The 72089-nt window shown below is 39.5% G+C and overlaps 1 protein-coding gene across 1 annotated transcript; it reads left to right on the top strand.

Annotated features, from left to right (window-relative positions):
* The first annotated feature begins 45289 nt into the window (after positions 1 to 45289).
* Positions 45290 to 51227, top strand: LOC111197473 (deoxynucleoside triphosphate triphosphohydrolase SAMHD1-like). The gene is made up of 5 exons (XM_049470236.1): positions 45290 to 45370; positions 45908 to 45964; positions 50367 to 50527; positions 50631 to 50749; positions 50900 to 51227. Exons 2-5 carry the CDS (start codon positions 45929 to 45931, stop codon positions 50971 to 50973), a joined length of 390 nt encoding a protein of 129 aa, XP_049326193.1. The 5' UTR covers positions 45290 to 45370; positions 45908 to 45928; the 3' UTR covers positions 50974 to 51227.
* The last annotated feature ends 20862 nt before the right edge of the window (positions 51228 to 72089 follow it).

Raw genomic sequence — 72089 nt, 5'->3', positions numbered from 1 at the left:
ATTGTCAGTGTTGAATCGGTTTGTGGATCGATTGAGTGCGCTGTTTTGGGGGAGGAGTCAACAAAGACATTCTTTAATCTTGTTCTTCAATTTTCGCTTTGAGAAGCTCTTTGGGAAACACTCACAGAACTGGCTCGTTCTTTACACACATCATTCGTTAGTTCTTTCGTTATTCGCTAAGATTAATCGTTTTCAGGAAACCCACCCCAGAACAGTAGAGCACAGTGAGAGACGCACACCCTTACTTTTTTAGTGTTCGGTGAAATTTACCCAATGGCCATTTAGTGTTAATACCGAAAAACTGAAAGCACTAAGAAAAATATTCCTGTTAGAATAAAATAAATCTACTACTAGACCACCTCTACATCAATACACACAGATTAATTCACCTCAACATCACTCCAGTGCATAAAAATGCCTATTAATGCTCCCAGATAAGAATAGATGGCTTTACAGAAAAAAAAGGAGAGAGCTCATTAAAACATATTTACTAGAGAAACCCAACTCTTCTGGAGGTTAAGGGGGCTGCTGAAAACAAATAAAGAAAAAAAGAAATAAACAAATGAAAATATAAAGAAATAAACAATTAAAAAAATTATGATAATAATGATAATAATAATAATGAACATATAAATAAAAAACAAACAATGCCACAAGAGAGGCCATACACATCAGGGGAACTTTTACCTCTTTCTTTACTCAAGAGGGTGCTGTATCCTGGCAAGATCGCATTTAGTCAGTGCAACTCAAAGGCTCTTTTAAGAGCCACCCACAAATTCAAATTCAAGGGCAAAATTCCAGTATGCACAAGCACAAACACCAGTATGAACCTGAAAATAACATTTCATTTTACAGCTATAACATCATTGTGTTCCTGAGCTGCTCCTGTCTGTTCCTGAGCTGCTGCTGTCTGTTCCTGAGCTGCTGCTGGCTGCTCCTGAGCTGCTGCTGGCTGCTCCTGAGCTGCTGCTGTCTGTTCCTGAGCTGCTGCTGGCTGGTCACTGGACATAGCTGGCCCGGCCTGAGAAGCTTGACGTGGCAAGTTGCCACTGGTGAGCCTGTCTTCCACAAAAGGGGCCAGGAACCCCATCACTGCACTATATTTCTATGGCCTATGGGATGAGGCCCCAGCCCCACTCCTGTTCCTTTCCTTTTCTTTGTTTTTTTTCTTTTAGTATACATCTCTGAGGCTTCTCCAACGTGCACGGCAGATAACCTCTAAAACAGAATAAGAGAAATATATATTTTATTTATCTCCCCATACAGTTCTTTTTTTTTTTAATGAACAAAATGGACAATTGTGAACATACACTGAAATCTTAAACCAAATCTTTATTTTGAATAAAATACTCCAATAAATTTAATTAAACTAATTTTTTGCAAATTCATTGATTCATTAATCATAAATTCTATTAGTTGTAAATAGAAACTTAAAGGAGGTATTAATAAATGGAAAATGGTTTTATACAAGCTTTATTTCTTATAAACTAACAAATATAAATATATTTATATGTATATTTATGAATATAAAGGTTCTATTATGCTTCATAACAATGTTTATTGAGCAACATATAGGCTAACAAAAGCAAATGTTTTCAATTAAGTTATATTATGTTAATATAACCAACCAGAGACCCCAACTATCTCCGCAACCTTTCTCCACGCTGCATTGCGCCAATCAGAGTCCCTGTAAATCGGCAGAGACTGATCATAAAGCACAGGGAAGCCTGAAACCGCAATGATTAGCTTTTCTTCCATGGTTTTCTGGAATGTTTGAAAGCGGAACTAAAATGTTTTCATACACTGCGCTGAGGACGCGTTTCAGGCAAACACCTGCTCTGTGATTGGATAGGCGCACTGCGTTGGACGGACTCATTTGCATAAAGTTCAGCTCGGCTCAACTTTTCATCGCTTCCCCCTCTCATGACTGCGTCTTTTATTGAGAGGTAACATGTTCAGCTATTAATTCCAAACAGGATCGATACATTTTATCAATTTAATCTTACAAATATTTTTGTCTAATTTACAGATTCAGAGTGAATCTTTATCCCTTCACTGATTTAAAATATGGAACGTAGCCTGACTGACAGTTTTAATTTCTATTTGATTATTTTCTTACAGTTTTCTCAATAATGGCCAATATTAGAATTTAAAGACATATGGTATGGCATATTAATAAGTGTATAAATTAATTAATTTTATATTTATATGTACATAGACACATACACACATAATATATTGTGGCGTGGAAGAGGAAGGAAGACCCGTGAGACTCACGCTGAATGCTCAACAGCTCCTTTATTGAACAGGCTTGCCACTCGCTTACAGTCTTTAACAAGACTAGTAGAGCTAAAACCATACCCACAGAGCTAAATAGCCCAAAGGCCACCAACCCAGCTGTGTGTCTCCCAGGTGGCAGATCCAGAGTGGTGCCCACCCTCTCTGCATAACCCCTCCCAAGGGAGATGCCCCACCCCTGTCATCCTCGCACACAGGAGAACAGAAACATGCCTACAGGCAGCCACACACACAACCCAGAGCTGCCACAATATATATTAAATTGATTTATTTATGCACTTATTAATATGCTATACCATATGTCTGTTTTTGTTAAAGAGCATAATATAAATTATTTCAGCATGAAAGCACGTATTTGTAATGTGTCAAAGCATCCTGTATCATAACTACATCTCTGCTGTTTGTAACAAATCAAACCGTGTGAAAACCGGGTAAAAATTGGTGGAGTTGTGATTATTATAGGTTTATTAAGGCAAGGCAAGTTTATTTATATAGCACCTTTCATACACAACGGTCATTCAAAGTGCTTTACAATTAGAAAATACACAGAGAAGTCAAATAAAAAACATGTAAAAGAATAACAGTAAAAATGGAAATAAAAACTAAAATAAAAATAAAGCATGATTGATTCAAACATGATTAAAACAAAGAAAAGTAAAATTAAAAACACGTAAAAGAACAACAGGGAATTAAAAATAAAATAAGAATAAAGCATGAATAAAACATGATACAAAAGTGCCGTAACAGAATAAAAGTGGGCGGAGCTGCAGTGTTTTAAGCTGAGCTGAAGGCCTGATCAAACATGTAGGTTTTTAGTCTGGATTTAAAAGTGTTTATTGTTGGGGCTCTTCTAATGCTCTCTGTTAACTGATTCCATTTAAGAGCAGCGTAGTAGCTAAACGCTCCCTCTCCGTGTTTAGATTTTACTTTAGGAAGCTCTAACTGACCAGTTCCTGATGATCTGAGAGTTCTGCTCGGCTCATACTGCTGGAGCATATCAGATAAATATGCTGGTCCTTTAAGCACCATTACGACATTTATAGACCAGTCACAGTACCTTAAAGTCTATTCTGTAACATACTGGTATCCAGTGTAGGGATTTAAGGATGGGGTGATGTGCTCCCTTCTTTCACTCCTAGTCAGAACTCTGGCTGCTGAATTCTGAATCAGCTGAAGCTGTTTGATGGTCTTTTTTGGGAGTCCAGTTAGGAGTCCATTACAGTAATCAATCCTACTAGAAATAAAGGCGTGGATGAGTTTCTCCAGGTCTGCTTTAGACAGAAAATCTCTGATCTTTTTTATGTTCTTTAGGTGATAAAATGCTGATTTGGTGACGGCTTTAACGTGACTGTTAAAGTGAGATCAGAGTCCATTTGTACACCAAGATTACGCACTAGTTCTTTAGATTTTAGGCTTTTTGAATCCAGATAGGCAGCTAGTCTGTTCCTCTCATTACTATTCCCAAATAAAATAAACTCTCTTTTATCTTTATTTAACTGCAGAAAGTTCTGTCCCATCCATTTATTTATCTGCTCAAGGCATTTACACAGTGAGTCAATGGGACCATAGTTGTTTGGGCAGAGGACCATGTAGATCTGAGTGTCATCTGCATAGCTGTGGTAAGATATCCCATATTCATGCATGATTTCACCCAGAGGAATCATATATAAATTAAATAAGAGTGGCCCAAGAATTGAACCCTGGGGTACACCACAGGTCACTGGCAAAGTCTCAGAAACATCATTTTCCATTTCCACAAAGTATTTTCTTCCTTGAAGGTATGAACTGAACCATTTTAGGACAGTTCCAAAAAGTTCAACCCAGTTCTCTAGTCTATCTATGAGAATGTTGTGGTCAATGGTGTCAAAGGTAGCACTGAGATCAAGCAGTAGTAGAATAGACATTTTTCCTGAGTCTGTATTTAAGTGAATGTCACTGATAACCTTAATAAGCACAGTCTCAGTACTATGATTGGGCCGGAAACCTGACTGAAATTGGTCTAGACAGTTATTTATGGACAGAAAGTGCATAACTTGCTTGAAGAAAATGTTTTCAATTATTTTTCCAATGAATGGTAGAGATGCATTTGGAAAAACACCCAACATGAGTGAGGTATTTACTATTTGAAGAATGTCTGCTGATATTGAGTAAAAAACATTCTTTAAAAACTTGGTTGGTAATGTATCAAGACTGCAAGTGGATGATTTTAGGTGACTCACTGTATCAATTAAAACTTCTTCATTAATAGTGCTAAATTGAGACATGTTGACTATGATGCTTTTGCATGGTTTTGGAGAGCACATGGGCTCGTTGGTGGATATAGATGTGTCTGATATTGTGGATTTTAGTATTAAAAAAAATGGCAAACTCATTACATCTCTCAGTTGAAACTAGCTCAGGGGTCATATATGTAGGTGAGTTAGTTAGTCTGTCAAACACAGTGAAAAGAATTTTGCTATAGATAATATTATTGTTAATAGTGCTGGAGAAGTAAGACTGTCTAGATGTGCATATTATTTTATTGTAATCTCGCAATCTATCTTTAAAAATTTCTTTGTGAATGTGAAGCTTGGTTTTACGCCATCTGCACTCAGCCTTTCTGCATTCTCTCTTTTGGAGCTGAACTGCAGCATCATTTCTCCATGCAGCTTTCTGCTTGCATGGCATGGTTTTAACTGGTGCAATCACATCTAAAACTCTAGCAGGTTTTGAGTTTAAACTATCCAGCAGAGTATCTACAGCAGGGATGGGCAACTTCCATGATGGAGAGGGCCACATTTTTTTCAGCATGACCATTGGAGGGCCACATGACCTCGCACTTCAAATAATTGAATATGAAAAACGCTACAAATGATTTTCAATAAGAACAAATTTTATATGAATTTATATCTGTATGTTTACAGCACCAACATTTATCAACAACTATTTTCTGCATATTAATGCATTTTAATACGGCAAAAGACAAACCGTTTGCTTAAAAAAAGTGCAAAAAGGAAGTCCTTCATATCAAATAACAAAAAGTTTGCTTAAAAAACTGATTGCAAATACAGTAGTTCCTCTGTGTAAAATAAGTTCATTATAACAAGTCCTTCATAAGCAACAAAACATTTGCTTATAAAAGTGCAAAAGGCATTTGAACTCATTTATAACAAAGAACAAAAAAGATTTAAAAACTGATTGCAAATAGCTCATTCAATAATAGCAGAAAACTAGACCACAGAGGCCCAACATTTATTGAAGCTAATGAGAGAGCTGTGGTTTGGCCTGCTGGCTCACAATGGACTGGATGTCAATGTAAATTTTCGTGGTTGTTTGGCAGCGCCCTCTAGCGGTCAAAAGTAGAATTACGTTCCATTCATTGATGACTCAGTCGCAGGCTCCCTCTTATTTTCTGATATACCGGGGGAGGTGAGACGTGGGTCTTGTTCTCTGGGATGGGTGTCTTCTGAGTCATATTTTTTGAAGAAAAAATTCATTAATCCCCAATCATAATTAGGCATTTCTTTAACTGAAAGCTGTTTTGTGTTATACAGCATCACAGACAAGTTGTCCCCTGTATGAGTATGATCTGAAAAGATATTAAAGTATATTTTATAGGACCATTATAATGTTATGATCACAATCAAGTATTAATTAATTCAATGTAAGTCATTAGAAAATACTCACAATTTGACTGTAAGACAGTTAAACGTATTTGCCTGTATATTTTATCCCAAATTATGCATTAACATTAGTTATGTTATACATACAGTTCCACAAACATAACCTTTATATAATCAAAATATGAATAAAACACGATCAGATTAACATTAAGTTTTTATATGGCCTTTATGGACATGGTGTATTTTTTTACGTACAAAATGGTGAGCACCACATGCTAAGTGGTGAGCACCAGATAGTAAGTGGTCAGCATCACATACTAAGTGGTGAGCACCAGATAATGGTAGCTAGCAAGCTATGGTTTAAAATAACAGATGTTTCAGAATGAAATAAGGTTGTTAGACAGCTAGTTAGCTATCATTAACTACTTTATTTCAGTGCGGAATATTTTTGCTAACATTAGCTAGGTTAGCTAATGTAAACTTTATTTCAGTGGGGAATGTTTTAGCTAACGTTAGCTAGGTTAGCTAATGTTAAGTACTTTATTTCAGTGGGGAATGTTTTAGCTAACGTTAGCTAGGTTAGCTAATGTAAACTTTATTTCAGTGGGAAATGTTTTAGCTAACGTTAGCTAGGTTAGCTAATGTTAAGTACTTTATTTCAGTGGGGAATGTTTTAGTTAGCTAGGTTAGCCAGTGTTAAGTACTTTATTTCAGTGGGGAATGTTTTAGCTAACGTTAGCTAGGTTAGCTAATGTTAACTACTTTATTCAGTGGGGAATGTTTTAGCTAACGTTAGCTAGGTTAGCCAATGTTAACTACTTTATTTCAGTGGGGAATGTTTTTGCTAACGTTAGCTAGGTTAGCCAATGTTAAGTACTTTATTTCAGTGGGGAATGTTTTAGTTAGCTAGGTTAGCCAATGTTAAGTACTTTATTTCAGTGGGGAAAGTTTTAGCTAACGTTAGCTAGGTTAGCCAATGTTAAGTACTTTATTTCAGTGGGGAATGTTTTAGTTAGCTAGGTTAGCCAATGTTAAGTACTTTATTTCAGTGGGGAAAGTTTTAGCTAACGTTAGCTAGGTTAGCCAATGTTAACTACTTTATTTCAGTGGGGAATGTTTTTGCTAACGTTAGCTAGGTTAGCCAATGTTAAGTACTTTATTTCAGTGGGGAATGTTTTAGTTAGCTAGGTTAGCTAATGTTACCTACTTTATTTAAGTGTGAAATGCTTTAACTAATGTTAGCTAAGTTAGGTAATGTTAATTACTTTATTTCAATGGGGAATGTTTTAACTAATGTTAGCTAAGTTAGGTAATGTTAAGTACTTTATTTAAGTGTGAAATGTTTTAGCTAATGTTAGCTAGGTTAGCTAATGTTAAGTACTTTATTTCAGTGGTGAAAGTTTTAGGTAGCTAGGTTAGCTAATGTTAACTTTATTTAAGTGTGAAATGTTTTAACTAATGTTAGCTAGGTTAGCTAATGTTAAGTACTTTATTTCAGTGGGGAATGTTTTAGCTAACATTAGCTAATGTTAACTACTTTATATTAGTGGAGAATGTTTTAGCTAATGTTAGCTAGGTTACCCAATGTTAACTATTTTATTTCAGTGGGGGATGTTTTAGCTAGGTAACTATAAGCCCAGGGATAATGATAGCCAGCTAACTCTTATTAGAAGTGCACAAGTCAGGAGATATCATTTTGTGGGAAAAGCTTTTAACACACACACACACACACACACACACACACACACACACACACACACACACACACACACACACACACACAGCAGCTAATTTCACCCAAGCCTACCTAATATTGTACACAGAGCAATGTAAGCCTTCTAAGCTAAGCTAACTTAGCTAGCGTTAGGTTAGCTAGCTAGATCTTTGCAAAAGCAGCTTACATTAGATCACAAATGGTAGCTAAATAAATATGATTTTGATAACTGGATGGAGGATTTATTGAGCATTGAGCATGTGCACAGCTTAGCAGTCTGTGAAGTCATGTACAGACCAGTGAATATGGTATCTGGTGCTCACCACTTTTTCACGTTAAAAAAAAAGAAAATACACAGTACAAAAAGGACAAGAAGATGGCTAAAAAAAGGACAAGAAAGTAAGAAACAAACAAAATTAAATTAAATACATTTATTTATTGTATTTCTTGGATACTGTGGAAAATACAATGTGTAACTATGCAAGTGAGTGACAATGTTCTCTTAAAGAAGTTAACAAAACATATATATGTGACATATATTATCACATTTTATTTAATTTTATGTGTCTAAAATTTCACTCCCAGTATTCCCAAAATAAAAAGTTCTACTGATTAAACTTTCCTCCCCACTAATAATGTATTAATTGATCAGCTGTGCAGGTGGACGCCTCCGCAGCGCCTCCTACAGGCCGTTACTCACATCACAGAGTTTCCCATCTAGGGCTTCTACACTCTTTGGCATTCTGCCTGCCAGGACCTTACAGTCACCTTACAGCGCCCCCAAGTGGTAAGCGGTCAAAATATACATTAAAAAAAACATAAATTGCTTCATCCAATATAATGACATAACATAATGACTTAAAGCGTGACAATCATCATCTGAAAATAAAAACATAGAATTTATTTTTTGTGACATTTCCTTATTTGTTGTCTGTCAATTTTTTATTTTTACAATTTATTGTATAATATGTACTTTTCACTTTTTTTTGATTGTGTTAACTTAAAATAATTAAAAACAACTAAAATACATGAGTTAAATAAAGTGAAAAAAAAAACTCAACATTAGAATTTGAATATTTTTACAAGGGGTATTGCCTCGCTATGTAAATAAATTATAACGAATTTAGAAATGAACAAAGCTTCTGCATTCTTGATTGTTGTTGTTGTCGTGATGACAATAATTTAAAACAACTAGGAAACAAAATGAAACACTGCTTTTAACAAACATGAAATTCATCACTAGCTTCATATACTTGGCCCAAAAATGAATACTGCAAAACAAAACATTTATTTAAATTTTCAAGTATCTAAATTATAGTTTGCTTTAAAAATTGTGCACCTTAAATACTTTAAGGTAAGTGGATTATAATGCTATACGACATCATTTACTGTTCATAGACAAAAGTGCTGGAACACCTGCCTCTGAAATCAATGCTACTAAAAGAGACCAGCTTCTGTAAGCTTTCTATTTGACATAATATACTAAAAAGTAAAAAAGGTTTTAATAGTTTAATTTAATACAATTATATAATGTAGTGTTGCAATGTTAAAATCCTAGTAGTACAGCAGAAAAGGAAAAAATTATATGTTTTGTTTATTTTTGTAAAAATCTGTTCTGCTTTGTGATTGGTGGGAGAAATCACATGTTGGTTGACAGGAAGTGCATCAGATTGGAGTGCTAAATTCAGGTGCCTGAAGCAGTAGAAAATAAACAGCGCTTTGAGTTGATAATCTCTCTCCATCCTGCTTTCTTTTTAATAGAAGAGTGATGCATCCAAGCACCTTATGTCGAACCCAAGACTTTTTGTGCACTGTAAAATTCCAGCACATATTTTTTTTCCTATTGCTAAATAAATTGGTATGTCATCAGTTTGAGAAACTAAATTGTTATTTTGACATAATTTGATATCATACTGAGATATGTCTCTTAATTTTGAAATACTATGCCATTATTTTAAGATGCTGAGTCGTTATTTTGAGACACTAATTCATTATTTTACTACTTAATTTTCTCCAGTAGGGCTAACATACTTTTTCAGGAAGTGTCAACTTAAAAGAGTTCATTAACACTACATGGGAAATTTAAGTATTGTCAACTTAATTTCCTCTTGTACACTGCTGACTTAAAAAGCTGAGTTAACTCAACTTAAGTGTTTAATTTGTCCTTTTTAAAAATGATCTGTTTAGTCAAATAAACTAACAATTCATTTTTATTTTAACACACACTTTCAGGTTAATAAAACTTTAGTAATATTCACATAACTTACCATTTTAAGTTAATCATGGGTATCCTCAACATATTTAGTATATTATTATTTAGCTAGCAAAACTGACAGTATAATAATGGATCAATACAGGAGTAAACTGAGTAAAGAGTGAACTCTGTAGCTCAAAGCCAGCATACTGTGATCACTAGAAACACAGAATAACGTTAATGTGCTCTTACAGCTCTACAACACTGAGACCTGTCAATCACCATGTATATTGTAATTACTGCACGCCCAGGATAAGGTAGCTTTGAACAACAGACAACACAAAGATGGTAAGTAAGGGAGAGGCCACACCCAATAGATAGAGATAGATAGATAGATAGATAGATAGATAGATAGATAGATAGATAGATACTTTATTGATCCCGGGGGGGAAATTCTTGGCATCCAGCAGCAGGTTACACAATACACAAAGTTAAAAAAGATAAAATATAAAATATAAAGATACATATAAATACAATCAAATAAGAAATAGAATATACAGTGTAAATGTACAGTCTTCGTGTGTGTGTGTGTGTAATGGAGATGGAGAATGGAGGTAGTGCAGTTGAACACAATAGACAGTGAACACCAGTTGATGTGCATAATGTGAGGATAACTGATGTCAGCCAAACAGAAAGTGCAAATACACAGTTATATAATAATTTAAATTAAATTAAGCAGTGCAAAAGATACGTAAACAGTGCAAAAGATACGTAAACAGTAGATGAATTAACTAGTGAATGAACTACTAGTGCAAAATATGGTAGAACTATAAAAAGTGTTCTAGGCATCAGCAAGTCTGAGAGTGTGTCCATAGCTGGGGGTGTGTCCATGGTGTGGCCAGAGTGGCCGGAATGAAAAAGTTTCACAGAGTCTTTAGTTTGCTGTGCTGAGAGGAGTTGAACAGTCTTATGGCCTGAGGAACAAAAGACTTTCGGAGTCTGTCTGTGGAGCAGGACTGGGACAGCAGTCTGCCGCTGAATGAGCTCCTCTGCCTGGTGATGGTGCTGTGCAGAGGGTGGTGAACATTGTCCATGATGTTCAGCAGCTTACTGAGGGCTCTCCTCTCTGCCAGTGGTGTTAAGGACTCCAGCTCTAATCCCAGCACAGAACCAGCTTTCCTCACCAGCCTGTTCAGTCATCCAGCATCCCTCTTGCTGATGCTGCCTCCCCAACACACTACAGCGTAAAAGAGGACGTTGGCTACCACAGACTGGTAAAACATCAGGAGGAGTTTCTGGCAGATGTTGAAAGACCTGAGCCTTCTGAGGAAGTACAGTCTGCTCTGAGCCTTCCTGTAGAGGGAGTCAGTGTTCACTGACCAGTCCAGCCTATCGTCCAGGTGCACACAAAGGTGTCTGTAGGACTTGACCACCTCCACATTGACCCCCTCGATGGAGATTGGCTGCTGAGCAGAGGGCCTGGACCTCCCGAAGTCTCCTTGGTTTTGGAGATGTTAAGCTGCAGATGGTTCATCTTGCACCACATCACAAATTCCTCAACCAGGCTTCTGTACTCCCTCTCATCATCATTACGCACACACCCCACAATTGCAGTGTCGTCAGAGAACTTCTGCATGTGGCATGACTCCGAGTGGTATTTGAAGTCTGATGTGTACAGTGTGAACAGGACTGGAGAGAGAACAGTCCCCTGTGGTGCTCCTGTGCTGCTGATCACTGTATCAGAGGAGCAGTCCCTGATCCTGACATGTTGTGGTCTCCCAGTAAGGTAGTCAGTGATCCAGGTGACCAGGTGCATATCCACCTCCATCTCCATCAGCTTGTCTCTCAGTAGTAGGGGCTGGATGGTGTTGAAGGCACTGGAGAAGTCGAAGAACATGACCCTCACAGCACCTCCCCCCTTGTCCAATATGCAAATATATGGTACCAGGAGCCTATGGGAAAGCTGCAGGAACCAACACTGTAGAAAGAGCATTGACTAAAACCCGAGTAAATATAACAAGACTTTAGTTTGTTGTGCAGATTTGTTGTGTACCTAAAAAGATTTGTTGGGATTACATAAATAAATGATATTAAGGAAAAAATACACAATGTGGAGTAATTAAAATATATTCATGTAAAGGTAGACATATTTTTTTGTTGTTAATAAAACAGATTTAATTACGTTACATTTACTAACGCTCAGATTATTTTTTTTCAGTGCAGAGTTGGGCCAATGTAGTGTCAGGAATCTTGCTCAAGGCTTCTTATTGGTGTAGCACAGCATTCAGTCTACCAGACTGTAGCTCATTGGCAGGCGGTGGTGTTATCCACTGCACCACACCAATGACATTTCATAGTTTTATAAAAAAGTCCAGTTATTTCTATAACTAAACTGAAACTGTTTATATAATTGAGCCTTGAATAAGTTATTGAATAAGTTAAAAAAAATAGCAATTTTATGTAAAGGTATTGCAATATCACGCATTCGTTAAACCAAATAAACTAAACCAAACCCTGCTGTGTGAACCAAACCTAGTTAAATAAAGTTAAATAAACTTAACACACCATGTCTTTACAGCTTATTTGAGTCAAAACATGATAATGACTTGACTGAGTTAAGTTGAGTCAACAAGTCTCTTAGTAAAGTAGTTATTGAGTAAAGTAGGTCAGTACAGTTCTGTAATATTCAGTGATATAATACTTGTGCTTTTCAGTTTTTTATATAAAAAGCAGGAACAGGTCATCTCCATGCTTTGTCTGGCAGTCCCATCATTAAAATTCTGAAGCTTCCTCAGTGGGACTCCTCTGCTGTACCTTTGTAAGATCACGTTGAGTAAAGAGTAATTGTCAAGGCAGACCAGTTCTTCATGAAATTGACTTTGTTGGGTGAGTCACATCTCATCTTAAAAGATCAAAAGTGCACATCCACCACATCGCCGCCAGTGGAAATCGCAACGGAATATTGCATATCAAAGAGAATGGAGCTCCGTCCTCCGGAGGAAGAGGTCTATCTTCCCCTCGCTTGCTGTGTGCAACCTATGCTAATCAAAGACACAAGTATATCTATATGATTTATAGATTATAGGGAGTCGAGTATGTGAGCGTTTCCTAATTTCCTCAGAGAGAAAGTTGTGGAAATGTGCACTAAAACCGTTGAGACTGTGGTTTATTTGGAGGTGCAGTGAGCTTAATTGTAGTGCTGTAATACATATTGTTTTTGAATTTGTTGTTTCATTCCTAGACTTGGAATTGATTGTGCAACTTGATCATTAATGGCTATTTCATTAGTTTCAATAGCAACAGTGCTTGTGAATATAACTACGCCCATATGTACATTTCTGACGTATTGCTATCTTGGCAATGGAAACACAGGTGCACCACTGACTGAATACAACCCAGTCATACATCAACAGTCAGATGTTCATTGCTCACGATCATGTACCTTGGCCAACAGGTGCACAGGATGTGCCAATGCATGTACACCCCCATGAAACACACAGCAGTGCACAAACCCAACTTTTACAAGACTAAATAATAACATTGGTGTTCCCATAAATTTGCTTCACAGCGTGAACAAGCAGGTCAGTTTTCTTTGCTAAGAAGCATTGCACACGTCTAGGTAGCTGCACCCTTAAAATAGCAATCCGCCAAAGTCAGAGGGCACCTGGCTCTTAAAGGAAATGGCAAGTGACACTCACCCAAAACAGATCCATGATCAATTAAGAGAATTAGTACATCCTTTTGCACATTTCGAGATGGACAAGGTGTAGTTTTCCCATCGCTATGATAGCAAAGATACACTGACATACACTGATCAAGCTACATGTGTTAGGGCTCAGCCAGTTCCCGCAGCGGCCACCAGAGGCCGCCATAAACCCACCAAGGTGGTAAGAAGGGAACCGGCTGAGAGTTCATTAGAACAGGGATCATTAAGGCCACCTGAAGCCAATCACGCGTCATCAGCCTCAGCTGTGGCACCGTCTTTAAAAATGCGAGCTTCCAGCAGACTGATGTCGCAGACTTCATGCCCTGTGACCGGTAAACGGTAGCTCCACGGAGCAAAGTTGAAAAGAAAAAATAAAAGAAAGCTTGCAAAGCTGAAAAGAAAAAATATATAAAAGAAGAAAGCCTGCGAGGCTAAAAAGAAAAAAATAAATAAATAAAAGAAAGCTTGCAAAGCTGAAAAGAAAGAATAAATAAATACATAAAAGAAGAAAGCCTGCAAGGCCAAAAAGAAATAAAAGAAAGCTTGCAAGGCTGAAAAGGGAAAAAGAAAAGGAAGAAAAGAAAACAAAATAAGAGAACAGAAAATAAAAGAAAGCTTGCCAGGCAAGAAAGAAAAGATAAAGGGAAAGCCTGCAAGGCTGAGGAGAAAAGAAAATAATTTAATTTTCTTGAATTTCTGTTACTATTTCTGTCTTTATTTTATTTCAAACAGAGGCATTATTTAGTTAGCTTTGTTGCGCCGAAAGGGCATTCGCTTGTTTATTTTCCCCTTTTTCTTTGATGCACACATAATTATAGTAAAACCCTTTTCGTTATATCTCCGCACTTGGCTCCTCCCACACCCCTACCATGACAGAAGTCTGCGACCAAAACATGGAGCCAGCAGAGATAGAACACCTTAGAGCAGCTGTGCAGCATCAGGGGGCCTCCCTGGGTCGCCATGAAGACCTGCTCCGGCACTTAACGGAGCAGGTTTCTCAGCTGGTATTAGCCATACGGTCCGACCAAGGTGACCTGGGGAGAGTCAACCCACCCACTCCCCCCAAGCAGATAAATAACCCCAGCCTCATGGTAGGCCATGGGGATGCTCATGTGGCTACCCCAGAGCGCTATAATGGTAGTGCAGAGGGCTGCAGAGGATTTCTCCTCCAATGCTCATTAGTATTCGAGCAGCAGCCTTCTCGCTTTCCTACAGAGCGCTCTAGGGTTGCCTACATGGTTTCCCTGCTGTCTGGGAAGGCCCTAGCCTGGGCCACGGCTCTTTGGGAGCAGGGCTCCCCTGAGTGTGCCTCCAGTGGGGAATTTTCGGCGGCCTTGCGCCGTACATTCCATCAGCCCCCTGGAGGAGGGGAATCCTCCTCACGATTGATGGCTCTTAAGCAGGGGTCGCACTCGGTAGCCGATTACGCCATCGAATTCCGTACATTGGCTGCCGAGAGCGGTTGGAATGAGGTAGCATTACATGCCCTCTTCCTACAAGGACTTAATGGGCGGATCAAAGATGAATTGGCCACTAGAGAGCTCCCCCTGAAGCTGGAAGATCTCTATGACACCTGCATACGGTTAGACAACCGTATGCGCCAACGAGACCGAGAGCGTCAGGGAGAAAGCCGCAATAATGCCCCAAGCCGATGCAACTGGGGGGTACGAATGCCGCAGTAAGCAAGACCTGGGCTCCCAAGCAGCAATATCAGGGAAAAGACTAGGTCCCGCATGCTCAGGGGTGGCATGTAGGGACCCACATAAGCCCCCAGTGGTCTCAGGACTCCAGCTTAAGGCTCGGTTGTCTTGGGGCTTCAATTTGAAAGCAACCTTGTTGGCCTTTGTGGATTCTGGGGCTGCTGGGTGCTTTATAGACCAATGCCTAATCAATCAGCTAGGAATCCCAGTGGAGGAGTTAGATAGACCCCTGCCCGTCACTGCCATCGACGGACGACCCCTAGGCTCTGGACCCATCACCCACCAGACTACCCCACGCCAGATGCGTGTAGGCTCCCATCAAGAGGAGCTCATGTTTTATGTAACCAGGGTTCCACATTTACAAGTAGTTTTGGGGTTCCCCTGGTTGCAGAAACACAACCCTCGTTTGGATTGGGCTACGCAGTCTGTGTATGCCTGGGGGCCGCAATGCAGGGGTCACTGTTTAGAGAACCTGGCCCCAGCTCAAACACCTCCTAATCCCACATCTTCTGATAGCCCTGATCTGACTGGGGTGCCGGAGGAATATTGGGACCTTAAGGAGGTGTTCAGTAAGGAGAGGGCTCAGGTTCTTCCCCCCCACCGGGAGTATGACTGTTCCATTGAGCTTCTTCCGGGCACTACTCCACCTAGGGGACGGCTGTTTGCCCTGTCCCCCCCCCGGAAAGAAGAGCAATGGATGATTATATTCGGGAGGCTTTGGAACTAGGGTTTATTAAACCCTCCACCTCCCCAGGGGGCGCAAGTTTCTTCTTCGTCAAGAAGAAGGACGGTTGCTTGCGTCCCTGTATCGATTATAGGGGTCTCAACAGCATCACCGTTAAGGACCGCTACCCCCTGCCTTTGATGTCATCAGCGTTTGAGGTACTACAGCAGGCCACAATATTTACCAAGTTGGACCTGCGTAGTGCCTACAACCTGATCCGCATCCGGCAGGGGGACGAATGGAAGACGGCATTTATCACACCTAGTGGGCACTATGAGTACAAAGTTATGCCCTTTGGGCTTGTTAACGCCCCAGCCGTCTTCCAGCGGTTCATTAACGAGGTGCTGCGTGAGGCCCTAGATCACTACGCCTACATTTACCTCGACGATATACTGATCTACAGTCGGTCCCTCAGGGAACACGTAGGGCATGTGCGGCGGGTTCTCCAACTACTGTTGGAGAACCGGCTGTACGTTAAGCTGGAGAAGTCAGAGTTCCATGTGTCCAGGGTATCCTTTCTCGGATTTGTTGTCTCCAAGGGAACTCTGCACATGGATCCAGCCAAGATCCAGGCCGTGCGGGACTGGCCGCGTCCCACCTCACTCCGGTTGGTCCAGCGGTTCTTGGGGTTTGCCAACTTCTTCCGGCGCTTCGTGCGCAACTACAGTTCTGTAGTTGCACCTATCACGGAGCTTACCCGGAAGACCCCAGGACCCTTTCGCTGGACCACCGAAGCCCAGAGGGCATTTGAGGAGGTGAAGACGCGGCTGACATCCCCTCCTATCCTCCAGCTCCCTGACCCCGAGGAACCCTTTATCGTCGAGGTGGACGCATCGGAAGTTGGTGTGGGTGCAATCCTATCCCAACATCTGGGTCCAGCCAAGAAGCTCCTCCCTTGCGCATACTACTCTCACCGATTAACACCAGCAGAGAGAAACTATGACGTAGGGGATAAAGAACTCTTGGCTGTGAAATTGGCTCTGGAGGAATGGCGGCACTGGCTGGAGGGTGCCACGCACCCTTTTGTGGTCTGGACAGACCACAAAAACCTGGCCTATATACAGCAGGCAAAGCGGCTAAATGCTCGACAAGCTCGATGGACATTATTCTTTAGCCGCTTTAACTTTATACTGTCATATAGGCCAGGCAGCCGGAACGCCAAGCCTGATGCACTGTCACGCATCTGGACCCCTCCAGAGTCAGAACCCAGGATTGCACCCATCCTGCCAGACTCCCGGATTGTGGCACCTCTCCAGTGGACTCTGGAGAGCACCATCCGGGAGGCACAAAGGCGGGAACCAACACCTGAAGGTCTCCCCCCAGGGAGAGTCTACGTTCCATTGGCGGTCCGCAAGGAAGTAATGAGCTGGGGACACTGTTCCCCATTCTCAGGTCATCCTGGGGTGGTTAGGACCATGGACTTCCTTCGCCAGCGGTTTTGGTGGCCAAGCATGGAGAAGGACCTGCGCGCCTTCATCCAGACATGCGAAACCTGTGCCCGCAATAAGGCACCCAGGTCTAGGCCCCAGGGACTTCTCCAGCCGTTACCTATCCCTGCCCGTCCATGGTCCCACATCGCCCTGGACTTTGTCACGGGTCTGCCTCCTTCCCGGGGGAACACGGTTGTCCTAGTCCTAGCTGACCGGTTCTCTAAGGCATGCAAGTTTGTGGCTCTGCCCAAACTCCCCTCTGCCTCAGAAACTGCTCAGTTGTTGTTACAGCATGTGGCCCTAATCCATGGCATGCCTAGCGATTTGGTGTCAGACAGAGGACCCCAGTTCGCTAGCCTCCATTGGAAAGCCTTCTGCCAGCTCATGGGAGCTTCTGTGAGCTTGACCTCTGGCTTCCACCCAGAGTCGAACGGTCAGGTTGAGAGACTCAACCAGGATCTTGGCCAGACTCTGAGGTGCTTGACATTTAATAACCCTTCCTCCTGGGCTGACCATCTGCCCTGGGTGGAATACGCCCACAACACCTTGTGGCATTCATCCTTAGGGATGTCCCCATTTGAATGCCAGTTTGGGTTCGCTCCTCCCATGTTCCTGGAACAGGAACGGGAGGTTGGGGTGCCTACTGCTGAGCAATTTGTTCGGCGATGCCGAAGGTCCTGGCAGAAAGCCCGGGTCGTCCTACTGAAAACAACCAGGACCAGGAAACAGATCGCGGACCGCCACCGGAGGGTGGCGCCAACTTTGTGGCCAGGACAGCTCGTCTGGCTGTCTGCCAAGGATCTTCCACTGAAAGTAGAATCCAAGAAACTGGCGCCACGTTTCGTGGGGCCGTTTAAGGTGGAAAGGCGCATCAATTCAGTTACATACCGTCTATGCCTTCCACCCCATTTACGGATTCACCCCACGTTCCATGTGTCTCGCCTCCGGCCCTTCCTATGTGGGGAGACCTCCCTAGCCGCACGACAGCCTGGGCCCCGCCTTGTTGACGGAGCCCCCGCTTACACGGTGCGGCGGCTTCTGGACAGTCGCCCGGTACAGGGCAAGACCCAGTACCTGGTGGACTGGGAGGGGTACGGCCCGGAGGAACGCTCCTGGGTTCCGGCCCGGCGCATTCTGGACCCGGAGCTTATCCGGGAATTCCGTCGGTCTCGTGCCCCTAAACCAGGGTCGTCGGGAGCCGCCCCTAAGGGGGGGGTCCTGTTAGGGCTCAGCCAGTTCCCGCAGCGGCCACCAGAGGCCGCCATAAACCCACCAAGGTGGTAAGAAGGGAACCGGCTGAGAGTTCATTAGAACAGGGATCATTAAGGCCACCTGAAGCCAATCACGCGTCATCAGCCTCAGCTGTGGCACCGTCTTTAAAAATGCGAGCTTCCAGCAGACTGATGTCGCAGACTTCATGCCCTGTGGCCGGTAAACGGTAGCTCCACGGAGCAAAGTTGAAAAGAAAAAATAAAAGAAAGCCTGCAAGGCTGAAAAGAAAAAATAAAAGAAAGCCTGCAAGGCTGAAAAGAAAAAATAAAAGAAAGCCTGCAAGGTTGAAAAGAAAAGAAATAAAAGAGAGCTTGCAAAGCTGAGAAAAAAGAAAAAGAAAAAGAAAGCTTGCAAAGCTGAAAAGAAAAAATATATAAAAGAAGAAAGCCTGCGAGGCTAAAAAGAAAAAAATAAATAAATAAAAGAAAGCTTGCAAAGCTGAAAAGAAAGAATAAATAAATACATAAAAGAAGAAAGCCTGCAAGGCCGAAAAGAAATAAAAGAAAGCTTGCAAGGCTGAAAAGGGAAAAAGAAAAGGAAGAAAAGAAAACAAAATAAGAGAACAGAAAATAAAAGAAAGCTTGCCAGGCAAGAAAGAAAAGATAAAGGGAAAGCCTGCAAGGCTGAGGAGAAAAGAAAATAATTTAATTTTCTTGAATTTCTGTTACTATTTCTGTCTTTATTTTATTTCAAACAGAGGCATTATTTAGTTAGCTTTGTTGCGCCGAAAGGGCATTCGCTTGTTTATTTTCCCCTTTTTCTTTGATGCACACATAATTATAGTAAAACCCTTTTCGTTATATCTCCGCACTTGGCTCCTCCCACACCCCTACCATGACAACATGGTGCCAAAATAGGGAGCATTGTATGGGAAAAATTACCTATGATTGATGTATGAATAAAACTTTAATCGTTTTTCAAAAGTTAAGTTGTTGCAGCAATGCAGGAGCACTTATTGTGATTGGCTGTAGAAATCCAGGACTCCACCCTTATGTGAAATAAATAAAAAAAAGATTGTTTATTACTCAGACAACAAGATCAGATTGCACAGGCTGAAATTATAAACACTGACACGAGCACAGATTACCAAGCGCATTATACAGTCGACTCACAGATCAATAGGGGATCATTACTCCTAGAAGGGAGAATGAATCATTGCCCCAGAGGACGTCTGATTAAGAGAGTCAAATGATGGGCCCAGACGGAATCTTTATTGATCTGGAAAATGATTTTGGGACGTTTGTCTTCATTAAGGGGTCATTCCCCTGTCATCGCCTCAGTGTTTGTGCATCTGCCGCTGCTAACACGCAGCCGGCGGAACGCACGCGAGTAAACACGGCACAATGAAAGTGACAAAGTGACAGTTTACGAAGTGCGATTCTCCTCACCTCCTTCTCCTGCTTCTCATTTCCAAAAGAATCTGCTGGGCTGCAATGAACAAGGGAAGATAAATTGTCTATCAGCCATGCTGCAGGGAGGGCCTTCGCTTTTTTCTTCCTCTCTGGATTCTTCTTTCAGAGCAATTTATCTAAGTTGAGCCTCGCTGAAGTCGAGTAGAAGGTTCAGTTCCTTGGAACGGAGAAAACATGAGGGGACGAGTCAACACCGACTAGAAGAGCGTGTCGATCCTCGCTTACGGAAAAAATTAAACTTAAAAGTTCATCAGAGTATCCAGGACCATTTTTTTGTAGGCCAGCTGTCCCGTAAAGAGTCGCCGGCTGTAATCATTCTAAAAGACCCAATTATGTATTCTGGGGAAATGGGTCACCTGCCAGCCCCTAACGTGGAGCCGCTCAATCTCTCCGGCTCTGGTCTTTCCAACGCAGCAATTAGTTACAGTCACCCTGAAAATAACCCCGGTGTTAATGACATCCACAGCTCTCATCATAACTCCGCGCGCCGCTCCACAGCCGTCCTCCGAGGCGCCGCGGCACCTTCATTTGCATTTACTTATGGAACGACGAGGTCGCAAACACCGAGGAGAGGAACAGACATGACTGGGTTTGGAAAGCTGAAACTAATTATCAGGAAAAAAAAAACGGTCACTTATCCCTTTAAAGCACTGGTCCTTTTAATGATTTCTGTTTTCTTTTTAAATTAAAACACTTCTCACTTCCAAAAAGTCACACTTCTCATTTAGATCTTACAAGTATTTAATATTAACCCTTTTGTGGTGTTCATATTTTTTTGTTACTCGTTTACTTTGTTACTTATATTTAATTCAGCAAAATGAAGCAATTCTACATTAAAATGCTTTACACATGCTTACTTCACCTAAATTGCAAGCAATATAAACAGCTTACATGGTTAATATTTGCCCTTTACCTTTCTTATGTTACATTTCTTTCAAAAAGTGCTACTCTTTTTTTTATTAGTTTTTTTAATAAAATGTAAAAGAAAATGAATTAAACTAGAAAATTTGTTTAGTTTCAAATTTACAAATGAAGCAATGTTTATTAGCCCTTAGCCAAACATACTGTATGTAATATAAATGTGTGTGTGTGTGTGTGTGGGGGGGGGGGGGTGTACAGTGTGTGTTTATCGAAAATGTGTTTTGATATATGTTTCTCACAAAAAAATGAGCCAATGCCAATGAGTTTGTGTTATAAAAAATATTTTTTGTATCATTTGATGAAAAATGAAAACGGGTCCCACAGACCCGAACACCACACAAGGGTTAAAAGATGCTTTACTGCAAAAAATCTATAATGTCCTATGGGACTTTACAATTAACAGTTGTTAAGACTTAAAAAAAAACTTTTTAAATAACTTATTTATGTATAACGCCTGAGTTAAGACATTTGTGGTCTTGTAATTACTGCTTTTACATTTACCTGGTAATCTGATTACTGTAATAACCTGTCTTACTAAGCCATTGTCACTAATCAATAATCAATACATGTACACAGACATTTATAATTTACTAACATACCATACTTAAGTAGAAGTTGCAGTGTTCTTTAGGTTTAAGCACCAAAATATTAAACTGTTTTTGTACTCAAGTATTGCAAGTAGTTTATTGTAAAATGTATAATAAACTGTATAACACTAATGCTATTACAGGTGTAGTAATGTGCAGGGCAGCCATATTGGATTCTGAACTTGGAGAGACTCTCTCAAATTGGTTAAACGAAATCTGACCCATCACACCTGATACATGGCAAGTCGCTCATTTTAGCCCTTTTTCCTGCCATCCTTCTGTATTAGGATTTTTCTGTACATTTCTGTCATATATTACAATAAAATAAAAACATTCCTGTACAACCTGGACCTCTCCAACCTAAAATTTCACTAACTTTGCAAGAACTGCCCTGGAACAACAAATCAGAAACATAGATGGATGCAAGGAGAGAGAGAGATGGCATTACGGCATCACGGTTAGGTGCAGGGAAGACGTGGAGGCGGACGTAAATGCAGGTAAGAAAGAAATATTTAATAAATAAATAACAAAGAAACAAAGAAACAAGGAACAAGTAAACACGTAAACATAAAACAGGGAGATACATACAAGAAACAAGGGAATGAAGTAAATAACTGAAACTAGATAAACAAATAACTAAAAACCAAAACAAACCAGAGCAACCAGAGAACATAAACTAAACCAACTAGAGATAATGATAATAAATAAACAGGGAATATATACGAAGATGAAATATATATATATATATATATATATGAACAGGAAACACACTAGAAGTGGAAACACCTGGGGAAGGGGCGGAGCTACAAATGAGACACATGGTGGAAAACTACTGAGACAAGAGACACAGAGGAGCACAGGTCACATGGGGAAAACACACAGAGACATGAGACAAGGCCAGGACGTGACAGATACACACTCATACATACTATGTACATATGTATAGTATCATACCTACCTCTTCTGACTGCAGAAAATACCATTGATCACAACAAAATAACATTAAAATAAAAATACCATATATAAATACAGTACAGGCATAAAGTTTGGACACACTGTAAACTTAAAAAAGTACATAAAACTCCACATGTGTTCATTCATAGTTTTGATGCTTCAGTGAGTAACTACAATGTAAATGGTCATGAAAATAAAGAAAACACATTGAAAAAGAGAAGTTGTGTCCAAATTTTTGGCCTGTACTGAATATAATATAATAATTAAAATGTATCTTATTTTTAAATCCGAAAGTTTACAGATTTGCAGCTGGCCACCAACGTCAAAAAACGTTAATTTCAGGTTGAATGTTGGCCATGATGCCCGATGTCAAAAATGTTACATCAGGATAACGTTTAATACTGTTACGTTCCTGCAGGGATGGATATTCCAGGTACATTTTCCTACTTTGGGCTAAGAAATTCCAACATCCCAAGTTCAACAGGATGGCAGCATTAGTTTGTCACAAAGTTGGTGTTGAGACCCACCAGTAGAGGGAAGCAAAGCTGGGTAATTCATTATGACTGTGTATATTAACAACTGCCTTCAGTCCAGGTCCTGAAGGCATGCTGCCCTGCCCATTTAACTGAGAAACACTAAAGCCCAATTTCATTTCTCTTTTGGAACAGAGTTAGAAAAGGAAGGGGTGAAATCCTTCCTCTAAGAATTGAAAAACCCTTCAAGAAGTCAATACAGAGCTAGTTGTAGCAGTGGACCGCTAAAGTTCAGCAACCTAACTGCTGCTGCTTGACTAGTTAACTTTAGGACTTTATCTTATGTCTTTAGAAAGGGGGAAGGTGGTGCAGCAATTGATTATTATTGTCCATTTCTTAATTCCTCTGTGACGTAAAAAATTAGCTTTATCAGTTCCACCTTAAATATTGCAGCCTCTATCATCTCTTGCACCATTACTAGCAATTTATTATGCTTGTCCTGAAGGAAATGGCCATAAAAAATTGAAACTGCACATTAACCTATGGTAATAAAGTGGTTATTGTACTTTTGAGCAAGGAAAATACTCAAATTTGTGGGTTTAATTGGTCGCTTGTGTTTGTTTCTGTGCCATCTTGCCTGTTATTCTCATAGTCTTCTGTTTTGAGTGTTCCTCTTCAAAAAATCTCAATTTAAAGGTTCAAAAAGCCCCAACATTTCCCCTAATCTTCCTCTCCAGCCTATCAAGAATCAGGACACCCTAGCTCTAGATGTGCACACTCATAACAGAGGGGTATCTGAATGTGAATGTATAAGCTACATGTAATCCTCACTACTTAAAACCTATAAAAGTTTAATACAGCCATTGTGTTCTGCTTGTTTCAAGAATCTGCCGTTCCTGATAAAGACAAACCACTAAACTTCATCTGAAATGAACTGGAGGGCAGAGATGACAAGTGAATACAGAAACCATCAAATGAGCTTCAGTGACATGTGGGTTAATGACACTCATTAAATATTCCAAATCAATTAATGCAGATCTTTCTAACAATTACTGGCTGCAATTTAGATGATAAAATGCCGTAATAGACGCTGATTTAGGGAAAATGTCAAGTCAGAGATATTGATTATATGCCAGGATAGCCCTGAGCTAAGAACAGCTTACTGCATCAGTTCTGACAACTCCTCCAGTTCCTACAGTACACACTGGATATTACAAGCAACATGCACTCACTGGCCACTTTATTAGAAACACCTGCCATCTGCTTCCTGCACTCAACTGGCCACTTTATTAGAAACTCCAAATTTGTAGTTCCACTCACTGGTCACTTTATTAGAAACCCCAAATTTGTACTTCCACTTACTGGCCATTTTAAATTTGTAGTTCCACTTACTGGCCACTTTAAATTTGTAGTTCCACTAACTGGCCACTTTAAATTTGTAGTTCCACTTACTGGCCACTTTATTAGAAACCCCAAATTTGTAGTTTCACCTACTGCCCACTTTATTAGAAACCTCAAATTTGTAGTTCCACTTACTGGCCACTTTATCAGAAACCCCAAATTTGTAGTTCCAGTCACTGGCCACTTTATTAGAAACCCCAAATGTGTAGTTTCACCTACTGGTCACTTTATTAGAAAGTCCCACTTTGTGCTTCCTCTTACTGGCCACTTTATTAGAAACACCTATCCTCTGCTTCTTGCAATCAACTGGCCACTGTATAAGAAACCCCAGCCTTAAATCCCACTCAACGGGGCACTTTATTAACAACCACAAATTTGTAGTTTTACCTACTGGCCACTTTATTAGAAACCCCACATTTGTAGTTTCACTCACTGGCTACTTTATTAGAAACCCCAAATTTGTAGTTCCACCTACTGGCCACTTTATTAGAAACCCCAAATTTGTAGTTTCACTCACTGGCCACTTTATTAGAAACCCCAAATTTGCAGTTCCACCTACTGGCCACTTTATTAGAAACCCCAAATTTGCAGTTCCCCTCACTGTCCACTTTATAAGAAACACCTACCTTCTGCTTCTTCCACGCACTGGCCACTTTATTAGAAACGCTAACCTGTTGTTATGCACATTGGCCACTTTATCAGAAACATCAACATTGTGCTTCCATTATCTGGCCACTTTATTAGAAACCCTAGCTGAACACCTACCATGTGCTTCTTCTCTGCAATGGCCACTTTATTAGAAACTCCAGCTTTGTACTTCCTCTTACTGGCCACTTTATTAACACATGGTGAGCTACGAGGTGAGGATATCTAATGAAGTAAAGGTGAAGGTTCCAGCTTAACACATTCCTATTTATAGTGTAAAAAGGTACTATCTCCCTTCATTCTTCATTTCCAGTGCAAAAAATGAAGCCTCACAGCCTAAAACACAGTCTAACAGGAACATGCTGTGCTAATAACACATCTGAATAATTCAACGCATTATCAGACCTTTCACAGTCATGTGGTTATGAGAACCACACATTACATTAACCACACGATGACAGCCTCTCATTTGAAAATCAAAAATTACGAAAATCAATCTACAGCTAAAGCCCTGGTTTCATTTAAAGGGCTGCAGGGAAATGCAAATGGTATTGCAATTTTTCTCCCTTAGGCCTGATGATGGAACAAACTACCTTCCACTACCAGATCAGGAGAATCTCTCACTATCTTTAATAAACTCCTGAAGACAGAGCTCTTCAAAGAGCACTTACTCTCCTAACACCTCTAACTAACTACCTTCTACTACCAGATCAGGAGAATCTCTCACTATCTTTAATAAACTCCTGAAGACAGAGCTCTTCAAAGAGCACTTACTCTCCTAACACCTCTAACTAACTACCTTCTACTACCAGATCAGGAGAATCTCTCACTATCTTTAATAAACTCCTGAAGACAGAGCTCTTCAAAGAGCACTTACTCTCCTAACACCTCTAACTAACTACCTTCTACTACCAGATCAGGAGAATCTCTCACTATCTTTAATAAACTCCTGAAGACAGAGCTCTTCAAATAACACTTACTCTCCTAACACCTCTAACACACTAACTACTTCTAACCTCATTTCCTTCTTCCCCTCCTTCACTCCTCTATCACACTATTTCCCTTCGACCTCCTTTAAGCCCTATCTAAAGATGTTTTTATCTTTAACTTCTATTACTTTTGTACTTCACTACTGTAAGTCGCTTTGGACAAAAGCGTCTGCCAAATGTAATGTAATGTAATGTAATGTAATGTAATGTAATACAAGATGAGGTATATTTGAGAATGGAGGCGTAAACGTTTGAAAGATTTAGTCTAATAAGATCCTGGTGTTTGTTGTATCTGGTGTGATACAACATAAGAAAAACATGAGTCCCACTCTCAAAATATCTTTTCCTTTTTATTCAAAGAATCTTCCGGACAAATCAGTGTTTTTAAAATGCAATGAACAATAAAAAATAAAGAAAAATGAATCAAAGTTTAAGGGAGAAAATGACATTTAAAACAGGAATCCCTGCAATGAAAGATGTTTAAAGTCTGTAGATTGGACCTTATTTAAAGCAGGACTGCTTTTTATGCAGACTTTTTCTATTTTCTGCTTTTTTCAATTATTTTTTTCACTGTATTTATTTTACACTCACTGATGAAACAGGTATGCAAATGCACACACACACAAACACACACACAGCTTGTTTAGTTTTAGAAAAGCATTCAATATTATTTATACCCCTCTAGTCCACACCTGGCATTAGGCATAATTCCAATAAGTTTACCTGATTCAGAAATTCCTATTTAGTTGTTTATACTCTAGTTATACTACTGTATAGTATATAGTTGTACTCTACATATTATAGCAACATAACCATGTGTTTTAAATGAGGCAGATGACCAAATTGTGTAATTAAGGGCTCTTCTCGCCAGGGATTGGAAGAGATCATAAATGGTGAGAACGAGCGGCAATATATCCAGGATTCACCTGAGAAGATTCACTGGCGGGCGCTATTGATCCGAAGCTCAGGCTTGTGTCCAAGAATATCATTTCCTCCATCACACCCCGGCAGGGCCGTCCGGGGGAGGACAGACTGTATTAAAGCAGGAACGCTTCGATTATGAGAGATGAAAACAACACGGCGGTGATCCTTCAGAAAGGCAGGGATTCAGTTTTGATGGAAAAAAGTGGCGCCCTCAAACTCGTGCCAGACCCCACCTTTGTATCACATAACGCACTAAAGGAACAGGTCAAAACAGAGCTGTGTTTCTCTGCACTGACCTGGGTACGGGCTGGGTAAGCTTTTTTTACAGAGAATAAATAAGCTCCTGCAACAGGAAACAGCAGAAGCACCGTTTCACAGATAAGGGCAATGGGTTTCTCACTAAGGCTCTCGAAAGTGAATAGATGGGTAATACGCTCGCGGATGGCCCAATTAGCTGAGCAGTTTTAGAGCTGTAATAACACTACAGAGATGTAATGGGAACACTGTAGAGGACAAAGGCATGATTACGCACATGCTACAGCTTGCATGGTTATCTTATGTACAGTGATTTTCTCTGATAGTGTCTTCCAAATGAACTGTGCCCGTATACAGAAGCAGGCTAAATTTGTTATTCTTTACATCACACTGTACGAAATCGAAGTAATACATTAGTCTTGACCTTGGTAGTAAATGTTATACTAGGCTTGACTTGAAATTGACAGTCTTTGCTCTTAGTCTTGGATGTGGTAGTGTTTGCACTCTAGATCTTCACAATATCTGGTCTTGGACTTGTACTGAAATTGACAGTATTTGTACATTGATATACAGTACCAGACAAAAGTCTGGACACAAATCATACAGACTATAAAGGAATGATAATGAATCATGTAGTAACTTTGAAGGTGTTAAACAAACCAAAATACTTTAATAACTGATGAATGTATCCTTAGACCTGTCACAATAATTATATTATCGACTTCAATAAGTGGACATGACCTCAATAATTGTATTAATCGTGAAATTGACCATTGTGTTTGCACATACTAAATGCACATATATTGTGACCCGGTAGCGTGGAATAAAAAGAGACACAGACAACTCAAAACGTACCTTTATTAGGAAAAAATCAACACCCAAAATGAACTTTAAGAAACAGAGTAACAGCCAAGTGCAGCTCTAGTCCCTTAACTTTAGTGTCTCTTAGGTTTGTATTGCCTTAGCCTTTCTCTTACCACGAGCATATCTCTCGAGAGAAGGCTGAGGCAGAGTCTTTATGCTGGTCCAACGCGTGCCAGCTGGGACAGACCGGGGCTGTACGTCATGGTGTGGGGCAGGCCCACGGTTCCCCTGCCTCCACACTTCGTAATGTGTTTATTTATATGTATGTTGAACCTACTGTAACCTTCTTTGGTTCAAGCTGGGAACTTTTTGCGTTCCATAATTAGGTCTGTGAACAGGAATGGAAAGTTTGTTGTCCTTAAAAGGTTGTAATTCATTTGTGGCATTATGATATTATGTTATCATTATTGTAGTGCCATTTAATGGTCTTAAATAAATGGTCTTGCAGTAATTTCTGGGACAACATATCGTTCCCAAAAACATTTTTATCATGACAGGCCTACATATCCTGTACAACAGATGGAGCTCTTGCTCTTCCTAAGTTTTTGAAATGTTTTGGATTGACTGATCTTCATTTCTTTTCATTTTATTCTTTACTTAGTTGAGTAGAACATTACTCAAATAGAGCCATTCACTGTATACCTGTAACTCTACCTCTTCACAACTTTACAACTTGTGCTCTAAAACACTTTAAGAGACAAGAAGTTCAAGTATTTAACTCTTGAGCGCAGCTGTTAATTTTAAGCCATTTCAGGTGAGTCTATCTCATAAAACTGAGAGAATAAAGCCAAGATGTCCAAAACTGTCATCTAAGCAAGAGGTGCTACTTTAAAGAATGTAAAATGTACATAAACAGGTAATCACTGAGCTTCAGAAAGGTTTACTAACCATAGCTAGGTAATGTATCATCACCAGTAGCATATTAAAGAAGAGTATTTATAACACAGTGAAATGTATGTATTCACTGATCAGCTACAAAGTTGCTTGCCACCATGTGTCAATCTGGCAACCCACGTGAGCCTTGCATCTGTGGAAGAACAGGTGGGGCAGAAAACTCTATTGAGTGTTTGGAAATTAGACTCTACATGCAGTCCATCTAGGCATGCTGACCACATCTTGATGAGGGCGGAGGTGCCAGCGAGGGACGGGGTCATTCCCAGATTTAGCAATGTGAGCTTTAGCATTGTGAGCTGCTTGATGCACGTGGGCCCTGACCTTTGATTGCCAATCTTCATATCAGATGGAGAAATGGCAAAGGAGACAGTAAAGGTCAGTCCTGAGGGGCGTATCTCTGCCTGCTGGTTGTGAATTTGTTTCATAAGCACATCTGCCAAGCATGCTCCGTAGCTAAATCACTCTTAAAGGTTATCGTCAAGTGCCGGAAACTAGATTCAGGAAATTTTACCTCAAAACAAGTGGGAGACATCTTCTCTTTATACAATCATGGACTTTCCAAATATGTGCAACAGTAGGAGTGAACAAGGTCATAGAAAATAAACAAAAATAAACTATTGCAGATAGATAAATACTATATGGGCCGAGTGCTTTCTGACGTAAAATAAACGTCCTGGCCCTGTTTCCTGTCTGTTGTCACACATGATGAGGGGATAGACGTAAGTGCAGAATATAGTGATATATATATTTATTAAACAAACAAGATAAATCAAAACAGTAAACAAAACGCGGGTAACGCAAAAAACTCAGAACTAAGAAAACTATGAACGAAAGTAGGTGTAACTAAATATATAAAACACTATAACTATAACACAGAATAACTATAAAACACTAGAAACATATAATTAACAAACTTTGTAAACTAACTAAGATAACAAAACAACAGACCTGGATTCATGGACCACAGAACACAAAACTAGAATACACGGAAGACAAGGATACAAAAGACTCGACACTGCACATTCAAACAGAGGGGCTTATATACACGAGGAGAGTGAGAAACACCTAGGCTTGGATGACGAGGGGGCGGGGTTACAGACAAGACACAGGTGAGAACACTAATTGCTAGGGCAGGGCTGGGGCGGAGCTAGGGTGGAGACAGAAAACACAACAGAAGCACATGGCTGGGAAACACATGACAGGTAAACAGAGGGGAGGAGCACAAGAGACCAAATGAGGGAAAAACACAAGACAGACATGGGCTAAACTGTGACACTGTCCTCTTGCCTGTGTTTGCCCCACATGACATGTGCTCCTGTGTCAGTAGTTTTCCACCTGTGTTAATTTGTAGCTCCGCCCCCTAGCCCCAGGTGTTTCCACTTCCAGTGTGTGTTAAATAGTCCTTCTGTGTCAGTGTTTGCTGTCGGTCTTTGCACTAACCACTGTTGTTTGTCTTTCCTGCGTTTGCTTTCTTGTTTTCGTAGCCATTGCCTAAAAGGGAATTGTGACATGCTGATTGCTTTATTGGTTTATTTCACGTTACGTCCAAAACACACCCTTGATTAATTAAGTAGTACATGCCTTTTGTGCATTTCGAGCCGCACAAAAAGGTAAGGTTTACTTTTCCCAACGCTACGACAGCGAAGACACACTGACATCATTCTGCACAGTAAATTAATCTCCCTAAATCATTCTGCACGGTTGACAGCTCGCCTATAGATTGCTACAATAGGGCTGTAGGAATTAGTTCATGGGTGGGGCTGTTTTGTCATACTGCAACCAGCCAGCAGAGGTGCTAGAGCTGTGGTGGGAGCTACAGCTGCCCTTTTAAAAGACGCTGCACTGTCCATGTCTTCTCCAATCACTGGTATGGCAGTGTCATCTGGACCTGCCTTTGTGTTTTGCTCTGGGGAGCTTCAGCGAGATCTTTGAGAGCATGAGAGGTGTTGTCAGCTCAACGCGCCAATCGATTCAACACCTTCACTGTTCTCGCAAGCCGAGATCACGCAAGCTCCCAACCTCCTGCCTCGGCTCACTCTCATCTGTTTTCTGTCGTGACATTTCGCACAAAAGTTGCGAAAGCAGAAACTCTGAACCGTGAGCCCAGCCGAGACTGATCTACCGTCAGCGTCCCAAAGTCACTTTTACCAAGATTCGACTCCAGCAGTCGCCGTTTTGGGGCCTTTTCAGAGTCCGTAAAGGAAACAGTGGGCTGTCAATTTAAATCATTTCCACCAGGTACGGTCTGGGCTTTTTACAGAAGCACACAAATGCCAGCTTCTCTGGTTGTGCAAACCGATGTGGACTGATGTCGATGCCCCAGAGGTTTGCTGAGGAGTGAGGAAGACCCCCACCCACCCCACCAAAGCAGCTCCATCTGCTTGTCAGTGTCTGTCTGTATGAGTTGTATAGCTCACTCACGGGGAAAGTGCACCACTCCCCTAACACCCAGTGCTCCCCTCCCTTTGCTGAACTGCATGCTTACTGTATGCAGAAAGTATGGACCACCAGTGCCCCCTGTTGGAATGATGCTGGCAGTGGGAATCATATAGAGCAGTGCAGGGTGACGGTGATGACACAGCATTCTTCAGTAAACACTGGCTCATGCACATGTACCGGCACAGGCATGTATCTGCTTACTTAAAATAGTATACTAATATGGTGTGTGTTTATTTTGTAGAAACATATATGGATATCAATTTAAGTAAAGTTAAACTTGACCCCAGTAATTTTTGCTAATTACATTGTATGAAAATATATCCAGTTTTTAACATTGCGTAATAATTCATTAATAAATACATCCCTTTATTTTGTATTTGTATTATTTTTTTTGAATTTTGCAAAAATGTTGCATAAAAATGTACTAAAGTCAACATGACAAAACTAAACACGCCTAACTAAATATTTTAAGAATGTTTAGATTCCATGTGTTGCAAGATCATCGTGCATCATGCAAGAAATCTTAAAGAAGGATTACACGGGTACGAGCACAGAGACAGGGAGTTTATTTATTATTTGGCGTGTGAAGCGTCTGTGTAGTCTGAGTTGGTTTTATCGACACAACGCTGCAGTAAATTCTGTTCAGTTTACACATTTTAAGTATTAAACCAAAAAAAAACAATTCATCTTAAACTCCTTAAACATTTTTACTTTTCCAAACCAGCAAATTTGAAAATAGAATTACAAATAGCAAATAGAATTCAGCGTGAATCGAGACCCATTGTGCTATGCCCTCTGTTGATGATATATTCTGTGAAGAATCCTCAGTTCCATGGAATCAAGTTTTTGTTAGCCTACATGCTGCTCAATAGACAGTGTTATGAAGCTCAATCATTTATGTTTATAAATATACGTGTATATATATTAGTTTATAGAACATAAAGCTTGTACAAAACTATTTGCTATTTACAGTGCCTTCATGTGCGATGACGCTAAGGAGCAGTGTAAATGCAGCGTAAGGCTTATGTGCTTATACTTACAGTGGTGTGAAAAAGTGTTTGCCCCCTTCCTGATTTCCTGATTTTTTACATGTTTGTCACACTTAAATGTTTCGGAACGTCAAACCAATTTAATATTTGTCAAAGACATGACAGGTAAACACTAAATGCTATTTTTAAATAAAGTTGTTTATTATTGAGGGATAAAAAAAATCCAAACCTACATGACCCTGTGTGAAAAAGTGATTGCCTCTAAACCTAATAGCTGGTCGGGCCGCCCTTAACAGCAACTGTCAGGAATGACCCAGGCAGGGAGACGAGGAGGCGGACGTAAGTGCAGGTAAGGGAAAATGTTTAATAAGTAAATAAAAAATAAACAAAGAGACCAATAAACACTGAACAAAGAAACCAAAACCAACGAGGGGTAACGGTAATAAACAAAGGAGTAAACAATAAATAAACAGGGAGCAATAAATAACAAAATAAACAAGAAACAAACGAGGAACAGAAATAAAACAAACTAAACAAGGCAGGGATATATACAAGGAGTGAACTAGGAACTAAACACTAGGCAGGGGACTGGGGAACTCGGAAATAAACAAGAAACTAAAAAATTAAAACAGAAATAATCAGAGGAAAACATGGAGCAAGAACTGGGGCTATGAAACACAGATAAACACGGAGAGAAAAAACAACAGGGGTTAGTGCAAAGACCGTCCAAGGACAAGTGACAAAGGAAGGCTTTATAACACACAAGGGAAGTTGAAACACCTTGGGCTAGGGGGCGGAGCTACAAATTAACACAGACAGAACACAGGGGCACAGGTCACGTGGCACTCACACAGGCATGAGGACAGACAGGAAACAGGGGCAGGACATGACAGCAACAACTGCAACCAAGCGTTTGCAGTAACTTGCAATGAGTCTTTTACAGCGTTGTGGAGGAATTTTGGCTCCACTCATCTTTGCAGAATTGCTGTAATTCAGCCATATTGCAGTTTTTTGAGAATGAACGGCCTTTTCAAGATCATGCCACAGCATCTCAATCAGATTCAGGTCAGGACTTTGACTAGGCAACTCCAAAGTCTTCATTTTGTTTTTTTCTCAGCCATTTAAAGGTGGACTTGCTGGTGTGTTTTGAATCATTGCCCTGCTGCAGAACCCAAGTTTGTTTCAGCTTGAGGTCACAAACAGAATTCATAGTTCCACTTATCACAGCAAGTCTTCCAGACCCTGATGCAGCAAAACAGCCTCAGACCATCACGCTACCACCACCATGTTTTACTGTTGGTATAATGTTCTTTTTCTGGAATGCGGTGTTTCTTTTTCGTCAGATGTAACGGGACATACACCTTCCAAAGAGTTCAACTTTTGTCTCATTGGTCCACAGAATGTTTTCCCAAAAGTCTTGGGGATCATCAAGATGTGTTCTGTTGTGTTTAGAATCACCATGTAAAATTATAAACTGCTACCTTTTACTGGTCAGATAATATAGACATTTAAACCTGGAATGGCACTTTCTTTCTCCAAAGGACTGGAAAAGATTAAAAACTACTTATTTTATAACTTATTTTGCTTATTTTGTAAGCGACCCGCTTGATCAAAGAGCCTGTTTTTAAAGCTGCGCTAAAAAGTATAAGCACTCTTTCGGCTCTAACTGTACATCTTACAATAAAAAGCTTTACTGTTTCGTAATCCGGAGGTTTAGGCAGTTTGAATGGTGTACATTCTGGTGTAACATGTCCGCATTGGATTAAATATAATACGTATAGGCATATTTCGCCCTAAATGTTTATTTTCTGAAATTATATACAGTTAAATAGGCTGGATAACTGAAAAGCAGAGATTTAAGCTTTAAAATTATAATTATTCATAAACACAGCCAGATATTAATTATTACATATTTCTGGCCCGTCGGCGGGCCAGGGCGTGTTAAGAGGTTAATGATGTGTATTGGGTCTCTACAAGATAAACTACGCTAAGTCGACATTGCAAACGTTTGCGCAATAGCTGACAATTCAAGATTATTTTCATATCTCTGTTTACCGGCTGCAGCTGGAGTCTGTCCTCTGGAAAACAAACTTGTTAATTTTAAACATTTGGCAGCTTCTTCTTTCATCTTCTTTCTTTTTTTTAATCTGGCCTTTTCTGCTTCGCCTGGCCTCTTTTTACCCTCCATTACAGCCGAGTGATGCTTCTGCTATTCTGTTGCTGTATTTAATTTTATTTTTCCGGAAAAGAGCATTTGTGGGCGCAACCAACTCAAACATTTGGGAAGAGAGAATCTAATCTACTGCGAAGTAGGGGCTGTACTGTCAGACGAATAGAGAATGCATACGTAGTTGAATGGAAATGAATGCAAAAATAAGATTAGATAAGGGACAGATAAGTGTCAAAACATTTTTCTGTCCAACCGGCCCGAACTCGAGATTGACATGAGCCGGCCCATCGGGAATCCTCCCAAATCTCCCGATTAGCCACTCCGGGCCTGGTATTACCCCAAAACGGGTGAAGAGCAAAACACACCTCGTTCTGGCCCATGGAGCTACAGTAAATGCTAGCTCCTCTGAGCTTTAAGACCAAGGTCTGGGGGCAGAAATCAGGCAAAGGTAACACTTCAGGCTCATCCAGGGACTGTTCCACCACCATTGGTGAGGCTATGAAGTTGAAATTGTACTGGAGGACAAAAGAAAGTGAAAAATAACGGACTGTTGATATAGTGAAGAGTGGCTAAATGGCTTACCACATGTTAGACCGGTTCCGCCAAGCCAATTAGAAACTAAAGCCAAAGTAAGAACAGTGACAGCTGTCCCTCCAAGGATCAGAAGTTCTAACTTCTGAGTGGTTGTGTCTTTATGGAGCACCCCAAACTCTTCACAGCGACCAAGGTTATAATTTTAAATTAGAAGTTTTCCAAAAGACTTTTGGGAGTTTAGACGGGACAGGAAACTGAAATGCAGACTGGACAGGGGAGAAAAACTGGGACTGGAAATTAGATACAAATGGGAAAACAGACTGGACTGTAGACAAAGATTGGACGGGGGACTGGACAGAGCACGAAGACTGGACATATGGCACAAATGGAGACTGGGACTGGACTGGGGACATGAGGCGGACAAATGCGGGATCAGGCAGTGGTAGGCAGGTTGGTGCGGGGAAAGGTTCCTCGTCCTCGTAGCTGCTGGGAGCACAGCCAAGAAAGTCCCACGGCCCCCGGGTAGCCCGGTCTCCCCTGTAGAGAGGACCAAGACTAACCGCACCTACCCGTAGTGCCCCCCAAAATTTTCTGCGCTCCTGCAATCCCCCACAGGTGAGAGGGAGCGCTGAGAAGGAAGGACGAGGAGAGCGGACGCACACGCAATTAATAATTTATTAAAACAGAAAATAAACCACAAACCAAACAGAACAAAACTAAATAACAAACAGAACAGAAACACAGCCGTGACAGATGTATACACGCACAAGAACCGACAAACTAACAATAACGACAGAGAAGCTTAAATACACACACAAGGTGGGAAAGGGAACAGGTAACACCTGGGGACTGACTAATGAGGGGCGGAGGGAAGAAACACGGCTCATGTGTGTTATCTCCACATGAGCCGGGTCATGTGGGGATAACACAGAGACAGAAAACAGGGTAAACACGTGACATGCAGCTCCCGCTCCCTCTCTAATTTTCTTTTGTTTAGCACAGCAACTCGGTTTATTTTTCACTTCTCGATGCAAGCAGGCTATCAATAAATGCCAGTTCTTAATTGCAAGTAAATTTTTTTCTCATCTTTGCGCTGGAAAAATCCTCAAGTTTGGGTATTACCGGAACACACCCTGTTTGGAGCTACAGTTAATGCTAGCTACCCTGAGCTTCGAAACCACGGTCTGGGGGCAGAAATCAGACAAAAGGTAACAGCAAACTATATAATTACTTTGACAATTGAGTGACACTTTAATGTGATGCATACGTAAAGAATACTATAATTACCAGTATGAAACCAGGAGCCGAAAGGAAAAAGTGTATATGGTGAGATGATTGTGAACCATGCAATACTGACTGAATGTCAACTGTATTTAAAATCCTATAAGCATTGTTTATAGTGATGCACTTATTTAATCAAGGGTGTAATGTGCATTAACCGATCACTTCAGTAAGGGGGGGGGGCGATATAAACTATTCAAGAAATAGAGAACTAAAAAAACACCAAAGTTATAAAAAGGTAAATGATGGAACTAAAATAAGTTAAAGAAATATAAAAAATAAAAGAACGAAATAAATTAAATAAAAAAAGGTAAAATGCCAAAAGTAAAACCAGTAATAAAACAAATTAAAGGATGAAATAAATAAAATAAATAAAAAGTCTAAAAAGTAAAAAAAAAAAAGATAAATAAAAAGACAAATAAAGTGCATAAAAGGGAAAAAGAAAAATCTCAATTAAAACAGTTACAGGCTGTCTGAAGGTGGTTAGAGACTAATGGTTAATAGTATTACTAATAGTTGAAAAACAAACTGCTAATCATGTGACACCAATTACTTTGAGACTGAAAGTCGATGGCACATTGTGACGCAATATCTTGATCCAGATTGGCTGAAGCCGGTTAATGTCATGCAGTCCTACAGCTGCAGAACACTTTAAATAACCAGCATCACACCTCACTTTTCACCCTGCGAACACACCTGTATCCAAACAGAGGAGCTGAAGAAAACTATCAACCAGGTGAGACGATTTAAACCATGACATACTGACTAAAATATCATCAATTTTAAAGCCTGTCAGCATCACTTATACTGGCTCTAGCTAGCTTTAATTACAAATTAAATCAGAATAACGCTTTACACCTTTTTCAAATGTATTTACTGGGTCCAGAACTAAGATTTTAACAGCTAGAGGTGTCAGAAATATATAAATTGTGTCATGTCTGGTGCTGAAAGCACGTCTGTGTCTCCCACATCCAGCTCTATCTGCGATTCTCACAGTAACAACTACAATACCCAGAACGCACCACTCCATGACACAACACACACTCCCGATCACATGACACGTCACATGACGCCACCAGGAAGTCCCGAGTACTGATTACTCAGTGTATTTAAGGACCATGCTCACGCTCACACCTCGCCGAGTATCTGTTTGGTAAATCCTACAATACAAAGCGTTTCTCTTGCCCTTGCTATTTTCCGTGTATGATCCTGTTTTTGTTTTCTACCGACTTTGATTTTTGCCTGCTCCCTTGTGTTGGATTACCGTGTATGACCTGGACTGTTTATTGTACTCTGGATTTTTGCCTACCCTGTGATACTGCCTACCCGTGTATGAACTCTGGACTGTCCTCCGGTTATGGTATGGTTTCTCTACACTGTGCATTTTTGGTACTGACCCTGTTTCTGTTGACTACCCCTGTCTACTCTATAACTTTAATAAAAGTTATTTTATTGTATCTGCATCAGTCTCATTCCTGTCTGGCCCTGACAAGATACTCGGCCATAATGACAGAGACTGCGGATACAGAGTCTATTAAGTCTGGTTTGGCTAACCAGGGTCGGCTTTTAGGTCAGCACCAGCAAACGCTCGCTGGTGTGACCCAAGCTGTTGACGAGCTAGCACGCCACCAGGTTAACCAACAGCAGCAGCTAGCCGAGATTATGAGTCACCTCCGGGGTTTGTCCACCCAGAACCCTAGCCCAGTGGTTAGTCCTGTAGCCAGCCCTAACAAAACCACTACTCCCTTTTTCGCTGTGTGTAAACCCGAAGTCTATGACGGAAACACTGAGAAATGTAATGGGTTTCTGCTCCAGTGCTCCGTGTTTTTTAGCAACTCACCTCCTGCTTCTGATAAAGCTAAAATCGGGTTTATAATTTCTCGACTGTCTGGCAAGGCTTTGGACTGGGCTACAGCTATTTGGGAGAACATTTCTGAATCCAGCTACGACACTTTTTTGTCTATTTTTCGCAGCGTTTTTGATCATACACGCTATGGGCAATCTAGTGGAGAGCTTCTGATTACCTTGAAGCAAGGTAAACTATCTGTGGCAGCCTTTGCTCTGGAGTTCCGTACGTTAGCTGCTAGCAGCGGTTGGAACGACCCTGCTCTCATCTCCATGTTTCGACACGGACTTAACCCTGAGATTCAAAGAGAACTTGCATGCAAGGACGACTCACTCACCCTGGATCAGCTGATCGCTCTGTCTATCCGTCTGGATCAGCTCCTTTCCCGTAAGCCCAAAGCTGTTAGCCACACTCCTGCGGTTCGCCCTGCACTACTCCAGTCCGGGAATCCAGTTCCGGAATTTGCGCCTGCACCCATCTCTGAACCCATGGATATCACACGATCCAGATTACCCGTCGCTGAGAGGCAGCGTCGCATGCGCCTTCACCTGTGCCTCTATTGTGGTGGTTCAGGTCATCTGAGGGCTAACTGTGAACTCCGGCCCAATTCTGCTCAAGCGTCTGCTCTGGGACAGCGCGTGGAGAGTACTCCACGCGCTAACGTGGTATGTACCCCTGTTTCTGAACTTAAAGAAAAATGTTTCATGTTGCCTGTTATTATTACCACTCCAACGGATGTGTTTTGTGTCTCAGCGCTTGTAGATTCTGGGTCGGAGGGGAACTTTATCAGCCTGGACCTGGTGGAGGAGCACGCCATACCCACAAAAGTTCTCCCCAAGTCGATCTCCATCCATGCCATCGATGGAAAGACTGTACGCTCCAAACCTGTGACCCTGCAGACTCTTCCTCTCACCCTTCAAGCCAGCGCTCTACATGTGGAACAGCTCTCTCTCTATGTGCTCCCATGCACAGAACATCCCCTGGTTTTGGGAGCGCCATGGCTAAAGACACACGACCCCGTCATTTCATGGAGCCTGGGAGACATCACTGCCTGGTCTCCTTTCTGCCGTGAGAACTGTTTATCTTTAAATTCACTCTCTTTACAATCTACCTCTGTTGAAAGCCCTAATTCTGTAGATACCCCTGTTATTCCCTCCGAGTACTATGACTTTTCTGATGTGTTTAGTAAAGCTAAAGCTACCGAGTTACCTCCGCATCGCCCCTATGATTGCTCTATTGATTTACTAGAGGGTTCTGTACTGCCCAAAGCTCGTGTGTACCCATTGTCTCGTGATGAGGAGAAGGCTATGGAAGAGTATGTTAGTGAAGCTCTTGCGCAGGGTTTCATTCGCCCATCCAAATCCCCTGTTGGCTCCGGTTTCTTCTTCGTGAAGAAGAAGGATGGGGGTTTGAGACCCTGCATAGATTACAGAGGCTTAAACGACATTACTAAAAAGTTTGCTTACCCGCTCCCGTTAATCCCAGCAGCTCTTGAACAGTTACGTAATGCCGTGTACTTCACCAAGCTCGATCTCCGTAGCGCTTATAATCTCATTCGCATCAGGGAGGGTGACGAATGGAAAACAGCGTTTTCCACCACCAACGGCCACTATGAATACCTGGTCATGAGCTACGGTCTCGCTAACGCCCCAGCTATATTCCAGTCGTTTATGAATGACATATTTCGCGACCTCATTAATCATTCTGTTGTCCTTTTTATAGACGATATCCTTATCTATTCACCAGATCTCCCCACACACATTCAGCATGTCCGTCAAGTTCTCCAACGCCTGAGAGAACATAGTCTGTTTGCCAAAGCCGAGAAATGTGAGTTCCATACTCAAAGGGTCACATTTCTCGGCTACGTTATCAGTTCCTCCGGTGTCCTTATGGACGATGACAAAGTAACTGCCGTTACTAGTTGGCCTGTGCCCCAGACCATTAAAGAACTCCAGCGATTCCTTGGCTTCGCTAATTTTTATAGGCGGTTCATCCGTAACTTTAGCTCCATTGCTGCGCCCCTTACTGCCCTCACTAAGGGGGCTGCTAAAATCCTGAAATGGTCAACCGAAGCGGATCGCGCTTTCTGTGAGCTGAAAGCTGCGTTCATTTCAGCCCCTGTACTTAGGCACCCTAAGCCCGAGTTTCCCTTCGTAGTGGAAGTGGACGCTTCCGAATCGGGTGTTGGTGCGGTTCTCTCTCAGCGTAGTGGGTCGCCACCTAAATTGTTTCCTGTAGCCTTCTTCTCACGCAAGCTTTCCCCTGCGGAGCGTAACTATGGGATAGGGGATAGGGAACTTCTTGCTGTGAAATTAGCTCTAGAAGAATGGCGTCACTGGCTGGAGGGGTCCGTTCATCCGTTTACTGTGTATACTGATCACAAGAATTTGGAATACCTCCGCACGGCTAAACGACTTAATCCGAGACAAGCACGTTGGTCCCTTTTTTTCTCTCGATTTAACTTCTCAATCTCGTTCCGTCCGGGAAACCGTAATACTAAAGCTGATGCGCTGTCCAGGGTTTACAGCACTGTGGACAGCGCATCCCAGCCCCAGGAGGCTGAACGCATTCTTCCTCCCTCTGTTCAGATCGCAGCCATTCAATGGGAGTTAGACGATCAGATTCGCCAAAGTAACGCTAATCAGCCCGATTCTGAGGACTGTCCTCAGGGTAAAACGTTCGTACCCGTCCAGTTTCGAGACAGGCTCATCACCTGGGCTCATTCCGCTTTAACCTCTGGTCATCCTGGTGTCACACGCACGTTACAATTACTCTCTGCCCGTTACTGGTGGAATTCTATGCGTGCTGATGTTCACTCATTCGTTACCTCCTGCTCTGTTTGTGCGCAATGTAAAACGCCTAAAACCCTTCCAGCCGGTAAGCTACTACCTCTCCCTGTACCTGAGAGACCTTGGTCGCATATTGCCGTTGATTTTGTCACTGATCTGCCTGTATCTGAGGGTTATACTACAGTTCTCACTGTTGTTGATCGTTTCTCTAGAGGGGTTAAATTTATTCCATTCCCAGCTCTGCCTACTGCCTTCCAAACTGCTCAAGCTATTTATATGCATGTATTTAGACACTTTGGTATCCCCGAAGATATTTTGTCTGACCGTGGTCCTCAATTTACCTCTCGTGTGTGGAAGGCATTTTTTGAACATCTCGGTGTACAAGGAGCGTGCTGACAAGCACCGTGGTGACAGCCCAGACTACCAACCAGGAGATCGGGTGTGGCTTTCTACCCGGGACTTTAGGTTTGAGGGTAGTTGTAGAAAACTCCTGCCTAAGTTTATTGGTCCTCTTAAGATTTTGTCACGTATTAATGACGTTACTTACAAGGTGGAGTTACCCCCTCAGTATCGTATTAATAATTCCTTTCATGTATCTCTCCTCAAGCCTATGGTCCCGGGTCCGCTCGCTGACGCTGCACCGGCTGATGTTCCGCCCGCGGCTGTGGAGGGGGAGGGGTCGTCCACGTATGCTGTCCGGGAGGTGCTGGATTCACGCAGACGTGGGGGTGTGCTCCAATACCTTATCGATTGGGAGGGGTATGGTCCGGAGGAGCGTTGTTGGGTGGCTGCCAAAGACGTGCTGGACCCTGCCTTGCTCGTGGAGTTTCATGCTCGTTTTCCTGGTAAGCCTGCTCCTAGGCCCCGTGGACGTCCCAAGCGTCCTCCGACCTCCTCTGCTCCAACTCGTCGGGTTTCTCGCTCTGGTGAGCCCCGTCTGTCTGGCACCTCCGCTCCGACACCTGCACCTCCCGCCGGTACTCCCTGTCCGCCGGGTGGTCGTCGCCGGGGTCGGCCCCGTTCTGCCTCCGCTCCGGTTCCTCAGGGGGAGGGTACTGTCATGTCTGGTGCTGAAAGCACGTCTGTGTCTCCCACATCCAGCTCTATCTGCGATTCTCACAGTAACAACTACAATACCCAGAACGCACCACTCCATGACACAACACACACTCCCGATCACATGACACGTCACATGACGCCACCAGGAAGTCCCGAGTACTGATTACTCAGTGTATTTAAGGACCATGCTCACGCTCACACCTCGCCGAGTATCTGTTTGGTAAATCCTACAATACAAAGCGTTTCTCTTGCCCTTGCTATTTTCCGTGTATGATCCTGTTTTTGTTTTCTACCGACTTTGATTTTTGCCTGCTCCCTTGTGTTGGATTACCGTGTATGACCTGGACTGTTTATTGTACTCTGGATTTTTGCCTACCCTGTGATACTGCCTACCCGTGTATGAACTCTGGACTGTCCTCCGGTTATGGTATGGTTTCTCTACACTGTGCATTTTTGGTACTGACCCTGTTTCTGTTGACTACCCCTGTCTACTCTATAACTTTAATAAAAGTTATTTTATTGTATCTGCATCAGTCTCATTCCTGTCTGGCCCTGACAAATTGCTTGATTTAAAACTAGAATTACATTTGTTTTATTGCAGTAATTTGCCTTTTAGGTTTCTGCACTATGGCCAATAAGATCCTAATTTTACCAGTGCATTTTCTGTGGTGTCTATGGTGCAGAAAATCCACAACACCAAAAGAAAAATAGAGCTTAAATAAATAATTCTTCTAGACTTGCGTTTAGTTGTTGGTTTTATGAAAATAAATAAGTTAATAAGTTTACGCACTTTTAAGGAACACTTTACAATCATATAATTGATGATTTTAAAGTATTATACTTTCCCTATACTTAAAATTAAAATAATTTAAAAATAATAAAATATGTTCAGAAAATCCTACTGAACAAACACACATTAAAGTCCTGCAGTTTCACTTTAAAATATTTGCATTTATAGTTCACAAAGTTCATGCTTCAGTGCACATTCAGTGACCTGTCAAACCACCACCCATCAACTACCAAACACAGCTAATACTGGAATATTACAATCTAGTCGCATTAGAGCTAACATAACAGCATTGTTATACTTTTATACAGGATTATATCCTTTATAACTTGTTGCCAGTAGAAACATAATCACCCATGCAGTAATTATACCTCTGGAATATAATCAAGAGGAAGATGGATGATCACAAACCATCAAACCACCAAACTGAACTGCTTGAATTTTTGCACCAGGAGTAAAGCAGCATAAAGTTATCCAAAAGCAGTGTGTAAGACTGGTGGAGGAGAACATGCCAAGATTCATGAAAACTGTGGTATTCCACCAAATATTGATTTATGAACTCTTAAAACTTTATGAATATGAACTTGTTTTCATTTGCATTATTTAAGGTCTGAAAGCTCTGCATCTTTTTTGTAGTTTATAGAATAAAACAACAATGTTCATTTTACTCAAACATAAATCTATAAATAGCAAAACCAGGGAAACGAATTCAGAAAATTAAGTGGTCTCATTTTTTTTCCCAGAGCTTTATACTGTGAAGTATACATGATATGCGCGTTATGACCAATTAGTTATGATCGCTGTGGAATTGTTTATTAATTATATTAATTAATTAATTATAATGTTTATTGTTTATTTTTTTCAACAAAAATGTAATGTAAAGAGGTATCATTTTATAAATATACAATCATAAGACTATAAAGTCCAACTGTGCACTATAAAAATGAGTAAATAAAGATAATATAAAATATATATATATAATGCAGTGTGACAGTTGTCTATGAATGGGTCATATAGAGCTGCTTTAAATCTGTAACACTAACTAAAATTAAAATACCTGGCCTAAAATAATAATATTACATGTTTTTTTTGTGGGCAATTTATATTATAATTTAACTGTTTTTAGTGCAATATCATGACATTAAGGTCATACAATTTGTAAATATATTTGGGCACATCTAAAGCACATATTTAGTCATTGGAATAAAGTATAATATTATAATATAAACTGCCCTCTAATAAGCTTAATCTTAAACTCTGTAATGTATTAAAACTGTTCTTTTAAAAGAAACAGTCAGTAACATTATAAATGTAATTTTGCAATGTACCATTAATTACGGCAGTGGTTCCCAACCTATGGGTCTTGATTTTAAGGGGTTTAATTTTAATACTATATATAGTCTAGGGTAAGCACCGCACCGCGCTGCGCTGCGCTCTCTCTGTCTCTCTCTCTCTCTCTGGCGCGCGCGCGGGCGCTCTCTCCGGCAGCGCGGAGCTGAATTCAGCGCGAGGCTGAATATAATAATATAATAATATAAAACTCAGTTTAGTTAAATAAATGCAAATGAGTGAGGGCCTGTAAAGTTAATCAATTATTGTCCAATATTTGGACAGGTTGAGGTTTTGGTGAGCTGTTTTACTGATTTGAAACTGAAACTGAAATTATTCTTTTTTTTTTGTTGTTTGTTTTTATTTTATATAAATTATTTTTTATTCATTTTAAATAGTTGTATTATTTTATTGATCTAATTATTTTTTTCTTCATAAGATAAAAATTCCTTATGTTTTATGTATCAATTTTTCCTTTTTTACGTGTTTATTTTATTCATCTATAGTAAATGTCAGTTTTTATTTGTCATTTCTAACCCCCCCCCCCCCCCCCCACCCCACCCCAACCCAACCCAATTATACACTTACATCTTTTACATTTGGAGGGGGGGTGGGGGGTTATGTTGGGTCACCAAAGCTTACAATGGTAAAAATATGGGTCCCTGAAGAAAAAGGTTGGGAACCACTGAATTACAGTAAGCCACTCTCTTTTTATTAAAGAAATGTTTATATTGAATGTGACAGTTACTAATAATGAGTATTTCTATAGTGGATTACATCCTGAAATCAAACCCAGAGCTCACTCTGCAATTCGGTAAAAAAAATCAAGTGAATTAAATCAAATAAAAAAATCAGCAATGTCTGTATTTTTACTGTAGAAATTGCAGAAATTGCTGTATATATTTTTTCATACATTGCCCACAGTATAATAAATCAACAAAAACTCAACAGAAAACACTTTCTATTTAAGATGGGAAGACAATGGTACATAATGACTATGATAATTGAGTGGCACATGATCTTGATTTAGAACCAGTTAATGCCATACAGTCATATAATTACCAGCATCGTTCCAAACACTACTTCTTTATCTTGTGGACAGGACACTTGGTCAGAAGATAGAAGATAGAAGAGCACCAACCAACAATCGGAGGTGACCAATCGGACCAATCGGAACCAACAATCAAGGTGAGATGATTTTAAATATGATTTAATGTATCATGTATGACTTTCAATATTGAAATAATACAGTATTAATGTAGTAATGTAAAAATGTGTAAGTGTAGTAATAATGTGGATGTGCAGAGAGTATGAGTCATTTTCTATAGTTTCTTGGTACTGCATTACTGCATGTTATTTACAATCAATAATTAATACAATGGACTGGTCTGTAAATAAGCAGTTTACAGACAATTTTTAAACTTTATGTGGTACAATTTGCACCACAGAATTATTCTCTTTCAATGCACAGCCTACAATAAAAACACAAACAAAAACTCAACTTAACTCAACTCATCTCGGAAGGGTCTTTAAACATTTGTGCAACATTTGCATGACAAAATGGGTCACGTGACCTCAAAACACTGGTTGAGGTTGCATAGGCAAATGATGATACTGACTGCTGTGTAAAAACATTCTCTTGATTAAGACTACTGGCATTCAGGCCTGAAGCTGTGGAACATTAGAGATAAGAAACATCAAACTTTCTCTTTATCTTATTAACAGAACATTTACAGCATTAAGACAATGGCAGACCAACCTACATCAACTCAAGTCTACAAGGTGAGAGTACTGTGCACCACCACAGGTCGATGTGGAGTGAGTTACTTTCTATTATCAGCCAAATATAGTTTTATATATACTCTGTAATAAAGTAATGTGCAGATATATTTTACCCTCAACTTCAGTGAAGCATTACTGCACTTCACAAGATAAATTTTGGTCTAAACCCGGAGAATCAATCACGTTTAAGAATAAACTGTGACTGGATAAATGAGAAATTGTTTATTTGAAAATCGGAGTGGTCATGACTGGATTACACTCAACAGATAATCGGTGAAGGTAAAATCAGTGAAGGACGCTGTTACACATTACAAATATGAGCTTTTGTTCTGAAATACTTTGTATTATGCTATTTAACAAAGACAGAAATATTGTCATTTAAAGCATTTATTTGCAGAAATTGAGAAATGGCTGAAATAACAAAAAGCATAATACAAAGTATTTCAGCATGAAAGCTCATATTTGTAATGTGTAACACCGTCCTATATCATAACTACATCTCTGCTGTTTATAACAAACCGTGTGTAAATCGGGTATAAGATGGTAGAGTTGTGATTATTATAGATGTATTAAACACCTTAATCAGGGTAAATTAATGCACTGGGGAGTGCTGAACAGCAGAGCGTGCTTTGCCGTGCAGCCACAGCTTGTAAAGTGTCCCACCGCGCCACCTGCTGTTCTGGGGTGATGCATTTGTATGAGGCGGGGTGTATTTGTGAGAAAATCTCAACACGAGTTTGCCACTCTGCTAAAAGTGTGCCAAAAGTCACGTGATTTACAAATAAGCTGTGCGTGTTCGTGAATCACGACACGGTAATGTTTAATAATCATGTTTTACCTGTTTTTTATTGCTTTTTTAATGCTGTTTTTTGCATTTGTAAAACGTGTTATATTTGTTTGTAAAGAGCAATGTATTAGAAAACAGCTGTATATTTATTTGAAGTTTACGTATATATTTACAACCATTAGGTTTTGTGTTTGAAATCACACCGTGTGTGTTAAATAGTCAAATTGTGTATTTGTAAAATGTGTTGTGTTTGTTTGCAAGTAGTATAATATTTACAGAATACATTTTAGTTATTCGCGTAGTTTTGGCACTAATTTAGCTCCATACTTTTTTTACCTTAGTTCTTTTTTGTGTTCAGAGAGAAAAACCAAGCCTGTTTTGGGATAAGACTATTAGACTATTAAACTAATTAGACTAATTAGACTATTAGAGTATTAAAGTCAGGCTGAATATCTAATGTGGAAAGGTGGAGGACAGCACACAAGTGATCAAATCTGTTTTATGAACAACTTAATATAGATTTTCCTAAGTTTGGTATCCCATTACAGTAATATCACTTATATCTTGAATACATTAGAAAGAGATCTTTAAGAATTTAGTGTTGTAATATAATAACCCTTTGTTTGTTTGTTTTACTGTTTTTACTGGTCTCCAAACTCTTGTTTTATTTTTCAGTATAATTACTGGAAACATCTATTTGATCTATAATGAGATAAAAAAAAAAAACATATTCTAACACTGTCCTGTAGAGATACTCTCAGGATGTACTTATGAAAGTAACTTATGAGAAAGTGCTGTAAGGAACTTTACACAGACTTTTGGGTTCATAGATTCACTTATTATATTGTTTTATTTTGGATATATTATTGAGTTCCTTTCTGACCTGTTCCTGCTTTAACACTAGCTATATCTTTCCCACTGTGAGACTAAACAGATGATCTGATCTTAATGAGTTAGGGTTCTGTATCAGTGTGTTTAACTGCCGAGTTAAACACCCCATCAGCTCATGAAATAACATCAGCATTAAAACGCGGATCTCTGCATGGAGATCTGTGTGACTCTGGTCTGCAGAAGCTGAAAGATTAGTGGTGTTTTTACCGGAGATGGAGTCGCTCCACGCGGTTTACATGTTTTTCGTGACGTCAAAGGAGAAATATATCCCCTCTCCCCTCTCTCTCTCCCTGCTGAACACTGTCGAGTTAACTTCCAGTCGAGCTCCATAAGTAACGACAGGTTAATTCCCGGGTTTGTAACTGAGCGCGCAGCACTACTGCAGGAGAGCCTCCGCTAAAGTAGCAGTGATTGGATCTCTTACTAACTGGTCTCTACCTTTCACAGAACTAAATCAGTTCTGATTGGATTTCGTCCCTGCCAAACATTTTTGTCTCGTTTTTATTCGTTGACGAAAATGTCAGTTAATTTCGTCTCGTTGTGTGTACGGAGCAGCTGTCTGCTCCTCCTCCCGTCTCGCTGCCTGCACTCACACAGACACCGCTGCACACACAAATAGGGAGGAGTGTTCCCTGTCATATCAGAGCGATTTCACCGCAAAATGTTATTTGCGTTTTGTCAGTGTTGGATTAGAAGACCAAAACTAGGAAAGTACCGCAATGTAATCCATTTATTTTAGCAGAGTAACGGTAATCTGATTACCACTTACTGAAGCAGTAACTGTAACGCATTACAGTTACTCATAATTTGTGATCTGATCACGTATGCGGACATGTTTTACATCATTCGAACCTCTGGATTACGGAACAGTGAACCAGTAGGATGTACGTTTCCGGAATTAGAGGCGAAAGAGTGCTTATACTTTTTAGCGCAGCTTTAAAAACAGGCTCTTTGATCAGGCGGTAGTAAGTAGTTTTTATTCTTATAAAGTTTCCAGTCCTTTGGAGAAAGAAAGTATCATTCCAAGTTTAAATCTCTATAATATCTAACGAGTGAAAGGGAGCAGTTTATAATTTTACATGGTGTTTTTAAACACTTTAAAGCAAAATACAGGGCTACAAAAACACTTCATCCATATCTGAAAAGCGCCTAAAAAATGTCATTTTTTTTTCCATATTTTGACCATTACATGTTCAATAAAATCATTTTATATGTTTTCAATTAATTTTGTAAAGGCTTCTAAGTAATATTATTATTATTTTTTTTTTTACCTTTTAAATCTTTATCTGATTTAAATTTGAATGAAACATGTTTAAGTGAAGCGTGATCTGTTAATTTACCAACATATACTTGAACTTATATGCAATATAAAGTCATTGTAAGAGCTTGCTGCTGTTTCATTTATTAAAATTTCTCCTACATGGAAAAAGTGGGCTGAAAAAGGGGCCCACTCCGGCCCTGGATTCAAAGATGAATACCAAAATGTTTATTAAATCCTGCCTTACCAGCACACCCTTTTCTAGCATAAATATTTAAACACATGGACCTTATTGTTATACATTATCTTTTACTGACAGTATTAAAAATAAAGGCCAACATATATGCATTACTGATGTAAATAAAATATGCTACCAACATTTAATCAAAGAACCAATCAATTTTGGGAAAACTGGGGGTAAGATTTGGCAATAAAATGTAAATTCCAAATTTATTATTTTAGTTATCTTATTTAATAGACTTTTTTCCGCATCACTTGCATATTTACACATGAAATTTTCCCACAAAATACAAGAATGACGAGTCTTTTAAGTGTTTTTTTTTTTATCTGTTACTGTTAATTTTTCTCCATCTCCTTGTCTTCATTCTCTCTCTACTGGCAGGATAGTTGAATCTGAAATACAGACACAGGGAATAAAGAGATATTAAATCAGAGGGTTTAGCTTGGGTATGAAACAAATATAATATTGATTCAATACAACATAAAAGTCTCACCATCGTGGCTCATTAGCTAGCTAGTTAATAAAACTAAATATAGTGAGATGGTCAGATTTTGGTTATAATTTATAAATGTGCTTTATAATAGTCAGTCTGTCTGTTGAAGATGGACTAGTCTCTCCGATGGTTGCTAAGCGCAACCATATGATTATGAGATCGCCGGTTCAAATCCTGTTAATGTAGCTTGCCATTGGCTACCGGAGCGAGCACAGTAGGACTTGCACTCTCTGGGTGGATACAGTAGATGGCGCTCTTTCCCCTCATCACTCCTAGAGTGATGTTGATCAGCGCAAGGTGTCTGTGAGCTGATGTATCAGAACCGAGTCTTTGCACTTTCCTCTGAGTGTGCTGTGATGATACCCAGCAATGCCGACTTCACATGTGTCAGAGGAGGCATGTTTTAGTCTTCACCTTTCTGGTGTTGGGGCATCACTTGTGATAGAGAGAATCCAAAGTGGGTTGGGTAATTGGCCTTGTAAATTGGGAGAAATTGGGATACAAATTAGAAAAAAAAAGAAAAGAAAAGAAGTACAAAGTCAAATGATTAAAGACTACTGTAGAATACTGATTGAAAAATGAACCATGTATGATGCTTTACATTTTAATAATAACTAGCTGCAATTATTGCAATGACATTACTGAATAAATCATGTTAAATAATGTTTAGATGTGTTTGTAAGAGATATATTATTTGCATAATCGGATATTGGAGATTTGTTTTGATTGCAGGTCTTTAATGACTCTGTTCATGGCCACATTGAGATGCACCCTCTGCTGGTGAAGATAATAGACACTCCTGAGTTTCAGCGCTTGAGGAACATCAAACAACTTGGAGGAGTCTATTATGTCTATCCTGGAGCGTCTCACAATCGCTTTGAGCATTCCTTAGGGTAAAGTTCAGATACCTGACTGGCCCAATTCATATGTGTATGAGGAATTTGAACTTTACATTAATTTGGGTCATAATAACAACATGTTTCTTATTTTTATTAGTGTGGCTCATCTGGCAGGGAAGCTTTTACAGAGTCTGAAAAAGAATCTGCCAGAGGGATTAGAGATAACACCCAATGATGAACTCTGTGTTCAGATTGCTGCACTGTGTCATGACCTGGGTGAGACTTGCATTATTCTGTATACAGACTGTAATGGCAAGCCCATTTATATAAAACCATTTATATAAAATACTTTTGTGGATTCAATTAATGTGAAAGAAATGCCAGTCCAGTCACATGCACACCATGTTTTATATTTGTGAAATAAAGGACACGGGCCGTTCTCTCATGCATTCGACATATTCATGAAGGAATTTGACTCAAGTTGGAAGGTATGGTGTTAAATTTTATATCACATTTTAAAAATATTAAACATCACTAAAATTCTAGTACTTAGATTACAATTTATTTTCTTCTTGTATAGTCTATAATGGGCCACGGACATTGTGTGTTATTCTGAGTTCTGTGATAAATAAATATGTTCAGAACCCTATACGTTCTGTTCTGTGTACATTTTACTCCTGAACACTGGATCATCTGAATTATGAGCAGGGTTCGAACGGTCATGAAAAACCTGGAAAAGTCATGGAATTTGAAAATAGCAAATCCCAGGCTGAACTACACTTATTATGTATAACCTCCTTCTTCAAAGACACGCTTATTCAAAAAAATGGCATTAAAAAAATCATGGAAGAAGAAAATAAAGATTGGGACGCATTTTCCGAAGAGCACTTCATGTTCATCAAGAAGCTTATTCGAGGGACCAAAAATGAGGTAATAATTGCATTGTTTATTGTAATATTGTGCAATGACCGTTTAAGACATTGTTATGCAAATCCCATGTAAATTTGTGATTTTGTCAGGTGTATTGCCTTTATTTTGTTAATGAGTTTGTATAAGTAATAGCTAAGCAGGAATTACTTAATTAGTGAATAATTATAAGCTAATAACTAATTAAGAAAATCTGGTAACGTTTTAAATAAAACATTCAAAAGTTTTGAATCTTCAGCTTTTAAGTAGAATTTCTGGTCTTTTTCATATTGAACAGTTTCTTGTCGTATCATATTTAGAGTGAATCCAGTCTAAAGTAGCTTTGGCTGTGATCCCTGAGGGCCCTATTTTAGTGATCTATAGGAGAGCTGTCAATCGTACAGCTGGATTTAGGGTGTGTCTGTGTGTCTATCGTGAGGGTGCAAAAAATATGCCTAAAAACAGCAAAATACATGAACTAATTCTCTTAATTAATCATGGATGTGTTTTGGGTGTTATGTAAAATAAACCCATCAGTGTGTCACTTGCCATTCCCTTTAAGAGCCAGGTGCACTCAGACGTTGGCACATTGATATCTTAACAGCACAGCGTAAAAAAAAGCAGACATATGGACATTTGGGTGGATGTTTCAAATTGAGCGTCTCTTCTCTGGAAGTTATATGGCACTACGCAACACTGTTTTTTTTGTGTTGCGCTTGTAACTCTGCATGCTGCGTCATGACCCAGAACACAAACACCAAAGCACAGACATACTGTACAATATAAAACACACAGGCAGGCCAGTTCATAACAGATTTTATAAAATAAGAAAAATAGCATGAAGCATGAACAGCAAAAATAAAGCCATTACATGCCTTATATAGCAGCCTAATGAAGAGGAAAAGAAGAAGGCTTTCTTGTACGACATTGTGGCCAATTACAGAAACGGAATCGACGTTGACAAAATGGACTATTTCACCCGGTGAGTTAAATTTTTTTAATGTGTCTTTGTGTGAAATTGGGCTTCAATTTTATGAAGATTCAAGACTGACTACCAACATAAATGAAGAAAATAAATTATCTTTTATGTTTATTCTTATACAGAGACTGCCACCACCTGGGCATGAAATGTAACTTCTCTCATGAACGTTTTATAACGTTTGCACGAGTTTGTGAAGAAAATGGAGAAACACAGATCTGCATGAGAGACAAGGTAATCTTTATTGCATGGAAAATGTGGTTTACAGTGACACTGTAAAATAAAACTTTTTCTTTTCTATCTTCATCAGGAAGCGATGAACATGTATGAAATCTTTCACGTTCGCAACCTCCTTCACCACAATGCCTGCCAGCACAGGGTCGTAAAGGCAGTCGAACTTATGTAAGTTTATGATAGCATAAGAATAATAACAACCACAATAATAATAATAATCATTTTAATAAATAATAATAATTATAATAAATAACAAAAAAAATAGAATGAAGTTTAGGTTCATTTCATATCTTATTTTTTGTAAATCTTTAAAACGTAACCCTAAAAATAAAACACAGTCCTCACCAATTTTGTAACTATATTGCTTAATCAGAGCTTCTCCCACTTTATTCTTAGTTTCACTTAAAAAGCTACATGAAGGTAAAACGTACCTTGGATCCAGCGTATTAACCATAAACTTAAACCCCTCGCCTTCAGCTAAGCTGTATGGTCATAAATCCTGATATAGCGGGGATGAAGTGGGAAATCTTTATAGTAGGAAGTTTGTTGCTTTTGTCCGCTTTTCAGCTTCTTTTAGCTAAGGGTGATCAGGGACGCATTTCTGAAGTACTTCAGTTTTATTTTATACTGCTTGCAAACACTTGAGCTCATGTCAAGCTCTCTCTTCCCCGGGACATTGTGAAATTCAAATTGTGCCCAAACACTGGTTTTCAGCGACGACGGGGCAGGTTAAATCATGCTTTTCTGCTGCTCCATGCTAGAGGACTCTATTTAGATAAATGGAACTGGCTAACTAACTAGCTTGCTGTACTGTGGCCTAGATGGGCTTCTTCTATGGTGACCAAATAGATGCGTAATGCGTTATCCAAAACTGTCGGGAGTAGGAGTGACAAAAAATAAAACCTAAATACGTTTTTTAATCGATTTTAGGGCATTTTAAATCGTTTCAGAATCACCAGGACTAGGAATCATGATTCTTTAAAGAATACATTTTTTCAGCACCCGAGGTTTATAGGGTGGGGGTATGCGGAGGTTGCTTGAGCACCTGCCCGTTTTGGTCTTTCTCACCTGAAATATTCCGCCAGCAGTAAATTTGAAGCACTAAATGTGATATGTTCATTCTGTTTTCAGGATAATGGATGCTCTGAAAGAAGCCAATGATCACTTCAAGTTGAAAGAAAAAGCAAGCAAACCTGAAACTTTCGTTCATCTCACAGGTTCTCACTATAATTTCATACATGTACTGAGGACTTCTGTCAAGTCACCAGGAACACAACAATATAGCAACTGTAAAAGTTTCACATAAAAAAAAATGCACAACCATGTTACAATGTAAAACAGGAGCTAGGGCTGATCAAATCATTAAAAAATAGATAGAATTTTTTATTCAATATTACTTATCTCATAGAACCAAAGAATGTAACGTGGATGTTAAAAGTGAGACATTTTAGATGTTTAATGAAAAACAAACACATAAACTTGATGGCAGCAACACATCGGGGCAAAAGACTGCCAAAGTAATTGTTACTAACAAAAATCAGCTGTAATAGGAGAATTTTACAACTAACGTACATTTGTATAAAAAGACCATATTTAGAGAGCCAGAGAGTAAAAAGACAACTGTTGCACACTGTCTGCATAATATATGCAAATTTTTACATTTGAAAGTACTGCAGTAAAAAATGTATTCTGTTTACAGATGACATTCTTCTGGAAATTCTACGCACTCCAAAAAAAAGCACAAAAGTAGAAAAAGCCCAGAAAATCATTAAAAGATTATTAAAACGTGACTTGTACAAGTTCCTTGGTGCAAAAACATTTGAGCCTCAGAAGCTGGAACACCTGAACAGTGAGGAAGAGTGGAAGGTTTGTTTTTTTCTAGTACTAATTTTGTTTTCCATACAAATATTACATATTTGTCATAAATTCCAATTAATAGCATACCTGTCAAGTCTCCCGTTTTGGCCGGGAAACTACCGTATTTTACTCCTCTTTCCCGCCGTCCTCCCGTATTAGTATTTTCCCGTAAATTTCCCGTATTATAATAAAATTTTAAAAATTTTATTATTGAGGAGACAGGGCACTGACCGCTCTGTGTCTCTTAACCAATCGTGGTACCAGTTCAAGGAGAAAGTCCCGCCTTTCAGGAGAAACAGCCAATCAGCTTGCTGGTTTTGCGGAGCGCAAATGAGGGTCAGTGTGGGGAAGACGCCCCGCCCCCCGCTGTGAGTTCAGGCAGCTAGTCGGAGCTGCTGATGTTAAAACATATCTGGATATTCAGCGATTTTTCTAAAAGAAAGGTAAGGGTAGGCTAATCCTGTAAACTGTGAGGAGATTTTTCTGATAGCTGCTTAAAAATACTTGTCTCCGAATAAAAACACACAGATTAAACCTTTTAAAAATTAAAACCGAAATTAACTGAAATGATCAGAAAGAATTATTAATTAAAAAGTATTAATTATGTAGACCCCATTAGAACTAATTTTTACTGATGGAATATATCTGGTCCATGTCCTTTTAGTAAAAGCTCATGATACTATTTTTAGGTCACCAACAGTCAATTTGCAGAATTTGTGCACCCTTTGTTCAATTTTAAATCCATTAAATAAATAAAACATATATGCATTTATGCCAAAAAAGACATGAAATCTTAACTTTTTTAAATATCTAGAAAAGGGTTTTTAATTTGGCTGTATTAAAAGAATGACATATGTAGGAATGTCCACAAAATTTCAGTGTCAACAAAGGTAGGCCTATCAGATTCTGATAATCTAAGTGTAGTCTGTAAATGGTTCACATGTGGTTATCTTAGATTTCTTGTAAACCTGTCTTAAAATGTAAGGGATACTGAACCTTCGTTGGGCTGGTGGGACGGCTTTAATCGGACAGAGGAAAATATCCCTTATTTTTAAATCTAAAACTTGACAGGTATGTAATAGTCAACTTTTAAAAAAACACTAGCAGTATTTCCATCAGAGAAAAATGATCACATTTTCATTTTCTTTTGATATTTTTGTTTTACAAAATGTTAAACTACCTTTCATGAAACTCTGTTATCCTCACTGTTTTGCAATTAGGAAGTGCTGAAGACCTGGCTAGGAAAGATCCAGACACCAAATGTTGATCCTCAGAAGCTCAAGCCTGAGTACTTTACATACGTGGTAAGTTCAGTAAAACACACACTTCCACCGCAGAAATCTTCAAGTAGTTCTGTATGAAACAGAGACTTAAATAGAAACTACAGTTTCAACATTTCAATACGTTAGCCGTAAGTGTTAACTGTGGAATCCCATAATTTTAATCAAATCAGTACAAAATCATCTTATTTATTTTATTATTGTTTTTTTTTGTAGTGGACCCACATTAGCAGCTTAATTATTTCTGTCCACTTTTAAGCATCTCTTTGAAGTTAATACAAAAGTTGATTATCAGGCATAAGGGTTTTGTTCTTATCATGCCTATGTTAAGATTGTATAATACTTTCATTGTTTAGTATTAATCTTTATCAATATTTATCAACATGTGGGTCAGTCCACTGGGCTGAAGTTCTACTGCTAGTGGACACGTAACCATTCACATACTTTCTCATGCACTATTTGTACTGTGGTAAGGTCAAATTATACAGGCAGCTTTTTTTAAATCTTTAAATGTGGGCCAAGGAACGTTTTGTGATTGGTTAAGTGGGCCACAATTTTGGGTGGAATTTTGTGAAATCATCTGACATTTCAGTTACATCTGAAATTTCAGTTACACTTACAAGTAATTAAGCATAATAATACATTTTTGTACAAAATTGTACAAAAATGTTCAAAACAAGATTCATATATGATTTTAATTATGAGAGTTTCTTATGATCATTTGATTAAAAGATTATAGGGTAATTCACAGGATTTTTTATTTTATCACACAGCAAATGTTGATTGAATGCTGGCTGAACAATGGCAAAATTGCTTTGCCTATTGGTAGACTCTGCTAGGCACAGACGGAATTTAGCCTCCAACTCATTTATGCAATGAACAGAAACACACATAGATAGATAGATAGATAGATAGATAGATAGATAGATAGATAGATAGATAGATAGATAGATAGATAGATAGATAGATGCCTTTTGCAATCATTAAGTCCCCCGTGGGCAATGCTAAAATCACTATTACAAACTGTGCACTGGGCAAGACTTGTTTTTTACTTTTACTACATGGATATACTGGAGTACTCAGAGGTGAAATGAGTTTTTATTGGATCCATGATGCACTAAATGCATTCCCTCCAGGAGAGGGGAAAAAAACACTGCCCGTCCAAACTAAAAACTGATTGTCTGACTCAGTTTGTCTGACACTCTCATTTTGCAAGCACTTCATAAATACACACATAAGGTAAACACCGTTCTCTACCTCTGCCTCTCTTTCACACATGCAATTGGGTAAAAAAGTCTGTGCCACCTGCGTGCGTGAGCTAGATTTTATCTGACTCAGGGATAAATCAGGGAGAATCAGGGAGCCGTTATTGATATGCGGTAGACTCACGCCATTTCCGTGAGACTTGGGAAGTCTGGCTACCACACAGACTGATAGGCTACAGGTTAGACTGTGATGCAACAGCAAGAATGACAATATTTCCCCACTAGTTAATGTTTTTGGTATGTTTATGTTTTAATAATGATGTCTTAAGAAAATGTCTCGAAAAATACCTCAAAAGCAAAAAAAAAGGGAGACATTTGACATTCAAAATAGATTTATAATAGCAGGTCCAAATGGCAAGTAACTTAATCATGATTAAATTATTTGTTAATGGCTGGTAAAAGTAGCTTTCTACATACGCATTACAATTATACCGATTGAAGGAATAATGATAATAATAATCAGTTCTGTTTCTGTTGGTGCTGTAAAGAAGAAGCATACCGACGTTTTAGATGTGTTATAATCTAATTAAGAATATTGTTAAAGTGTAATTAAAAACTGTTTCCAAATGATAACCTACTCAATTGCCAAATTACTTAAAATGCAACAAGCATGTAAATGATGTGATCAAGAAGGAAATACAATGTCAAAAGTACTTGAATCACTGGTATTTTAATTTAACTTTTCCTATTAACTACTAAATAATGTGTCTCATTACAGCCAATCAAATTCAATTACGGGATGAAGGGCAAGAATCCAATTGATTCTCTCAGATTCTACAGCAAAGACAATCCAAACACACCAATACAACTCTCCAAAGATGAGGTACAGGAAAAGTTTTAATAACGATTCTAGTATGTCACAGAATCACTGCAGTATATTTTAAACCCTTAAAACTTTTTGCATCTGAATGATATCTCTTGGCAGGTCTCACACCTCCTTCCTGAGAAATTTGCTGAAACCAAAGTCATGCTTTTCTACAAGGGTGAAGAGAAAGATGTTGAGGAACTGGCCAAAAGGGAAATCGAACACTTCTGGTAAGATCTACAACAGAGCCAAGGGTAACCCTGTGTAAAGGAAATTTTATTTACTCAAATCATGAAATATATAAATTTATCCTTTAATTTAATACCACCAACCCCCTCCACCTGAACACAAATGCTTTAATTTATCCAGGAATGACTTGGACCCATCTCCTCGGACATAAAGAACTCAAGGACCTACATGGATTTCACAGGTTCACTCTCTCTGTTTCTTCCATAAACAGAATATACAGGACACTGGGTTCTCTTGGAATGTAATCCATTACTATCACAAGCACAAATACTACCTGCAATAATATCACACTCAAAATTTGATATAAATATAATTAATTGACTTTTACTAAATTACTTTTTATTGACACATAGTCAAGGTTCATTCACGTTTTAACCAATTCATTTCCATGCTTTTTTCATGACTTTTCCATACCTTCAAGGCACATTTTCCTGACCATATGATTTTTTTAAACGTCAGTGCAGACATGGACAATAAAAAAAAAATCTATTTTCAATTTATTATAATAAAATGTGTGTCAGATACTGAGAGCTCCATCGTGTAGAGCTAAATTACTGAATTAACTCTGAGATGACGTATTTGTAGTTCAAAATAGATTTTGAAACACAACCATTAGAAACTAAAACACAAACATTTGTAGACCAAATTTCCATGACTTTTCCAAAACTTTCTGGACGTTTTTATTTTTCCAAAACTATTTCCAGGCCTGGAAATCGCTATTTTCAAATTTAATGACTTTTCCACGTTTTTCATGACCATACAAACCCTGCATAGAATTTAGCGTATCTACCCCCAAGATGATGACAAAAGAATTTGGGGAGCTTGTGAGAAAGGTTCTAAAAGATGTGAAAGAGGTTCAGAAGTAAATTGATATATTGAATAATATTAATATTAACATTAAAATGTTACAAGTCATGACAAGGCTTGGGTTGTGCAACAATTTTATCTACATTCTTACGTGTTTTATTCCAAAGGGATTTTTATATTAGAACGAGGATGGAAATGCATCAAGCAACAAGCAATAAATCATGAGCTTAAATTAAATTAACTGTTTCATTATTATTGCTTGGCATATAGCATATACACATCTGTAAATCATATGCCAATTTTCCCAACTAACTTCAACTCTACACAAGGTTCCAGCTTGTAAAAAGTAAGGGAGAACGGCTGACCCTATACAGCAGTGGTTCTCAAACATTTTAGATTATTTACCACCCACAATCAAACTACAAAGCCAAAGTACCATCGACAGTCATAAAATAATTGTTAAGATGATTTGGCTGAAAGAGAGCCAAGCAAAAACAAGTTCATGTTATTTCTTGTTTCCATTTGATTAATTAAATTTAGCATCAGAAGCAACTGCAAAGTGCCTTTCAGAGATTATAGATCTCAGAATGTTTTAAACTTCGCTACCTAATCTTTAAAATAATTATTTTGTGTGTTTGATTCTTTATTTTCTTTTTTGATCATAATATTTCTGTAATAATCAAAATCATTCAGTGTGAAATATTATAATATTCAGGGTGAAATATTACCATGGGTCTGTAATCTGATATTTGTGAAATTTGAAGTGCTTATTTGTAACAGGAAAGTAAATTCATTACTTTTAACATGTTTATCATTTATCATAATAATAGTGGGAGCAGGGTATATTCATATGTAGTAATGGGTTTGCTTAGCTATGTACCTAAAATAACTGTGTGAAATGTCTTTTTGTGATTAAACAAATGAAACTTTGCACTATCTACTTCTGCTACTGAGTTGTTTCTCATGCTGTCACAATATATTTCCCATAATCCACCTGCTCATAATTTCACAGTCACACCAGCGAATAATTCAGCTCGGAAAAACAGTTAGCATCACCAGTTATTCGTTGTTAGCCACTGTGGCTAGTCCAATATTGCTTCATTATATGCTTCATAATAAAAGTCTTCAGGCCAGTTTGTATACTTATACTTGTATACCAAGAACAATAAAGAACATTTTTTTTAATTGAGACTATTTAATTTTATTTGGTCTTTACTAAGTAAACTTTTGAACAAAATATGATCAAATCTAATCAATATCTAAATATCTAAATTTTCTTAATATTTTATCCAACTTTTAAAGCGTTTTAAGCAAGATACAACAACATATTTGAGTAACCTTTGACCATCAGAAAATACTCTTCTAGCATGTATGAGTGTCTTAACTTAAGATTATTTTCCCATGGTTTTAGTGAGTTTCCCACTCAAGACAAGCAAATTCTAAAAACATTTTCTAATGTAGAATCTGTTCCTTTGTGAAAAACCATTGAGAGTCCACAGCCTAACATTTATAAGATAAGGAAATGATCACCTAGCTAGATAAATAACAATGTTCATCACTCAACATCTCATATAAACTTGCATCTTATTTCTGTTCAGATAAGCTACAAATTTTAAAGTTTATTAATTTGGTTTGTATTAGTAATTAAATATATGAGTTTTAAAACTTTCCACTCACAGTATTCTGTCTGTAGTAAAATAACTGCTGGTGAGTGTACAACTCTAGATATAGCACATTTAAAAAACGTTTTCTAACTTTTTTTAATCAATTTCTTTTTAATCAGTTTCTAAGAGCTTCTAAACTCTTCTTCATCTATTTGACACACAAAACCTAACACAGTGTGGTCATAAAGGCTAAAAGTCTAAAACAACGTCTTCTAAGAGCCTAACAGATAAGCTCTAGCCCTTCTCATAACAGTTGGAACGATCAGAGTCTGCGCACAGATCTTATTGCTGAGTCCTACCTCTCCTGTAGCACCATATGAGGCATCACAGCAGTGTTGCCAACTCCTCAGTAAGGAAAGTAGCTATTGGCTGTCCTAGAAGTCGCTAAATGACATAATCGCCTAATTTGCATAATACATGTTTTTGAAGCTGTAAAGGATTAGGGTTGTGGGAGAGAAAAAAGTGATATAAAAACATCATAAATGTGTTAGAAATGTTACAAATGAACAACTTCTGTTGCTTTTTAAATAGGACGTCACTTTTTTACAATAACTTCATTTTTACGTGAATTACATAAATAAGTTTTTTGCCATGTTCTTAAATGTTATTATAAGAGCAGCAGTTAGCCGAAACTGTTATTCTACGTTTTTTTAGTTTGTTTGTTTTATTTTATTTTAGTTTTCTTTATTTTTAAACCTATCAAAGACAAATTGTTTAATGGTTCAATAGATATTTAGCTTTGTTTAATTTATTTACTTTTAGCTTTGTATTTAGCTTTATTTTATTTATTTATTTTTTTACGTTTTCTTTATTTTTAAACCCATCATAGACAAATTGTTCAATAGTTCAACAAATGTTTAGCTTTTTTATAAAGAGGCAGACACTGTGGAGGAGGGGAGTGACAGGCTGTGTGGTGAATGAGGTGAGTGAATGACTGATACTGTGTGAGTTAAATTAAGGGATTTCTGTTCGTGTCACACTGAAGACACATTAATATTTATACTCTGTAAATACAGAGCGGGGTCAGTCAGCGGCGGCTGTGGGCACACGCGATTCATTTGCATTGTGTTGGTGGAGCGGTGTGTGTGTGTGCTCTGACAGTCAGACTGCACTGTGAGTGGTGTAGGGCGGGGCTCACGGCAGCGCCCGCTGCAGCGCGGAGGACAGGAACTGAAGAGCGCGTGTTTATCTCAGAGTCGCCAAAAGTCTCCAATAACACCACAAAAACTCGCTAGATTTGTCGCTAGTCGCTTTTTTACAAAAAAAGTCGCTAGAGGGTCTGAAAAGTCGCTAAATATAGCGACAAAGTCGCTAAGTTGGCAACACTGCATCACAGATGAGGTGATCCTGTTTCCATTATCGCCACCTAATGGTGTGGGTGGTATTGAGCCTGAAAGTCAGTGTTATTTATGCACCAAGCAGCAGGAGCTTGTTTTAAGTAAAACACAGACAAGCATGTTATTAGAAAATGTAAAGCCATGTTGATAGCAATTAAAACAACTAAGTTAGCCAGTGAATTATGCTACCCGTCAAAACGTGCTTCTCAAAAAGCACTCCACATGCACTGACCTACATGTTTTCATTATTTCTCTGTTTTTTAAATAATAAATCAGCTTTTGGTGCATTAAACAACCTGAACCCCCTGTCATTGCATATAAAAATGTAAATGAAAATCAATAATAAAAACATTGATTATTATTTAAATATAAATAAAAAATATTAAATATTAAATATAATAAAAAATATAAAAGCAACTTTAGCATGATACTGACTAATGCTCTCCAAATTTACTACTTACTATGAGTTCTACTGGGAACATGCTCTAATATGGAGCTTCTTTTGAATTTTTACAGTAGCACGGTCTGACAGGGTAGCACAATTCGACACAACACTGGTATTCTTCTTCAATGAATGTTTTATATTACAACTTTATATCTATTGCCTACATATCAGTCAAACTTAGAATCACATGGGCAGCTAGTTCGCTAACCAGACATATTAATGTTCAAGTTACACTTAAAGCATAGCATACTACAGAGTCATGGCTATCAGAAAAGTATTAAGAGTTTGTTTAATTGACTATTCTTGTTTGTTTTAGCTGAGTTTTCATACACTGAGCAGGCGGCCATATTACTTTTATTTTGAAACTTGACGAACGTGAAATAGCTGTGAGGAGGAGAGGTGGACTGACAAATGAGATCTGCGGCCTGTCGCTGTTGCCTAAAACGCTTTAAATTAAATTTAATTTTGATTCATATTACTAATTAAAAATATAATTAAGTCTTTTCACTTACTGATTTCTGTCGGTGGAAACACTGTACTGCCGCCTGAGGAAAACTGCTGAGTTACATCCTAGCATACTCGCAATGAGGCGGGAAAATTAATTACCTTCTTTAGCTTGCTTAGCTAACTTTTACTAAACCATCCAACACTGAGTGTACTGCTCCTTGCCAAACTTTCAAATAGGCCACAGAGGCAATGGCTTTCTCTGAAGCATCAGCAAACACTCATAGCTTCGTATGTGTTGCTTGAGATATGGAGTTAGACACATATGAACGTGGAACCTGTGGGACAGCGTCTTTGTCTGTTGGAGACATGGCGTTTCTGTACTGTGCCTATGGGATCCAGAGCCCCCAAATGGTGTTTAATGACATCACATTTGGTTTGGATTTGGCTGGTAAGCGCTGGACCGTTGCTAGGTTACTTGTGTGGCGGAGTAATACATGGAGAGCTTCGGTTACAGTGCATTATCGCCTGATAATGTCACTCATAAAACGTTTCAGACACTGAAGTGGTCTGTATATATACATACATTTACAGTGCCTACAAGTAGTATTCCACCCCCTGCACATTCTGTAGGTTTACACATTGGGAGTTAACTTGGCATTGTGACATTTGGACTGTATATCAGCCTGGACGTGTGAAATGCACTGCAGCAAAAAAAATGTTATTGCTTTGTTTATTGTTTTTTAAATTGTGAAAAGTTTATTCAGTGGGTCAATTATTATTCAACCCCTCAAACCACCAGAATTCTGTTTTCACTCTCCCATACAGCTTCTCCTTGTGTAAAGTGCGCTGTATTGTTGAGCGATGCACAGTGACACCATCTGCAGCAAGATGATGCTGCAGCTCTTTGGAGGTGGTCTGTGGATTGTCCTTGACTGTTCTCACCATTCTTCTTCTCTGCCTTTCTGATATTTTTCTTGGCCTGCCACTTCTGGGCTTAACAAGAACTGTCCCTGTGGTCTTCCATTTCCTTACTATGTTCCTCACAGTGGAAACTGCCAGGTTAAATCTCTGAGACAACTTTTTGTATCCTTCCCCTGAACAACTATGTTGAACAATCTTTGTTTTTAGATCATTTGAGAGTTGTTTTGATGAGCCCATGATGCCACTCTTCAGAGGAGATTCAAATAGGAGAACAACTTGCAATTGGCCACCACTTAAATACCTTTTCTCATGATTGGATACACCTGGCTATGAAGTTCAAAGCTCAATGAGGTTACCAAACCAATTTTGTGCTTCAGTAAGTCAGTAAAAAGTAGTTAGGAGTATTCAAATCAATAAAATGATAAGGGTGGCCATACTTTTGCACCAGTCAAATTTTGGTTTAATGCATATTGCACATTTTCTGTACAATAAACCTCATTTCAATCCTGAAATATTACTGTGTCCATCAGTTATTAGATATATCAAACTGAAATGGCTGTTGCAAACACCCAAATATTTACAACTAAAAATGATTAAGATTAATAGGGGTGCACAAACTTTTTCATATGACTGTATATACGAACAATACAATTTTTTATCCAAATATTATTCCAAATTCCTACGGTAAAACCATTTAAAATTAAACATGATTAATTCGACTGAAAGTCTTTTTCAAGACATTAGTGGTATCTTTTGATTTTCTTCTTTAATAAGACTTTAATATATTGGGGTTTATACATAATTTAATGGTTAAACTATTATATAATGGTGAATTTAACATGAAAACATGTATTTTAATTTAGTAAGAGAAAGGTCTGCATTTCCAGGATGTTTCTGTCACACCTTTACCTGTGTATGTCTAGTGTCTTTCCCTTTTTTTGGTTCTTTCGGCTCCTGACCTCTGTTTTCTTGTCTTGTGTCCCTAGCCATGTGCTTTTTATTATCATTTTTTTTGCATTGTTTTGGTCATTGTCCTGTCTCCGCCTTAGCCCCGCCCTGTCATCTGTAGTCCCTCCTGTCTCATTTGTAGCCCCGCCCCCTTGTTAATTCCACAGGTGTCCTTTGTGTTGTGCTTTTTGTTTGACTTTGTCCTGTTACTTTGTCCGGATCTTGTTTATCTGTGTTTTGTTTAGCCTCATACCTGCTGTGTTTTTTGTCATCAGTGTTCCAGGTTTGCTTTATGTAGTTTGTTATTAGTTTGTGTCAGTCATTTAGTTTATCCTCTGTTTTATAGTGTTTTGTTTTAGTTTCCTTTTCTTTTTATTATTCCTAAGTATTTTGTTCTTTGTTAGTTTCTAAATGTCTAATAAAACCAACTTGCGTTTGCATCTGGCCTCCTCCTCCGTGTTACAGTTTCACTGTTCTACACCTTTCTGGTGTATATCTGTTGTTAAATGATGTTTATTGAGCTCTATAGCTACTGTAATGCACAGTTTATACATGCATATTCTTTTTTTTACATTTTATTAATTATGACTACTATTATCATGATTTTTCAGGAGCCACATCTGCACTTCTAATACGCCAAACTTAATTGGATATCAGCATGTACGTTTATGAGACTTCTTTGTGTAGATTTGTTGTTACATGAAAGGTGGAAAGATGTCTTTTTCAAGCAGTTGATAAGACATGTGAGGAATTAGAGATGCACTGGAGTTTTAATATTTCTTTTTTATAAAACATGGGGTAAAACTGCTGGGTGGGGTAACTGTGTTTAAGTGTTGATGTAGTTACTAAGGTAGTGTTAGAAGAGAAACTCTAAGGAGTGTATATAAAAAAAATAAATAAAAAGTGTTAAATAAAAAACTCTATTCAATTTATTTCTATAGCGCTTTTTACAACAAAGGTTGTCACAAAGCCGCTTTACAGGAAAAACAGGTCCACGCCTCTTATGAGCAGCACCACAGAGATGCCAATTTTATGGTGGCAAGGAAAACCTCCCTTTAAGAGGAAGAAACCTTGGAAGGAACCAAGACTCAGTCCGAGGAACCCATCCTACTCGGGTTGACCCGCTCAGTACAAACAAGTAACAAACAACAAACAAATAACAGAACAAAAACAGTACAGAGAATTAATGTGAACTATGGCTAATATAACAGGTACTAATTTATGAATATAAGAATGTGATGGGCACAAACTATAGAGCTATGGCTAATACAGAAACAGATACTGAGTGTGTTAATGGTAATCAGTGCAGGGCTGCAGAGCCGGAGAACAACACAGCGGGCAGTGGAGAGCCAGGCTGGGAACATCAGGAACAGCATCTCCATACATGTAAAAGAGATAGATAGAGAAAACAGAAAGGAAAGGAAGAGAAAAAAAGCAGAAGTTAGAAGGGTTGTGTAATAATTCTGATGAGTAGAAGGACAGGGCTGATTCCTGAAAGCTGGAACCACAAACGGACACATCCAGGCAGACCAGCCGGGCATCTCAGCACATGTGAGAGAGATAGAGAGAGAGAACAGAATTTGAGTATGGTCCAGGTGGACGATACAGTGTTATTAGCAGGAACGAATGCTGCGTTTTGGAAGCAGGAGACGGGCCTGCTACTTTAAGACTCAGAACTTCAAACGACTTAGCATTAAATCCTGAGTTTTGAGTTATACCTAACATTGAGTCATAGATTGTGGCAACACCACCACCGCGACCAGAGCTGCGTGGGTAACTGAAATAGCTAAAACCTGGAGGGGGTAGACTCATTTAAAGCGATATATTCCTCAGGTTTAACCCAGGTTTCACACAGACATAGTGCAGTAAGGTGATTATCAGTAATAATATTAACAATATTATTAACAATAACTGATTTAGGTGCTAACGATCTTATATTTAATAGCCCTAGTTTCATACTGACGCTGCTGGTACTCTGAGAGACGGATGCTGTTGTTTTAATTTTAATAAGATTATTAAAACAGATTTTCTGAGTTTTTCGGTTTCGAGCGACACAGGGGAGAGACACAGTCTCAATCCTAAACGGTATACATGCACTTGTATCTGAAAAAGGCACATAATTAAAACTCACGGCCTTATGAACAGGAAAGTGGCAAGATAAATCATTAGCAGGATGTATATTACTAAACTGCCCATTACTTAGACCACAAACCTGGCCGGTATGACTGGTTAGAGCCAGTCAGTCCCGGCGTAGCACCGCCTCAATGTTACCAGAGAGGATGATGGATCCCAGGCGGCTGGGGTGAAGCCCGTCTCGGTGGAAGAGGGCTGGACGCTCTCGAAAACTCTCCCAGTTGTCCACGTAGCCGATTCCACTAGCAAAGCACTAGTCCCGCAGCCAGCAGTGGAGAGCGTAGAGGCAGCTGAACGGCTGGCTCCCGCGGCGGTAGGTGGGCATCGGACCAGAGATGAGGAGGCGGGCGCGGGTCAGTCTACGAGCGGTATCCAGAAGAGTGCGGAAGTGCTCCTTCAGGACCTCGCTGCGCCGGGCGGACGTGTCGTTGGTACCCACATGCAGGATGACGGTGGCGGGGTCCCCGCAATGCCAAAGCACCGTAGGATATATATATATATATATATATATATATATTTTTTTTTTTTTTTTAACATGTCAACAAAATAAATGTATCTGATTATGTTTTAAATAATTATTTATTTATTTCACATCCTTATAAATGCTTTGCTCCTGTATCTTCTGCCTGATAGCATCAGAACGAAGAGTTCGTGTGAGGGATGGGTGGGGTCGTTCACAATGCTGCCGGCTTTGTGGATGCAGCGTGTGGTGTAGATCAGGGGTTCTCAACCTTTTCTACATTACGGCCCACCTGTTTACAACTTGAAAGCGTCAAGGCCCCCCGATTAAAAAAAAAAAAATAAATAATAATAATATATATATATATATATATATATATATATATATATATATATACACAGGGATGCACATAAGTGGTGTGCAGGTGCGCATGCGCAGTCAAAATTAACGTTGCATAGCATTCAGTACAAGGAGAAGCGCATTTGCGTACCAACATGTTCGGCTAGCTCTCGGGAGCAGTTAAATCCAGTTAGCTCACGCAAGAATTAGCTTGTTTTTCACTGGTTTTAATAGTTCCACTGATTCATCAACATGTCCAAGAAACAAGCCACACTAAGTAACTACTTTGGAGTTTAACCACCTTCAAAGAAACGCCAGACTGAACCTGAAGGTAAAAAACGAGCATTCTCAGAAAAATGGCTCCAGGAGGTAGCATGGCTCCAGGAAGATGATAATCGTACAGAAATGTGGTGCAAAATATGCCATGAAAATCCCGCTCTCGCAGATAAAAGCAGCGCCTTTTAGAGACAAAAAATTTCAGCCATCTAGCTTTTGAAAAGCACGAGAAATCAAAGAGCACACGAACATAGTGCAAACTATTGATAACAGGCGCGGATCTGGTCAGAAATCCAATCGCCCCATGGACAAGTGGCAGGACAAACTAAATGACGAACAGCGGCAAGAACTGTGTAATATTTTTCTGTTGGCTTTTCACAAAGCAAAGCATGCACGTCCCATGCGTTCATATGAGGAGGACATCACGCTTTTCAAACGGCTTGGAGTAAATGTCTGCAGTGCATATCATTCACGAGAAGGAGGGTCCCGCATCGTTGAGATCATTGCACAGACAGTCAGGTCAGAACTGAGTGAAAAAATTTGATGGTTCCGAAGACATAACAAAAGCTGAGCAAGAAATTGTGTTCATCGTGTCTGTGTCTAATAACGGAGAGTTTACCTCAGATTTCCTTGGATTAATTAACCTGGGGGCAAATCGAACTGCACAGGACATAGTGGATGGGCTTCTGCAACTCTTTCAGGCTTGTGGTTTAGGGGATGAGTGGAAGACCAAGTTGGTTTCAGTTTGTACAGACGGAGCAGCAGTCAACTGTGGCGTTTACAACGGGGTGGTTCCCAAATTGCGTCATGTGGTGGATATTGGGGATTCCCTTGTGCATATTCTGCGTACTGCCCACACGCTCGAAAACTGCGCAAAGTCAGCTGATCGCATGGTCCCCTACTGTGAGACTTTTAATCGGTCAATTGTGAAGTTGCTAAGCTTTTATTTACAGAAAGGGGGCGCAAAAAGAACAGAACAACTGAAGAAGATTTGTGCTGAGAAAGGCATTGCCTTTGTAAAACTAGGGAAATTTCACAACATTAGATGGTCAGCGTGGAGGCAAGAGACTTTGTTAAAAACAAAGAGGCTATTACCTGCCGTTCAAATTCAAGTGGCTACAAGTGATGACAGTGACCTAAAACATACTGGCACTAAGTGTTTTCGTTGTTTTCTAGCGAACATGCTTGATACTGGAAACATTCTGCACTTTACTTCCCTCAGGTTCCAGCAAGAGAAGCTAAGTATTGGTGAATGTAAAGATGAGCTCATGGTAGCTATTGGACAGCTGACACTGCTGCTCGACAGTGAAGGCAAGTACAGGAAAGAGGCTGATTCAGATGTTGATGCTGACAAGGACAAGACTGATTTGGGTTTGATTCATGAGTTTGATTCAACAAGGTTTGATTTGTGAGTTTGAAAACAGATATGAATCCCTCAAATCATGTGATCAATTTTTATTTTTTGATCCTTCAACTTGGCCTCAAGAAATGCAACAGCTTCACAGTTTTGGCAACTCAGCACTGAGTAACATACTCCAGAAATACAGTGCCAGCCTGTCTGCTGACAAAGATGCAACACTAAGAGAATGGCTGCGTTTAAAGCAGTCAGGGAAGAGTTTGGAAGCCTCTTCTGTTTATGGCCTAGTCAACATTGTGAAGACAAGCAGTTCAGAAAATTACTCCAACATTCACAAAGTAATTATGTTGTCCCTTACACTGCCCTTGAGCAGTGCAGCATGTGAGAGGGGTTTTTCACATCTCAGTATGATAAAAAACAAGTACAGATCCCGCCTGTCAGACTTTTGCCTCTCGTCCCTCATGCACATTCACCTGTCTAAGATGACAACAGAGACTTTTGATCCAAAACCAGCTGTTGATCTGTGGATGCAAACAGCAAATTGAAGGCTCAACCAGGGAGAAAGAAGTCACTCTGGATCATCATCCACCAAAGAAGGAAAGGAAGAAAGTGAGGAGAGCAGTCAGGAGGATACTGATGATGAGCGCTTGTAGGAGATGTAAAATGTGAGTACCAAGCAATGTCTTATGGTGCTCCTTTGAGAACAAGAGCAAGAAAGTTATGTGCACCCCTGTATGTATATGTGTATATGTGTGTGTATATATATTATGGCTTGGAAGAGGAAGGAAGACCCGTGAGAGCTAAACCAAATCTCCCAAATAGGTTACCAACAGAACCAAGTGACTAAACTCACTACTCACTTACTTTATGGTGAGTGCCCTAACCGGCACCCATCTGCATGGCCCCTCCCCATACCCTAGGTTACGGGGGAGGTACCAACTACGTAGGCTAGAGCAACACAGCACAACAGAACACCTAAGGCCACACACACAGAAGAACAGAAACATGCCTACAGGCAGCCACACACACAGCCCAGAGCCGCCACAATATATATATATATATAAAATACCAGAACTTTACCCTGAAACGGTGATTTAGGCTTTCCAAATAAAGGACATGAACTTCTTACTAGAAACATGCTCTAATATTGTGCTTCTTTTGTATTTTTACCTTTAAATGAAGTCAACAACCATCTCTTTGGTTTTAGCCTCGTTTAGAAATAGTCCGTCAGCCACTGCACCTCCTCTCTGTACGCTGACTCTTTGCTGTACACTCTATAGTCAGCAGAGTGAACAGCAGTGGACTGAGCACACAGCCCTGGGGGGAACCAGTGCTCATGTAACACAGTAAGAAAATCCCTTTGTTTTAAATTAATTTCATAAAATTAGACTCTTTAATATTCTAAAATGGAGTTTTGGCGGCCCCTACTGGTAAATTGGTGAACTGCAGTTACGCTGTTTGATCCTTCTGAGCCACCGTCTCTCAGCAGCAGTCCCTGATTCTCTGTGCTGCGGGTAGGTGCTGAGTTCTGAGTTTTTTTAAACTAATTTTAGGTTAAAAATACTGCTCTAACTACGTTTATAAAACATATTAAAACTCATTTTCGTGAAGAATTTTTAATTAATATTAATTACTAATTAACCTTGTGTTGAGTATCTGCGTGTCTACCCCATGTCTGGCCGGTGTGATTTATATTTAGCAATACTACTTGCAATACGACTAACAATTAAAAATTACAGACTCAGGGAACTACGCTCCAAACTCAGAGCTGCCGAAAGAAAATGGCAAAAAAAAAGCAAAATCATGCAGACTGCAGACCTAAAAAATTACCAACTGCTCCTGGCTTCTTTTTCAGCCAACCTCACTACTGCTAAAGCTGAATTTTATCACAAAAAATTCAGCTCCCTCACAGACTCCTGGAAACTATTTGCAACATTTAAATCACTACTCAATCCTCCACCTCCTTCTCCGGCCACCACCTGCCTTACGGCTGAAACACTTGCCTCATTCTTTACTGGGAAAGTCCTGCTACATGCTCTGCTGCCCGGTGTCCCTCCACCGAAGGCGTCACTTTCTCCTCGTTCACTCCTCTCACTGAGAACGAGACACTGGCTCTACTAACACGTAGCCGTCCTACTACGTGTCCACTTAACCCAATTCCTTCAAACTTACTGCAAACCATCGCACCTGCAATCATTCCAGCTATCACTCACACCATCAATGCCTCTTTAACTTCTGGTGTATTCCCGACTGCTTTCAAACAAGCACAGGTCACACCACTGCTTAAAAAGCCTTCTCTCAACCCCGCCCAGGTTGATAACTACAGACCGGTCTCACTACTACCCTTTCTCTCTAAAACACTCGAGAGAGCAGTTCTAAATCAGGTCTCTGGCTTCCTCTCCCAGAATGACCTCCTGGAGCAGAACCAATCTGGGTTCAAAAAACTCTACACTCGGACACTCTACCGAGACGGCTCTGTTGTCTGTGACTGAAGCGTTGAAAACTGCTAGAGCTGCAGGTCAGTCTTCAGTGCTCATTCTGCTGGATCTCTCGGCCGCCTTCAACACGGTCAACCATGACTTCCTCCTAACTATACTCTCAAACATGGGGATCTCAGACAATGTGCTGTCATGGTTCAGATCGTACCTCACTGGGCGCTCGTTCAAGGTGTCGTGGCAAGGACAGCTGTCCTCATCCCACTCCCTATCCACTGGGGTTCCCCAGGGTTCGGTACTGGGTCCCCTTCTCTTCTCAATATACACCGCCTCTCTTGGTCAGGTTATCCACTCACATGGATTCTCCTACCATTGCTTTGCTGATGAAACCCAGCTATACCTGTCATTCTCACCTGAAGATCACTCAATCTCTGCACGGATATCGCAGTGTCTCTCTGACATATCCTCATGG

This window comes from Astyanax mexicanus, chromosome 22, assembly GCF_023375975.1.
Source record: "Astyanax mexicanus isolate ESR-SI-001 chromosome 22, AstMex3_surface, whole genome shotgun sequence".
Taxonomy (NCBI): Eukaryota; Metazoa; Chordata; class Actinopteri; order Characiformes; family Acestrorhamphidae; genus Astyanax; species Astyanax mexicanus.
Note: the sequence above shows the minus strand (reverse complement) of the source record. Positions and strands in the feature narration are given on the sequence as shown.

Coding starts and splice junctions, on each gene's coding strand:
- LOC111197473 (XM_049470236.1), top strand. CDS start 45,929: ATGGCAGACCAACCTACATCAACTCAAGTCTACAAG. Junction 50,528..50,630: donor CGCTTTGAGCATTCCTTAGG/GTAAAGTTCAGA, acceptor TATTTTTATTAG/TGTGGCTCATCTGGCAGGGA. Junction 50,750..50,899: donor TGCACTGTGTCATGACCTGG/GTGAGACTTGCA, acceptor TGTGAAATAAAG/GACACGGGCCGTTCTCTCAT.